This window comes from Triturus cristatus, chromosome 1_2, assembly GCF_964204655.1.
Source record: "Triturus cristatus chromosome 1_2, aTriCri1.1, whole genome shotgun sequence".
In the NCBI taxonomy this organism is placed as follows: domain Eukaryota; kingdom Metazoa; phylum Chordata; class Amphibia; order Caudata; family Salamandridae; genus Triturus; species Triturus cristatus.
In genome coordinates, this window is record NC_140580.1 from 353,298,283 (window position 1) to 353,370,371 (window position 72,089).

A 72,089-nucleotide genomic window follows, 5' to 3' on the forward strand; every position below is an offset into this window, starting at 1 on the left:
GTATGGGGGGATATCCCCTGAAGCCCTGGTTCAGATCCGATCCCACACATAGATACAGTAGAAGTTCCCACCCTACCCGCAGTGGGAGATGGCTATCGCGCAGCAGGGAATTCCGCTAATTCCCGGGGGTGTGTGCAACCGGCCGGGTCTCAGGGGGTAGGGGCTTTGATCTACTGTAATCCCTTTGATGCGGGGTGTTTCCATTACAGTAGGGGCAATAAACTGCATCCGCAGGGCTAGGTGATGGCCTGGGACCAGTTCGGACAATGGGGCGCAGAGGAAGGGGGTTATCAAAGGAGAGGCATGACCATGTATGGGATGTCGGTCGGATGTGGTTCCGTAGCAGGGTCGTGCAGAAGGAGAGGGTTTATGGCCTGTATGAGAGAGCGGGGGTGGCCGGCGCGCGGGGGGATGCTCGCAGCGCTAGGGGAAAGCGCTGGTGATCGAAAATGAGCGGGGAGAGAGTGGGGTGCCTAAAATGGCGGCCGTGCATTCGCGGTGCGTGGTGCTGGGGAGAGGCAAGATGGCGCAGATAATGTTCAGTTTGCAGGCTAAATTTCCACATAGGGATTATTACCGCCCCCAGCCAGGACTTTGGTACCGGAGCCCCTTGTGCTACTGCGTTGGCCAATTTCAAAATATACTTGCCCCAGCATGATTTCTCGTGGAGAAATACATCTGCAGGCACCCTGTCAGGGCCCGGAGCCTTGCCCCGTGTGACTAAATCCAAGGCCAATGCTACATCCGCGTTATTAAAAGGAGGAACTTGGAATATAACATAGGGCACAGACTCCCCGTTCCTGTCCTCCGGGCGGCACCTGTATTGGGGACCAAAGTAGTCCAACAAGTTGCTCTGCGAAACATGGTTGGAAGGTGGTTCTGGGAGACCTGTAACTGTCTACACACTCCACATGTGAGACGCAGGCACCTGCCTCATAGGACCAACTTGAGGGCCTACCGTTTCATGGACCAGCGGGCAGTGGGGCCCCAGTTGGACCCCAAATAAGCCATGTGAGAACTTGAGATTGCCTTCCACCCCACGGGTCCTCCAGAATATCTCTGTATTCTCCAAGACCTAGTGCTGCCCATAGCAGCACCCCAACCTACCTCACAGCTAACCGGGAAGTGGTCCGATAAATGGTGTGCTAAATGCATGATCCCGATGTCCTCCTTTTTAGGGAAACCAGCAACCATGATACTGTCTAGTCTGCTTTGGATGTTGTGAGTTAGGGAGTGACAAGTGTAAGCATTCTGAGTAGGGTGAGCAAGCCACCAAATATCCTGCAGCCCTATATTACTTATCAGCTCCTTGAGTGCAGCTGTCATTAATGGTTTTGCGCCTGCCCTCGAAGGTGTCCTATCCAGGTTGGGGTCCAATACACAATTGAAATCTCCCATCCAAATTAGAGGTGAGTCTGAATCTAGGGCAAGTAGGTACTACATATTATAAAAGAATGTTGGGATGTGGTTATTGGAGTGCAACTGTTCAGTATATTCAGGGCCCACCCGTCTAGGGTTACTTGTCACAAAACATACCTGCCCCCACATCCACTTCTGAGTAGGTGGGGGAGATCAATGCACCTGAGCATCCAGAAAATAGCAGCAAGGCTCCTCCTCATACTTCCCAGAAGAACCAGCATCACACCTCACCTCACAGCTCTTCATTGGCTCCCCGTCCAGAAAAGATGCCTCTTCAAACTCCTCAAACACGCCAACAAGTCCCTCTACAGAACTGGACTTGCCTACATCAACCACCACCTGACGTTCCACCGACCGGCCAGGGAGCTCTGCTCCTCCTCCCTCACCCTGGCCCACATTTGACGCATATGTTGGAGCCACTGTGGAGGTTGTTCCTTCTCCTACTTTGCCAACAAGTCCTGGAATGACCTCCACCTACACAACTCCTCATTGCTTGAGGATTTTAGGAAGAAGTGCAAGACATGGCTCTTCATCTGAGGCTCGAAGAACGCAGCGCCCGAAGAACCCCGGAGGTAACAAGTCATGTTCTACAAGACTTACCTGATTGATAGGTAGTGTAGAAGAAATGAAAGATCTGACCCCGTCATTTGTTAGCAAGTTGTGAGGCACCTTCATCATCCAGATGCATTTCCTGCAAGCAGGCAATTTCAACTTTGTAGCGTTTGAGAAAGGTGAGCACTCTGTACCTCTTGACATAAGTCCCCACACCCTGGACATTCCAGGTAAGAGCTCTAAAGTTGCCCCAGCATAATTATTCAACAACGTTGTTGTGTGCTGATCTCCCACCCATGCCACCTATGCCTCCCCTTGCTGCTGATGAGCAATAAAAAAGATAGTGAACTATACAATAGAACTCTACACCCCTTCCCAATGACAATAATAGCATAACCATGTAACTATCAATACCCATCCACTGTGCCAGGATGAGCACAGCAACCCAGCCTGTTCAACCGGGACCGGCCAAAAAACACACTCTCAAGTAGCATCCCCGCCATCCAGGAATGGTTATACTCAACAGCAGAATTGTTCCTTACCTGTGGTACGAATGTGAAACAAAGGATGGGTACCTCGTCCTGTGTGTGTCATCTTAGGTGCATCTGTCTCAATGGGCCTAGCAGCACACAACCCCATATTCACCTGCCTCTGACAGCTACGATGAGGAAAGACAGTCACCCCATCAGTATGTGAGTGTGATTCATCCCCTCCCGGCAGTCACTCAGCATGCGTTCCTACGGCAACATCGACTAACAACAAAAGCTGCACCCAGTAAGGCAATTCCACCCTCCACCTCCGAAGTGCCAGGCACAATGTCCATCGAGGAGCTCGGGGCACCAAACCTTCATCTTCCGTCAGCTCTCGTGCTGCAGTATCACCGTCTAAGTCCTGGCCACCCTCTTCCTGCAAATTCCTAGTGCCGTCCTCACCAATTGTCACTCTCTGAGAGCCCAGGGCCAGGGTAAGTATTTAGACCTGCACCCTCTGCTTGTCACCTCCAAGTGTTCCTGTGGGTTTGTGTCCCCCAGGATCGATTATGTTCTACACTGGGATGGGATAGGGCAGCGTCGTCCTGCAGCTCCTGCCAGTCCCTGACATCTTGAGGACTATCGTAAAACAGCGCTCTATTGTGGAAGGTGATTTTCAGCCGTGCTGGGTATAGGAGCATGTATTGCAGCTGGAGGGAGCGCAGTTTTTGCTATACACTAAGGAATGATGTATGTTGCTCCTGCACATGTCTGGTATAGTCCGTGAAGATGGCAATCATACTATTGCCAAATAGGGGGGCCGCCCCATACGTGCTAGTGGGAGGATGCAGTCCCTGTCTCGGTAATCAATCATTTTGGAGATTATGGCTCTCGGGGAGCCCTGGGGGTACCAGAGCCCTGTGAACCCTCTCTACCACAAATAGGTTGATCAGACCACAAGACTTCAGCTCTGATCACACCCAGTCCTTCAGAAATTGTTCTGTGGATGCCCCTTCCGACTTCTCATGGAATCCCAGGACATGTGTGTTACTCAGACGAGCCCGACCCTCTGCGTCTTCCGCTCTTTTCTCCGGATCTGCGGCCGCAGTGGTCTTGTATGCCATTTGGCACTTTAGGATAGTCCCCTCCCCCAGCATTTCCTTGATGTTAGATTCTGCTGTGGTCACTTTGTCGGAGACCTTTCTCGGTTCAGTGCATAGGAGTTTAACAACTATGGAAACAGTTTCAATTTTGTGTTCCTGAGCTATCGGAGACTCATGTATGGCTGCCAGTATTCCTGCTATGGAGGGCTCAATGTCTTTGTCTTTGTCAATGTCTTTGTCAGTGTGGTCCCCTGTGTCTGCGGCCCCCGTATGTCTCATAAAATCCTCTGGGAGGGCTGGCGCGGTGTGATGTACTGTGTGATGGATGGTGTTGGTGGCATGCACTTTGGCTGACTTGTCCTTGCCCATGTTAACCCAAGAAGGGGCCACTGGAGCACTGGGAGTACGTAACTAGAAGGTCGCTTCCTCCATTGGTGTCGCCATGCTGTGAGCTTCAGGTATCACCCCTCCACATGGGGTCAGTGACACCAAGGAGGGCCGGCCAGGGAATGTTCTGCCTGGAGAGGGGCACTAGACAACTACACATGTGGCTCATGCATGGCATATATCCAATTTTACCCCCTCCTTGGGCTACCCCAAGGAAGTTACTGCAGGCAGAGTTCCGGGCCCCATGTCTGCTATGCCCAGTCCTGAGTGTGGCACTGCGAACAGGCGATTATCATAGGGCCGCCCACCCGCCAGCCTCCAGGCAGTATCAGGGAACACAGAGCAACTCCATCCACAGATCCAGGCCATCAAACAGGAGCCACCAAGGATGCCAGAGTTGAGGTCATCTCATTTCAGACCGGGTCTCTGCACACAACAAGGAGACAGAATGTTCTCTGAGTGGGCTATGGCAATGTGTAGTAGGGCAGTGATAGCCCACATGTGTCCCCGAGTCGTGTTGCGCTGGCCAGCGAACAAGGGTGTTGCAGCAGGCCGTTCTTCACCACCCAATAATCATCAGGATCCTCCTATTGCCAGAATGCCTCAGATTCCCCCAGCACCACAGTGGTTCTCGTATGCAGCAGGGTACCAACGGAGTCCTCCAATGCAGATGTGCGGCTCTGTCTTCAGCTGCAGGCAATCAGGATTGTGGGGGTCAGCTTGAGCCAGCTGCTCCCAGCATCGGTTTCGGCCTCCTGCACCCCTCAGGCAGCACCGCAACCAGCATCCCAGTAGCCAGGCACAGTCACGCCATCTAGCATCCAGCTTGTGACCAGATGGCTGGAGGGAAGGCCCAAGGCGGGGGGGGAAGCCGCATACTCTCTCCGCCACGAAACAAGGAATATCACAGGAGCGAATCAGGCCCGTAGGGTGCTACGCTCCACCCGCAGCACATTTGCAGCAGGCCACCACTTAGGCTTTCCCCCAAAGTGGGACATGCTCCAGACGCCAGGGCCACAGGTTTCAGATCCAGTGAAGCAAGCCCGGGGGGGAAGGGGCGGGGTGGCTCAATCTTGAGAGCAGCATTCACTAGACCGAAGGGTCCACCCCAAAGCACCGCAGTGCAGCTGCACCAGTTTCTCCCAAGATCGGGGCACAATTGTCACTTAGGAGCTGCCCAGCACAGGACACGGGCCACACTCCAGTAGTCAGTGTGGCATGACAACGAGGGCAGTCAGCAGCTGGGCCCCCTCTACCGCCTCACCTAATGTGGTGAGTGGCCCACAACGAGTAGGCTGCAGCCCCATTTTTCAGCTCGTCCTTTAGTCATCTACAGGCAAAATGACCCACAGTTGGTTCCTAGTTGGCAGGATGCATGAGGAACAAACAGCACCCCTCCAGGGATCAGGATGTTGCAGGATAAACAGGATTAAATAACCTTGCTGGCTGCGACCTCGGGAACTTACGTCCTGTCGACCATGATTCCAGGCCACACCACCTCACCACCTTTGTAACCCCATTTGGGGCATATACATTTTCCAGGTTCCCCCTTAGGTTAGCATCTGTGGCCAGGGTACTTCAACGATTGATGGACACCATCTTAGAGGGTGCTGTTGGCATGTAGGCCTTCCAAGATGATGTTCTCCTTTTTTCAAAGATGCTGGTTGAACACAACCATATTTTGTCTACAGTATTTGTGAGGTCTAAGGACCATGGTATCACACTCTGCACTGACAAGTGCAGATTGCATGCACAACAGTTTGATTATTTGGGGCATTCCAGTGGTACAGCTGGAATTTCTCCAATGCTTTCCCTCCTAAATGCTAGTGAGGAAACCCAGCCACCAGGGGACAAAGACACTGTCTGTTCCTTCTTGGGGTTTAAGTGAGGACTACTCACATTCTGTTGACAGATATGCATATATTGTTCAGCCTTTGTGAAATCTACTTAAAAAGGGTGTCAAGTGTATTATGTCAAATGAGGTTCAACAAGCTTTCCAAATGGTGAAAAAACTTGTGATCTGTGTCCCTGCATTATATCCATTTGTGGCTGGCAGAAGTTGTGTTATTGCAGTTGATGCCAGCCAAGGTGGCCGATGGGCTGTGTTTTTTTCCAATTCGTCCAGGACAAGGAGTACACCATAGCTTTTGACTCACACTCCCTCAGCAATGCTGAGTCACATTACAGTACAATTGAGCGGAATACGTAGGCATGTTCCTGGGCAACTGAGAGATTTAAATCTTTCATTTGTTGTACACATTTTGATATTTATATAGATCACAAACCATTGTTATATTTACTCAATGGAAATGGGTCTGAGAACTGGTCTGCATGACATGTCCGTTTGCTGTCCAAATTGCAATCAATCAATCAGGTAATTGTAAGCGTGCTACTCGCCTGTGAGGGTCTCAAGGAGCTGGGGGGGGGGGGGGGGCAGATCTGTTTAGCCGAAGAGCAATGTCTTGAGAGTCTTCCTGAAGGTGTTCAGGGAGGGGGTGCATCTGATGTCTGCTAGTAGCTCATTCCAGGTCTTGGCTGCAATGTGAGAAAAGGATCTTCCGCTTGCTCTGGCTCTGTAGATGCGCGGGGTTTCGGCCAGTGCGAGGTTGGAAGATCGGAGGTTTCTTTTGGGTATGTGGAAGTTGATTCTGTCGTTGAGGTATATGGGTCCATTGTTGTGTAGGCATTTGTAGGCGTGAGTGAGGATTTTGAAAGTGACTCTTTTCTCCACATGGAGCCAGTGGAGACTTCATAGGTGTTGGCTGATCTGTTTGTGTCGGGGGATGCGGAGGACGAGTCTGGTGGTGGTGTTCTGTATTGCCTGGACTTCGTGTAGTAGGGTCTTGTTGATGCCGGTGTAGAGTTCATTTCCATAGTCCAGTCTGCTGGTGATGAGTGCGTGGGTGACTGTCTTCCTTGACTCAGGGGGATCCACTTGAAGGTCTTTCGGAGGATGCGGAGGGTGTTGAAGCAGCTGGACGTGACGGCATTCATGGTGAGTGATGAGTCGAGTACGATGCCGAGGTTCTTGGCGTGATCAGAGGGGGTAGGTGGGCTTCCGAGGGCGGTCAGCCTCCAGGTGCTGTCCCATGCAGAAGGGGTGGTACCGAGGATGAGGACTTCTGTCTTCTTGGCATTGAGCTTCAGGCAGGTGTTGGTCATCCAGACTGCGACGTCTTGCATTCCTTTTTGGAAGTTGAGTTTGACAGTGGTGGGGTCTTTGCTGAGGGAGAGGATGAGCTGGGTGTTGTCGGCGTAGGATAAGATGTTGAGGTCATGGTGTCAGACGATGGCTGTGAGGGGGGCCATGTAGATGTTGAAGAGGGTGGGGCTCAGGGATGAACCCCGTGGGACTTCGCAGGTGATTTTCTTGGGGTCGGAGAGGAAGGGTGGGAGTCTGAACCTTTGGCTTCTTCCGGTGACGAATGATCGGATCCCAGTCCAGGGCTGTTCCTTGTATGCCTGCGTCATGTAGTCTGGCGACTAGTGTGCGGTGGGAGACGGTGTCCAAGGCCGCTGATAGGTTGAGTAGGATGACGGCTGTGGAGTGGCCTTGGTCCAGGAGGGTGCGGATGTTGTCTGTGGCGGCAAGTAGGGCGGTCTCTGTGCTGTGGTTGCTTTGGAATCCGGATTGGGACGGGTCGAGGACGGCGTTATCTTCAATAAATCGTGTCAGTTTCCTATTGACTGTTTTCTCTGCAACTTTGGCTGCGAAGGGGAGGAGCGAGATGGGCCGATAGTTCTTGAGGTCGGTGGGGTCAGCTGTGGGCTTCTTGAGCAGGGGTCTGACTTCTGTGCGCTTCCAGCCATCTGGGAAGGTGCCTGTTTTGAAGGTGGTGTTGATGGTGCATTGCAGTTTGGGTGCGATGGCGGCCGCGGCTCTGTGGTAGATGTGAGGGGGCAGGGGTCGATGGGGCCCCGAGTGGATGCTTTTCATGATCGAGGCGGTGTCTTCGGCCGCAATCAGTGTCCAGTTGGAAATGGTGGGCTGGCTGGTGTTTCTGGGGGGGGGGGCAGGTGGCCATCTGTGGCACCTGGTGGATGGTCGATGAAGTTGTTGTAGAGGTTTTTGATCTTGACGTGGAAATAGGTTCCAAGCTTGTCGCAGAGGTCTTGGGATGGGGTGATGTCTGTGGCTTTGCTGCGTGGGTTGGCAAATTCTTGAATGACACTGAAAAGTTCCTTGGAGTTGGTGGAGTTGGCTAGGATTTTGTTGTGGATGAATTTCCTCTTGGTGGCTCTGATCTGGTTGTGATAGTCTGTCATGGCGTCATTGTAGGAGGTATGGTTTTCGGTTGTCTTGGTGTTTTTCCAGTTCTTCTCCAGGCATCTGCAGGTGCGTCTGGCTTCTTGGAGAGTGAGGCTGAACCAGGTGGCTTTCCTAGGGCGTTGTCTCTCGGGGTTGCTCAGCGGGGCGAGTTCGTCTGTGCAGTTGGAGATCCAGGTGTGGAGTTCTCTGGCTGAGTCGTTTGCGTTGGGTGCCCAGGTGTGGTTGTCTCGGGTGAAGGTGAAGTTAAGTTGCTCATCGGTAACCTTGCTCCAGTGCCTTAGTGATGGGTGTGGGGCTGGTTTGGGTGCCTTGGGTTTGTTGATGGCGAAGTGTACGCAGTGGTGGCCGGTCCATGGCGGCTGCGTTGTGTGGCTAAATTGGATGCTGTTTCCTGTCGCGAAGATGGGGTCAAGGGTGTGTCCTGCTCTGTGGGTCGGTGTGTTGACGAGTTGTTTAAGTCCTATGCTGGCAAGGTTGTCACAAAGGATAGTGGAGTTGGGGTCGCTGGTGATGTCGAGGTGGAAGTTCAGGTCTCCAATGAGTAGGTAGTTTGTTGAGGCAATTGCGTGGGATGCGATGAAGTTGGTGATGGTGGTGGTGAAGGGTGTTTGGGGGCCGGGGGGTCTGTAGATGAGGGTTCCTTGGAGTTGGTTGCTGGGGTATGAGGCATACAAGTGTCTTAGGCACATTATTACAGCTCTGGAGTGGGAAAATACCAATCACACCCGCCTGAAATAAATAAAAGCATTCCCTAACATGTGCCTTCCTCTCACCAGAGCTCTTCAGAGAGGTATAGCTTTGCTCAGACACAAGGAAGCACCCAGTATAAGTCTAAAAAATACACTTTCAGGCATAGAGTGACAAATAAATTATTCAAAAAAGAAGCAGAGAACTCTGGGTAGTTCTCAAGTTTAGGTGGAAAGCAGCTCCAGTATAGAGCACTCTCGACACCAGTGACACTCTATATTTGCTCACCTCAAATGTCTGCTTTTCTATCAAAGTCTTTACAGTGCCATCCAAGCCGAGATAGAAAAGGAATAAGGTCCTTAAGCATAGGATTTGCACAGCGCTATCCATGGTGTTCTGTAAAATGGCCAAAGCCTTTTACCACTCCAGGCACAGTATTACAGTTCTGGAATGATAAAATACCATCCAAGCCAACTTGAAATGAATAAACGTAATCCCTGACACATGCCTCGTTCTCATCAGAGCTCTTCAAAGAGGTATAGCTAGGCTTTCCTGTTTTCAGTTTCTATTTTTGGTGAATTCTGGTGTTTTTTTTCCCAGTGTTTTCAAGTGATTTCAATAACTTAAAACGCAGTGGTTATCAGTGGTTACACATTTTCACGCCATTGAAAACAACAGAAACAGTGTTTTTCCGGTGTTTATGGAACGTTTGCTTTAATTATTGACCGCTTTCTGCACTGATAGTGCATGGAATAAAGACCTTGATCGTACAGTGTATATGAGGTCAAAATAAATGTTTGCAAATCAAACATATTGTAGTACACCATACAATACTTCTTCAGGGAGTCTTTGGTCTTTATTCTTTTTTGTAGTTTTTATAAGGGCATCCGTAAATCAGTTTAAAATCCCCTCTTTTTATCTAATATGCTTTTTAATTACAAATATGCTTTTAAATTTAGCATGTAGTCTAGAAAATGTGAAAATAATACATTCTGTAATTCATTTCGTACAACTTGCAATTAGGAAAAGAAAAGATTATTCATATCTGGATGCATTGACATATGAACATCTAGATGACTACGCTTAGTACTGATTTTAATTATGTACTCTTGTTAAGATGTGACACTCTGCACTTTAGGTATCACTATGCACCTTTATGCACCAGCACTTTACCTCCCAAGACTGGATGTAATGTCCCCTGATTAGCCTATAATGCTTTATTGCCTCTAGCCCTCTAAGCATGTTTAATGATTGCTCCATGGATTTTAAAAATCTTATAAATCTATTAAAAACGGAACCTCCTGAGGCTTGAGCCGGGAGTAGAGCGAAATTGTGTTTTTAAACCTAAAGTGACGGAATTGTTTTGCCTTTTAAAACTTGCACTCACCCGCCCTGAGCACCTCGCGCTTTCACGAGTCCTCTGACAGCTGAGTTAAAAGCAACCTCTGGCGAGGGTTTGTTTTGGTTTCCCTGCCGCCATTGCCCAGGACATAGGCCACGCCCACCTGGCCAGGCCACGCCCATATCTCATCCTCCCTGCCAGCTATAAATCATGTGTCCATACAGGAAGCGCAGCGGACGAGCGCAGCGGGCGCGACGATTGCGCGCCGAAGGCGCGCATAAGGCAAGCTCGTCGGCGCTCGTCCGCGCCGAGTCCGGGCCAGGGGCCACCTCCCCTACATCCTATGCCAAACATCCCATAGCCTACAGTGCGGAGGTCCTCCATGGCATGAGGTCCTCAGGTCCGGTCTGTGAGCTGCACTGCTATGAGGTAACGTCCCTTCCAACCATTTGTCCACACTGTAACTCCTCTTTTATCCGGTGGCAGACCAAATCATCAAAGCAGGAATACCGTATGTTTTCACTAAACTGCAGATCTCTGCCAAAACATAAGGTGGAAATTTCGCTTCTACTAGAAGATCGTTCGCCGGACGCAGTATTTCTATCTGAAACATGGCTGACACCCGACTCTGACCCGGCTGTTGTAACCTCCCTCCCCTCGGGCTTTCAAATCATCCGACAAGATCGTTCGGAGGGTAGAGGTGGAGGGTTAGCAATTATATTCAAAGAACAATATCACTGCAGACTCATCCCTGAAACTATCCCAGACTGTGAGAGCCTTGCTTTCTCGCTGGAGTTTTCCCCCAACCATTGCTTCTCGGGCACATTGATATACCGCCCACCTGGTCCCCCTAAACAATTTCACAGTCTCTTAGCAGTAATTATGGCGCCACACGTTAGCACTTCCGCCAACTATACTGTGCTAGGTGACCTCAATTTTCATTTTGAGTCACCGCTGGATTCTCTGGCTATCACGTTAACCGATGATCTGGCTGCGTGGCAACTTAGTCAACGAGTAAAAGCGTCGACCCATGTGAAGGGTCACCTGTTAGACCCAGTGTTCAGTAACTGCGAGGACCTTGTGGTTGGGTTTCCGCTCCCCCTCCCGTGGACTGACCACTTTTTGGTGCCCTTTACTTGGTCTACTCAGAAATCCACTCCGGTAAAACCATCGATAAGACTTGCCAGATCCTGGGCACGGATACCTACAGAGAAATGGAAAAACTTACTTTTGAAATAATTTCCCCCTAACAATGAGGATCCATGTTTGGCTAACCAGGCCTATGAAAACTGGATCTTGCACTCTCTCCAATCCATCCTCCCCCTCAAGAAATCAACGGTAAAACGCCTTCATAAAACAGCACCGTGGTTCTCGGAGGCACTTAGGAACAAAAAGCGCCAATGCCGGCAAATTGAAAGAAAATGGCGCTTAGACTATTCCATGGAGGAAAAGACTCGATATCGAGAGGAGATAAAAGCATATAAAAGGGAACTAAAAGCCGCCCAAGCAGTGTACTTCTCTGACAAGATCTTAGCTGCAAAATCCAAACCTAGAGAAATTTTTCAAACCTTGCAAAAACTTACAAAACTCCCGTCCCCAATTGTTCTGAAGGAAAAGTCTGTTTCCCAGTGCAATGACTTGGCTGAATTTTTTTCTGCAAAAGTAAATAAAATATATGCCTCCTTTCCCTGCACTCTCACTCCCACCCCTCCGTTAATTCAGGATAAAATCAAGACCTTAGACTCTGCTCCAGCCCCTCCACCTCTGCTCAGTCACTTTCCTTGCATGGATCTCGAAGTATTGGAATCCATGGCTCGGAAAGTAAAATCCGGATCTCCTTCTGATCCGGCACCCTCTGAAGTCATGATGCTGGTCTTTCAGACTGTTGTACCGATCATTAGGAACCTGTTAAATGCCTCCATTGCCTCGGGCATTGTCCCTTCTGCTTGGAAACGGGCGATGGTCCGAGCGCTGATAAAAAAGCCCAATCTGGAACCATCGGACTTTGGGAACTATCGTCCGATTTCCCTGCTCCCCTGGGGGAGTAAGATCGTGGAGAGGTATGTCAATCTCCAGCTGGTCAGCTTCCTTGAGGATAACCAGCTGCTAGACACCACCCAGACAGGGTTCAGGCCTAAGCATGGAACAGAATCCGCCCTCCTAATGGTTATCGAGGAGTCCAGGAAAATCCTTGATCAGGGAGGATCAGTGGCAGTGATCCTCCTTGATCTCAGTGCGGCATTCGACACGGTCAGTCATGCCATCTTACGGAACCGCCTTTCGGATGTCGGCATTGTGGACAAGGCGTGGCTCTGGTTAAAATCTTTTTTGAGCAACAGGTCATTCCAAGTGTTTGATGGACAGACAGTGTCTTCTAGCATTCCCCTAAAGTGCGGAGTCCCGCAGGGCTCCTCATTAAGCCCCGCACTTTTTAACGTCTATATGAGGCCACTGGCTGAGGTAGTTCGTCCGTATGGAGTCAAGATCATATCCTATGCGGATGATACCCAGCTGGTGGTCTCATTAGCGCATGAGGCTCTTCAATCACGATCAGGGGGACTTACCGAATGTCTGGAGGAGGTGAAGACCTGGATGACTCAGTCATCATTAAAACTTAATGGTGACAAAACGGAGCTTATGCTCCTGGGCCCTGCCGACCCTACATTTTTCAACTCACTGTGGCCCCCCTGTCTAGGTCTCCCCCCGGCCCTGACGGATAACATCAAAAGCCTAGGGGTATGGCTGGACAGGAGTCTCTCACTCAACACCCAGGCCACAAAGCTTTCAGCCACCTGCTTTGGAATACTCAGGACACTGAAGAAAGTTCTTCCTTTGCTCCCAATGGAGGCAAAGCAGATAGCCATACAGGGCTTGATACAATCACGGCTGGACTCCAACAAAGTCCTCTATCTGGGTGCACCAGAGTACACCTTAAAGAGACTACAGCTGGTACAAAATTGTGCCGCGCGCACTCTGCTGCAGATTCCTCGTAGATTGTCAGTAAAGGCGGCTCTGATCAATCTTCACTGGCTCCCAGTGAGTAAGAGAGTCTCTTTTAAAGCAATGTGTATTGCCCACCAGGCTTTCTGGGATTCGGGTCCTCCAATCACCCGTGATCTAGTAAGCCAGTATCACCCAGGTAGAAATCTGCGTTCTAGTCAGGCCTTCATGGCAGTAGTCCCCAGAGTCACAAGGTCTAGATCTGGTGGAAGGACGTATGCCTTCAACGCCGCCAAGATCTGGAACTCCCTCCCGTTTCATTTGAGATCCAATCCTGATCTCGTTTCCTTCCGTAAACAATTAAAAACACACCTATTCAATTCCGTTTAATTTAACTCAGTTTCTCTTCTTCTTTTTTGGTTCTCAACCTCTTTATCCTTCGCTGGTTCCTTTTTTAGCGCTTGGACGCCTCAGGGCAGCAATCGCGCTGTTATAAATTCACTTTCATTTCATTTCATAAATGTATTTTTAAATTATTTTCTCTGTATTTGTAAGAACTAGAAATGACAATGTAAATGTAGGAATGTTTTTTATAATAGTATGCTTTTATGGTGAGATTTGTTGCACCGAATAAAGCTGATTTTGATTTGATTTGATTTGATTTGAGTCTTTGATTATGTGTGCTCGTTATTTCCTTCCATGTAATCTTTTTTTCTGTGTAAATGCCCTCTCAACATTGGCACTTGAGATGGGCAATGCCAAAACAGCCAGTACACAATTTGCTAACTCTGGCCACTGACATAGCTCTCCATGCCAATACTGGTGCACTTGAAGATTGCGATTCTCTGGGTAGGTTCTGCAACATTTGCATTGAACTGGGTGCTTATGCCCTCAGAGTTACTGAAGCGGTCAGAAATAAAGCAGCACTTTTGAAACTGCGGAGCGGACTCCCCTTCATGGAAGGAATCTAGAACTTGTACGTAGTACCACAGTGAGCTTTCATTGACTTCAAACGCCATGGTTGGTGAAGGGACATTTCTATGCATCATTGCAAGCCATTTCTCATACATTGTAAAATAAAAGTTCCTGAATTGCTCTTCAACATTGCTTTGCTTACCAAGTGGCAAGCACTCCAACATAGAATATTTTGCAGTGCCAGTCACTAAAGGTGTTGTCCAGCCTACTCTCGAGGTGATGTTTCACATATACACCAATTATGCTGAACACCTGGCAAACAAGGGTGTTTTCAAACTCTAGTTTTTTTATTATGCCCTCTACAGCAGTTATGTTTTCCTGTAAAGATCTAAGAATGCAGTAGAGTGTATTTTTTTTCTCATCACTATCAATATGCGACCAAAGAGCCTCACACTCCTTGCCTTTGGCATCATTACTCAGCAAAAATTCTGTAAACGGTTGGCACATGGATAATATAGCAATCACAGCCTCTAGGACTGAGAACCACCAGCTAATTACACATTTGGGATGACTCTTCTTTGATGCCACGAAAGCACAAAATAAAAAATATTTGCGTTTTAGTTCCGACACATAACAAAACAGTGCACCAGAATGGACTAAAAAGTCAATAGCATTCTTCATCACTCTAAAGATTGTAAAGATGCTTTCAGCATGCCATCTAGCAAGTGACAAGAATCTCTTACAGGGAAGCACTTAAGCTCAGGTATGGATTTTGACATGTCATCACACAACCTTTTCATATACGTAGCTGAATCATTGCAAATATAAACAATATCACTCCAATCTTTTTTGAACTTGGAAAGAACCTTTTTGCAGCAACAGTGACACTGCGTTCCATGTTTTCCAAAAGTCTGGTGTCATGTTTTCACCACTATCCCAGATGCTTGGCGATAGCACTCTTTTCACATATACTTGTCACTATACCTTGCATTGAATGTTTAAAGCCTGAGGTGTTGGCAATTCACCTACTAGTAATACTGACTCACTAGAAATCGGGGGCTGATGCATCAAGGGTTCTTACCCATTCTTTGCGGGTAAATGTGATGCCACATATTAGGAAAAATTCTTTTGAAACCAGCCATTTTAGGTATCAGTGAAAAAATCAAATGCAGCCAAAACAAGGGACTGGCAGCCTTCCACTTTCACACAGCTTTCATGATGTACCTCAGTCCCAGGGCTTCCAGCAGTCTACCTTCATACAGAGGTCAATCAAGGGACTAGCAGCGTTCTACTTTCACACACCTCTCATGATGTACCTCAGTCACAGTGCTACGGCAGTCTACCTTCACATGGCTCTCATAATGTACCTCAGTCACAGGGCTACCAGCAGTCTACCTTCCCATAGCTCTCATGATGTACCTCAGTCACAGGGCAACCAGCAGTCTACCTTCCCATAGCTCTCATGATGTACCTCAGTCACAGGGCTGCCAGCAGTATAACATTGTTATAGTAATCAACCATGCAGATGCATCTGAATCCTTAACCTCAAGTCAAGTCAAGAAAGCTTTATTCGACGATTGTCATAAAAGCATATTCATATCATACATATTAGAAGATAAAAACATTTTAAGATATTTTAAAATGGTTTAAAACAATAAATAAAATAGAGATATTTACAAACTGATTCAGCAATTCATTGGAAGGAAAATTAATCAAGACAGCATTTTGCTCCTAATCACCCATGCCCTACCAAGAAACTTTGCAACAGATATATAAACAAATGAAGTTTCAGCAGATCGCAAAATGCGAACAGCCACCTTGGTATTCGTGGTACCCAAGGTCCGGCACATTGGTTTAAGCCAGGTCTGTCGAGGGATTATGTAGGAAGGGCATTGGAACAAAAAGTGATTAACAGATTCAACAGGTGCAGTGCAACCAGGACAATTAAGTACATTTTCTGTAGACCATCTAGATGTAAACTCTCTTACTGGGAGACTACCAACTCTGAGCTGAAAGTAAAGCTTCCTGTCCAAAGGACTGGTTATATCATCCCAGAAAGGTGCCAAGGAAATGGTATCCTTAAGGTCCAAGAAGATGCCAGATAGTGAAAGCGGAGCTGTTGTTCTGAAAACTCTGGATGCTACCATTTCCCAGTACAGAGACTTCAGGACTTGTTTGGTGGGGAAACAAGCATTTTGAGGATCCTCCCACAGGTTTTTTAGACCCAGGTCCCGAAGTGACTCATAGATCCTACGGAGCCACTTGACCTTTCGGCAAGTGTCCAATTTGATAATGTCCATGAGGCCAAGAGCAAAAAGCCTAAGTTCGGGGGTAACCCATAGCCGCCTCCAGTATAGAATAGGGCGGAATGAGGCAATTAATGCTATCGGTCTCATACCAAGGTCATAGAATAGAGGGCAAAGGGGAGTGCTCTGTGGTAGACTTATTAAATTTCGAAGGAATTTATTCTCATAGGAAGATAGCTTATGTAAATTTTCAAATCCCCACAATTCAACTCCATAAAGTGCTGCTCCAACCACTTTTGCATCATAGACCCGAAGAGCAGGATCAATCGGTTTGGTCAAAGATTTGGCGTGTTCTTTACTTAAAGCACCAGAGAGTTGGGAGTGCTTAAGAGAAGCCAAGTTAACCTGCTTTTTCCAGCTCAAGTCATGCTGAATACAAATGCCCAAATAAGTAAAATCTTGGACCTGGTCCAGTAGCAAACTATTCATAAATATCTTACATTTAAAAGATTTTGGTTGGTTAAAAGACATGAATTTGGATTTTAAAACATTAATTTCAAGCCCACGGGCTAGACAGAACGCCTCAAACAAACTTAAGGACCTCTGTAGGCCACTCGGGGTTTTAGAAATTATGAGGCAATCGTCGGCAAACATTAAAATAGGAATTTTCGCACCTGCCAGAGAAGGGGCATCCACTTTCGCATCTATTAATAATTTTGCTATGTCATTAATGTATAGAGAAAATAAGGTTGGCGCGAGGACGCAGCCCTGCCTGACCCCCTTTTGGATGGGGAACTGCCTGGTCACTTGTCCAACACCACCCCATCTAATCTGCGCAAAGTTGTCTAAATGGAGTCTAGCAATTAGAGAAACTAGAGCAGCTGGCATCCCCAGATTGTCTAAGACAGCCCATAGGGTTTGCCGAGGGACTAAGTCAAAGGCTGCCCTAAGATCTATAAAAGCTGCATATAGGCTGCCTCCCCCCAAGTAGACCACCTTCCAGTAAAGCATAGCAAAATGCAGCACCTGATCAATGGTGCTTATTCTTGCTCTGAAGCCAGCTTGTAGATGGGAAAGGATTGCATTATCTAGGGCCCAATCCAACACTTTGTTCAAGATCAACCTGCCTAAGATCTTTTGTGTGGTATCTATCAGGCTGATAGGACGGTAGTTAGCGGGGAGAGACTTGTCCCCCTTCTTGAACACAGGAATAATTTCTGCTCCCTTCCAGGATCTCGGGATAGGAGCGCCTCTAGCAATCAAATTGGCTAAAATTAGAATGTAGTTACCCCATGACTCACTATTACAGGAGAAAATATCAGCAGGGACTCCATCCATCCCAGGAGCCCTCCCAGGAACCAATGACTTAAGGGCAGTAACAACATCACCCAAGCTAAAGGCATCTTCATTGTAAAAAGTATATTGATAATTTTGAGATGGGCATGTGTTTTCATCAATTGCATATAAAGATTCAAAATGCTTGACCCAATCATCTTGTGTAACCCAGTTTTGTGGTTTATCAGGGTTACCGCCAGCCCCCCATTTAAAAACTGACCAGAATTGTCTCATGTCTTTATGGGCACCTGCTTCCCTAAGTTCCTGCCATCTTTGGAAGTCCCATGCTCTCTTAGCTTTAAAGATGGCTTGCTTATATGCATACCTAGCGGGACGAACTAAGGAGATGTCGCCAGATTTCAATGCGGTGCCCAGATTAGCACGAGCTTCTCTACAATCGGTAGAATACCAACGTAGTGAGAAGTCGATATTAGGTTTAGTTTTTTTTTTGGTGGGTCTAATAAAGATATCTTTGAGTTCTGAGAAGAAGGTTTCATGGATCGAAGTTCCCAGATTACAATGAGTTGCCGATGGGCACTGGTTAAGTACGGCCCCCATATCCTGAGTGGCAAGCACTAATCTATTAAAAATATGAGTTAAGCTTTCTTGGCTTTGAGCAACCTTTGCCCACTTTACGTGACGCATATCATTTGAAATAACCACGTCTTGAAGGACCTGGGGAGAAAGATTATTGTGGGCAGTTGGAGACACCCAAAGCGAGATAGTCAGAGAGAGAGGGTTATGATCACTCTCCAATCTGGCTATAACTTCCATGCCCTTCAGGGATTCCCATGAATCTAGAGATAGAAGGATGTAATCTATCCTGCTTGTGCGGGAACCACTCTTGAAGGTGATAGATCCAGATTTATCCTGTTCAGTCCTTCCATTTGTTGCACGAAGCCCCTTGCTTAAGCAAAGAGCGTTGATCTGGATTGCCAGTTCAGACCAACAAGTGACAGGTTCAAGATCTAAGCATGGGACGCCCCATAGGGCATCCTCAGCCGCCGAGATATTCCAATCAATACCAGAAAGGGGTTCAAAGGTTATATTAAAATCACCACCTACAATGACATGTGAGTGGTGAGAATAAAGAAGCAAGAGTTCCTCCAAACGTGCTATAATATCGGATTTCTTGCCCCCAGTGCTTCTAGCATAAACATTGTAGATATCCAGCGATTTGCCGTTTCTAAACTTGAGCTTAAGTAGTTGGATATCTGGGTGAGAAGTTGAAAGCTCCTTAACAATGATACCTAGGTCCTGTCTAATCCAGGTGGTGAGACCACCTGAAGGACGCCCCTTTTTGCCCTTTACGGCCAAGACGTTAAAATTCAGAAAACCCGCTACAAACTGAGCCTCCAGTAGCCAGGTCTCTTGGAATAAGCAAATGTCATAAGAGTTGATGAATCGTACCCAGTTAGGATCATTCAACTTAGATTTAAGTCCTGCGATATTCCAGGACAGAAGTGTGCCATACTCAGAGATGGTTGCACTATCTTCTTGAATAGATTCTAGGGTACCATTCAGTGGAGTGTTCTCTATTGGGTTTGCAAGAGAACAATGCATATCCAGACTACCCAATTTACCAATGACAGGGACATTGTTAATCTCTGGGATGCTGCTCAGTGAAGACATCCTTACATAGACTTTGGAAGCATGTTGGTTATCCCTACTAGCCTGAGTACCGGTGTTAAGGGTTTTGTTAGGCAAAAGAGGAGAGGCAAGGGAAACCACTAGCCTAGCTTCATTACAAAGTCAATCATTTAATTCTAGGCCGGACTCTCCCAGGGGCTGTGGCCAAACACCTCCTGAGCAAGAAGTTTGTATAGGGGAGGACTTGATTTGGATTGTAGAATGGTCAGGAGGGCAACTTCTGTATTCTAGATTGATGAGGTTATCTGCTAAGATGGGATCGAAAAAAGTGACCTCTATAAGGTCCATCCTGTTATCATTCTGAGAAATCCTTCTAGCTCCCTCTATATCAGCTCTGATTACAGAGCAACATCCCCTTACATGCCTGAGCCAGTGTATGACCTTGTTAACCAGAGATTCACTGCTTTCAAATTGGGACCCAGAGGACAGTTTTGGAACATTTACCATAAGGACCTTTCGTGGGTGAAAAGTGCGACTGTGTGGCCCATGTCTTTGAGTTTGATGGTAGGGATTACCTTTAAAAGTAGTTCCTGTTCTCTCATTAGTAAGAGAGGATCTTTCAGCGCGTGGTAATGCCTGAGGCATACCAGGAGAGACTCTGATGGGATGTCTAACAGAAGGTGGGGTGCAAGCAGCGGCAGAGTTAGCCTTTGATATAGCTAAAAGACGAGACTGGATATTCGCAGGGTGAGAAACATGGGGCAGTTTCTTAGCAATAACATTAGATGTTACTGACGGCCCATCGGTCACCTCTGTGGAGGCCTTAGCCAAACCCCTCTCCGAATTAACAGAGTTTAGCTTAGAATAAGTATCAGTAGCCAGCTTAGATTCCCCCAACTTCGTGACAGTGGTTGATAGTGTATCAATCTTGAGTTGCATAGTCTCAATCAGGGAGTGCAGGTTTTTCACTAGAACCAACAGAGATTTTATATCATGTTTGCAGGATTCAGTCCCCATGAATTCCTCGGGCAGGTTAATGATAGGACTATCTTGAGGTAAAAGAGGACCTGTATTTGCATCCAAGCTTGCTGGAGGGAGCAGGGCTGGACATCTAGCATCAATATCAACTTCACTCAGAATGGAAAACCTATTGCTACAAGCTATACCCGGGGGACAGTTGAAGTCAGAAGGGGATTTGTCAGAGTGAACTTGGCTCACTTCCGTTGATACTGTGGGGGTGATAGAGACCACAGCTTTGCCCCTTACTCCACTTGATTGATCTTCCCCACCCTTTTTCGAAAGGAACATGTCCGGGACTATAACAATGCTTTTAGTAGCCACATTTCTACCACCAGTAGCCTGCAAGGGGGTGGCGTTAAGTATTTCCCCACATTCATCAACAATAACCTCAATGCGATCCATGACACAGTTACTGGCTGCATGTTGGCGAGCTTTCTTTGCTCTAGTTTTCCTTGTCTTAGAGTTCACAGGCAGGGAACGTGAGGAGTCCGAATCTCCCTCGGGGGTTTTCCTTTTGCCCATGGCTGTTAAAAATGATGACCAATATACAGACCTTGATGAACCGGGAACACCTTGTTAAGGACCAGGCCAACCCGACCCAGTTCGACCCCGGACGGCCACAGACGGCCCGCCCTCTGCCCGGGCTCAGCCCGGCGCCGCCCGCGCGCGTCCCGCGACGCGGGGTGTGCTGACAATTTTTAAGCGCCTCCGGGCGCTAATCCGATGACGCTGGTTCCGACGTGGGCCCGGGGATCCTGGGTAATGTAGTCCTTACACGCCCTCCCTCCACGCTGCGGCCACGAAGGTTTCACACGCGGCGGCGGGAGGGGGGGGGAAGGACAGGGCAGTAGCAGGACACTCGAGGACAGTGGCGTCCAGACCCCAGGTACGAGCAGGGGCAACAGAGAGTCGTTTTTTGAAGGCACCTTAACCTCATAAGTGTTGGCGTCAGCCAATGGCCAACACCTGAAACTACCTCTCCAGTGCATCCGTCTGCCATTGGCTGATGCTGGAGATGCAATACAAGTTTCCTCTGGTGCTTGCACAAGAGGATTCCTTTTTTGTAAGGTGTGGGGCGAAGCAGAATCATTTCCGCTGCTGCTCCTCCTTCTGCCCATCTATGGTATGCTGACGTCACAGTTTTTTCATCGGACGCAGAGAAACAAGCAGGCAAGATCTCTCTCCCTCTCTGGCCTTGTTTCAGAGAGGCATAGTTGAAAAGGGAGTGTCTCCCTTAAATTATTTTTTCAGTGGCGGCTCGCCGAGGGAGTGCTGCGGGCCGGTGAGGCGGGGCTGGGCGGGGGATGGCCAGGATGGGGGTAGCAAACTCTGGCATACGGCAGAACGGAGTTAAGTAAATAAATAAAACAATTTACATTGCGCGCGCTGCATCGCCGTGTTGGCGTTTCACCGAAGCTCAACTTGCTGCCTGATATTTACAAACACATGTAAAGCCACCCAGCGTGGCTGTCCCTCTGCTTGTAAATATCGCCCCTTTTCATGAAACACTTTGCGTGTTAGGGGCGTGACATGGGCGTTGCTGTGGGTGTTCCCACACAACACACATGTCCAATGATGCATTTCCAGATTTACGAGCAATCGTAAATCTGGAAATGTGTAAGAATGCTATGCCACCCTAGGGGCGGCGTAGCGAGGTGCAAAGAGGAGAAATATTTTCATTTCTCCCCGTTTTTTTCCTCTTTAAATGCATGCTGCATTCTACAGCATGCATTGGATGAGGAAATCAACAGTGTGTGTGCCAGCACAGGAGGAAGCACAGAGAGGAGACATATTGTTGTAAATATGTCGCATCCCTGTGCTTTTAAACTAACTCAGAGCAGCAAAATGACTTGCGCCACCGCGCTGCGTTAGTTTCTTGTAAATTTTGCCCCTAAGTATTTTTCAAATTTATTTACTGTTGCACACATCGTACAGATGCACACACCCAAAAACTGATTTGCAACCATACTTCTGCCTTCTACATAGGATAGTATTTTAAAAGGAAGGTGCGGCATCTGTGCATCTTTGCTTGTGCATCTTTGCTTCTTCTGATGTCATGGTGTCATGGCTACTAGGGATTCCATGGTGGGTCCTGGTATCCCAGGTGATAGAATTGTGTTGATTCAAATGACTGGCTGCTGTTACCTGAACTGGCTGGGACCTGGATGGGTTTCTTCTTACTCTGAAATAAACCTGAATTTCTTCACATCAACCTGCCTCCTGCGTGATCCTTTCAGCTGTTTCAAGGATCTTTCACTAGGTTTTAGCCAGTCAGCAGGGATAATATCTTGGACTTAGACTGCAGCCCAGATCCTAACTCGAGGGATAGGAAAATGGATCAAAATCTGGAAGCGATTTTCAGTCTATAGAGTTCCATCCGATGACTCCTCTTCTAGTGATTTTGAGGAACATGGTGATGAAGGAAGTCATGATGTCACTTTGCAAGCACAGTCTGTGCAGCAGAGTGACTGTAGTAGGGTAGACCAACCCAGAGAGCAGGCATGTGCAGCAGAAAGCTGTGATGGAGTGCTCTCTTGGCAGCCCCCTATTTCTTTGCAGCCCCAAAGTTCCCCTTTCACTGGAAATGACTATGTAAATCTCTAGTGGATGTTGGCTTCCTTGAGGAACTTGTGTAGGAAAAGACGCATACAGAAAAACTTCTGAGGTACTATGGAGGCACTCTTGGCTCATTCTAAGGCACACCGGTGCACTCTCACTTCACTTGAGGAGTTGAATACATTTTTTGAACTTGGGCTCAAAATGGGGTTAGTGCACAAGCCAGGCTAGCAGTCCTACTGCAACATCCATCTTCACACTGTACATGAGCAAATCTTGTTTTTTGCTATTGCGGCATATGCTGCATTTCAGTTAAAATCTATTGCATTGCCCCGGACATCTGGACCATGACAGGTTGCTTAAAATTTAGCCTCTTGTGGAACATTTATCGCCAGGTTTCTAGAGATTTATATTACTGAAAAGAATAAACAGGAGTAAAGCTGCTCGGCAAGCTGTACAAAGCTGCCACTTTGGCATGTGGTACAGTTTGATATCGCCACAAAGGATTCCCACAGGAGCTTGTTTGCAAGAAACTCCAAAAATCTCAGAGCACTGTGTTGCATTCCAGCAAACTGCTCGCAGTCAAATCCTTTGAGAGGAGTGATGTGTGAGTGCTCACTAGAATCAGTGATCAGAATTCTTTCTCTGTCAAGGTTTGGGGGCAGTTGGCCATAGTTCAAAAGTCCACCTGTATACTTGATTACAGCAAACACATGGTAGCATGGATAAGAATTGACAGGTACTCCAGCGATACAACCTGCGTCGTAAAACTCTCACTTGGTATAAAAAGCTGTTTACCAACCTGATCCAGATGACAACATATGTGTATGTTGTTTATCATTAGAACACCACGGGAAGACCAATGTCTTTCCTTGACATTCAGTTTACCATAATTGGAAGCATTATTACTACAGAAGCAGCAGCCTCTACTTCATTTGCCGTGGTGGATGTGGCATAGCTGCAGGATTGACATTTTGCCGACCGTGTTTCTGCAACAGCTAGAAAGACCAAACTGCATCGGCATTGCAGAATCAGCTCTAAGCAAGGAAAGAGACATGAAAGTCATTGTTACTGTCACCAGTGCCCATCTCAGCCAGCCCTGTTTTCCTACTTGCTTTATGTTGTCCCATACAAAAGTAAAATATTGGGAAATTGACTGAGGTGGAGCTGCCGTACCATATACTTTTCAATGGCTGTGCATGGACACATACCTTCCATGGGCCACTGCTTCAGGAGGCAAGCAGCCATACAAATTGTTTTCCGCTACTTGAGGAAATCATTGACTTACTTATGGTCTGCTGGACACCTTTATCTGCTGTCAGAACGTGGTCGGTGTATTGTTCACCATATGACAAGTGCATTACAGTCACTAAACTGCACATTCCGGTAGACGGAACATAATCCATGTTGTCATAGATTACCCTGTGTTGCAAAAATATAATGTCTTGTGTAGTTTTAAACTGCTCTTTAGGGATCTAAGTAGTCTTCCGCAACGTTTGCCTTAGTTTCAAAGGTAGATATGCTCACTCAGTTCGAGGAATATGGGCCTAGAATGGCAGTCTGTGACACCCCAAACTTGCATCCACAAACTGGAAGGAGGTACATTTAGCACAGCAAGTGCTCTAAAGGACATGAAAGCCAGGTTTTCTTCAACTTTAAGTAGCTAGCAATGTAAGACTTTATAATCCCTGCCTCCTGACATACCGCTATAAAAAATGTTGTTGTCCATAGATTTTCATTTTTGAGTTGTGTTTTTGGATCAGTAGAGAAGTAATTTAGCTTGGGTAGACATTGCTGATTAGGGCCAAATATTTCTGGGCAACATTTTCAAATTTGGTGGATGTGCTGCAGTGATGATGTAATATTTGTAATATTTCAGGAACCATGACACCTATATACTTCATTTTGGTGTCAAAACATAGGTTTTGTGGGTCAAGTAGAGACAGAAAATAAATCCTCGGAGGAACTCTTCCACCATTTTCCAATATAGTGGCTATAATTGAGGAAGAAGAGACGTATAGAAATGAAACAAATAACGGTTTTTAATCCTTTTATGTATACACCAAACAATGTTCATGATCTGAATATGAAGACAAAATAATGTGTTTTAGGCACATTTTGTATAGCTCACTTTATTTATTTGTTTCAGCATTCGCTTGTGGTACGCTTGCAGAATGTTGAACATTTAAGAAGAGCATATTGACAGGGACATCTTGTAGCACAGGTTTTACAATTACATGCTTGTGTAAGTTCTGTGGGTAGAGGCTTTAGAAAGTTCGTAGGTTTTAGCACCCCATCAATATCTTCTCAATCAAATTCACATAGATCTTTCTCTACATATGCATGACCCAAAACATTTACACATCCTCTGATCAACTAGAATGCTCTTTTAATGTGTCCATGCACAGAATATGATGTCAGTGGAAGATCACTTAGCGGGACTGATTTCTTGACCTCACTGTAACAAAGATCGTCAAATGTGTGACAGTGAGAACTTGTTTTCCACACAAGCACAAGGTATTTTTCTACGTCTTTAAAGTCACATTCTTCTTCTGTATCAGCAAATCATTTTAAAAACTTCACCGGTTCAGCAGTTAAAGCTCCAAGCTTTGTTTCAATTTTGCTCATAGTGTCATGACCTGTAAGAATATGTGCCTTGATAAGAACTTAAAAACACCTTGAGCCTCATTTATGAGAAGTGTTGCATCGCTGTGTGAAAGCAGCGATGCAACATTTCTCAGTGCGCCCTCCTTGCGACATGCTGGATGCGTCATATTTACTGTATGTTGCATAATGTCGCAAAGAATGACAGATACGTCAGTATTACTAACGTATCTGTCGGCGCAAAAGTGGTGCATTGCTGGAGTTGTGTCTGAAGCGTGACGCAACTCCAGCAATGTTTCTTTCACATGAGGTAAGCCCCATGCGAAAGGGCCTGCATCACCATTATGCCTGCCATGAGGCAGGTGTAAGATATTGACGCATTTGTGTCCTAGAAGTGGAGCACTGAAATCTCAAAGGTTTCACTTCACCACTCCTACGATCCTTTCTTGCGGGGGAATGCCCACCCTGCATACATTATATCTGATGCAGGTATAATGTAGCACAGGGGTTTATGAAGTGACACATTTGCCTAGATGCGTCAATTCATAAATTTTGCATGACATGGTGGAATATATTCCCCGCCGCTGCGTCACAAAAAGTGACGCAACGGCGCCGCAAAAGTGAAGCAGGGGCTCATAAATAAGCCCCCTTGTTTCCGGTTCCGGAAGGACCTGACTTGGCAATTCGGGCTGGAGTATTCCCATGAGGCGCAGGGTCAAGACTGATTTGCATAAAGATGGGTCCAAACTGAGGTGGCATGGTGAGCAAAAGAACAATGGATTTAACCCAGATCTCTTGACTGGGGGTGAATGTTTGATTTGCTCTGCATTCCGTCCATCATATGTGAGTCTTTAGCTTTCTCGTCCTAAGTGTGCTGGGTATGCCCAGATGTGGGTCCCGGGCTCACTGTGCCACTGGATTTAAGTTAGCCTGGCTGAAGAGTGGTGATGCCCCAAAACCAGTCCTGGGATGCTTGTTTCCTGTGCTGGGAGGACCTGGCTTGGCAGTTTGGGCTGGACTGGTCCCATGAGGCACAGGATCAAGACTGATTTGCATATGGCTGGGTCCAAACTAGGGTTGCATGGTGAGCAAAAGAACGATAGATTTAACTGGAATCTCTTGACTGTACCGCAGGAGCAAAGAGTCCATGAGTCATTGTGTTGTGGCACAAGTATGAATGAATAATATTGGACAAAGGGATACATACACTAGTATAATTAAGTCTCAATTACAGATAGTATGAGTTGAAAAAATTAAAAAGGGTCACAATATTGAACATGCATATCAGCCTTGAAGTTGACTCAGGTGGGTAATAAGTGGCCCAAAAAAAAGTCTAGCTGCAAGGGTTATGTCGTACAAACCAAAGACCAATAAAGACACTATAAACAGCATCACAAAATCGCACACATAAATATTGTGAGAACCGACACTTAAATGGGTAATCAAAAATTCCTTAGTGTATGTGCCATATCAGATTGGCGAAAATAATGAAGGGAAGACACGATTACTTGTGCGCTGAATGGTAGTGGTGTGAGAGAGAGTGAGAGAAAGAGAGTGACAGCAATAAAGACAGAAGAAGAACCCGAGAGAGGGGGGAGAGGCAGAGGATAAGAAAAAGGTTGGGGGCCACACAGCGTGAGAGCAAAGGAAAGTGAGAGTAAAAAAAGTGGATCCAGAAAAAGAGACAGGGAGAGTGACAGAGGGAGACAGACAAAGAGATAAGAAAGTGGAAGACAGGTTGAAGGAGGGAGAAAGTGACTGTATGCATCTGATATTTTATGCTGACTTGGCTCGTATTTTGGGTATTATAGAGCCCAGTCGGACCCTGGCTCGACTCTAATAATGACCTAAACTCCTAATCTGACCCGTGCCCAGATTAAACCTACCAATCCAACCCCGCAGCTCTATGGACCAGGCCATCCACCCTCATGAAATGCGCCGTCAGACATGAACTGAATGAAGCCCCTCGGAATGTTGTGTACAGCCAAAAGAGGCAATGTATTCATTCATTAACTGAAGAGGAAAAACAAAAGTGATATAATAAAGTTTCAGGCAGCAGGACACCAGGCAAAATCTTAAGGCACTGAACAGAAAGAAGCAGCAGAAGCCTTTCCTGAGAACTGTTTATAAGAGGAAAGAACAGGGCCCAGTGGGCAAAAAGAAAATGCAAATAAAAAATAAACAACACATGGTCAGACAACCAAAGAAGGGCATATACAACCATAAATGAGAAACCTTAAAGAGCTGTATTCCTCACATAGTCTGGTGTAGTAATAAAGGGTGTGGATGAGTGGGTTGGTAGTTGTGCCATTTGTGACACCGACTTATAAGACAAGATATACAGGGGATGTCCCTCTAAATGCATCACAGCCCACCCCCTACACTACTTACGGTTAGACACAGGTGTGATATTTATAAAATATCCCTCCTTTCTGACAAAGCCTCACACTGTGCTGTTGTTAGGTAGGTTGTTATGGGGAGATAACTGTATTGCTCTGATGTGACGATGCATGTATTTTGTACAAGAATCCGAAGACAGGTTGATGTGAACTTCCTGCATGAAGGATGCCCTTTTCTTCTCTCCCCCTATTTTGTGGAATAAGCTAAATTTGCAGTACATACAAATTTGTGGAGTTTCACTACAAATTTGGCGAAGAGGATGGAGACTTACCGACACATTCCTGGACACAGTTACAACTTCTCTACAGTCTACTGCATCAGTGACCTTTTTCAGCTATCATCCATGAGGAGGAGGGAGAGCAGGCCGATTGTGGACGACTGACGTGGAGTCGGCATCCATGTTGTGTGGTGTGCCTGTTCCAGCCTTGTCCCTGTTTGTGAGGTCACTGGACTCGATTGGGACATGAAGAGGGAGGGTGAAAGCATTGGCACGTGACCTCGCTGCACGTGAAGGCTTTGGCATGAGAGCGCGCTGCTAACTTTAACGGATATAGCATGAACAACAGTGTCTCAACCGGTAATCATTAGCAAAGACAATTACAAGAAGTGTATTAATAACTTGAGGAAGGGAAAAAAAGGGAGAGGAGACCAAAAGCAGATTTGTAGAATACTTGTTGTTATTTGTAAGTAGTTATATCAGCACTACAGTACAGTTCAACTTAAAGTAACCATAACAACTAGGTGTGCACTGAACGTGCTAGTGTGAGTGAACGGCGCAGTGACACAAAAAGGTGAAAAAACAGCGTGAATGGCAGTAAAAACAAGTAGTACTAGGGTAATGATACTAGACAGATCAACATAAGTCAAGTATTATGATTTAGGCAGAGTTGATTGACCCCTTAGAAACCGAGATTTAGACTGAGTAGTCGACGGCGTTTCAACCTGTTCGATATCAAGTCATCTTCAGGACGATGGTTACTAAATCATAGATAGTGCTGTATAAAAAGGAGAGGGATAATGTGAGAATGAGAGTTGGGAGGCCCTGGATACAAGAGTTAGTGGGAAAAGAATATAGAGAAGTCAGGTATGGGAAATAAAGCTACCTGAGAGGAAAATCCAGATTGCATGGTTGAAGGATGTGGGCCTCTGGCCAGAGGGTAACTGAAGAGAAAGAAAGGAGTAAATCATATTGGGTCCTGCGTAGTAGTGCTAGGCTGGAAATGTGAGGCGACAGGGGTAAGGGCAATAAGTACCTTAATACACATGGGTGGGGGACAAGTTACCATTGCTGAAGTTCTCAGAACTACTGGCAATTACTAAGGGTGTCACATTGTTTTCCATGACAGACTTAGCCTCAGCCTATCATCAGGTTACTTTACATGAAGAAAGTAGAGACTTGACAGCATTTATTACACACATGGGTTGTTTTCGTTTTGTTAGGATGCTGTTTGGACTAGCTTCAGCTGCGGCGGTCTTCCAACAATTGATGCATAAACTGTTAAAAGATTTTGCTTTTGTAATATACTTCCAAGATGACATTCTGGTCATGGAGAATAGTAAAGAGGAGAACGATCAGAATTTGTATAAGGTGTTGGAGAAACTCAGGAAGTATGGGCTAACAGCTAAACTAGACAAAGTAAATTTTTCAGACAGTTACGTACCTGGGTCATAAGATCAGTGACAAAGGTATTTTTCCCAAGAGGAAGATTGTAGAAGCTATCAGAGATGTACCTGACCGAACATGTAAGGATGAGCTGAGATCTTTCATAGGTCTTGCTGAACTCTATGCAAAATTTGTAAATGAAATTGCAGAAAAAACATACAATATACATCAGTTATTGAAGGCCAGGCAGTGTTTTGTGTGGAATGATGCGTTGAAAACAGAATTTGACAGGATAAAGAATGACATTTGGGAAGCCATACCTTAGCAGGGTTTAACCACAAGGATTGCACCATCTTGATAATGGTCGCTAGTGGAAGATGTTTAGGTGTAGTTTTGACACACATTTCTAGTGCTGGAGAGTAAGGCACTGTTTGTTTTGCATCTCGTGCACTTACTTCACCAGAGAAGAGGCATTCTGTGATAGAAAAGGAAATGCGGGCATGAGTGTGGGCAATGACTAAGTTTAGGCAATTTTTGTGGGGCATGGAATTCACCCTGCAAACAGATCACAAGCTGTTACTTAAGGTTCTAACCATAGAGGGATTAGCTAATGCTATGTCCTGCACAGCCAGGATGTCCTTGTAGTTGTTGGGCTATGCATATAAGGTATAATATTTGCCAAGAAGGAGGAACAAAGTGGCAGCCTATTTTAGCAGGTCACCTGTTCACCGTGTGATGGGGAAAAAGTAAGTGATTGGGAGGATTAGAATGTTGCCAGTGTGGATTGCAAACTGGTAGCATTCTTGAGGACGAATGGAAAACGGAGTATGAGGATGACAAGGCTTAAATACAATTTTTGAATACGTTTTACATGGTTGACTGGAGAAAAGTAAAATTTCTGAGGAATCTAGGACATTTGAGGAATTTAAGCATGTATTGTGCAATTCAGAGTCTGGGTTCCTGTTCGGGGGTAGTAAAGTGGCTCCTCCACAGAATCTCAATCAAAGAGTCCTGGAATTGATGCATATGAAGGGCATTTGGGAATTGTGAAATCTAAAAAGAAAGTTAATACTTCCTACTGGTGGCCAGGAATTTATCCAAATATAGAGAAATGTATCAGGAATTGCGAACATTGTGCAAATGCAGACAAGACCCAGAATGTTTTGAGGCCGCCATTGGGCCTTAATGAGATTGTAGCACATCTGTGGGAAGTGCTGACTATTGATATTTTGGGGCCTGTTCTGGATAAGCTTTGTACTCCCTAATACGTTATTGCGCTTCCGGATACTTATTCTAAGTAGCCTGAGTTGAAAGTATGTGCCATGTGGATGCAGCATGTGCAGTTGGATTTTTGGAGGGAATTTTCCTTAGGGAGGGGATTCCCAGCTCACTCTTGGGTGATAATGGCCCACAATTTGTGGCTGAAAGATGTACCAGTTTCCTGGCTAGGTATGGAATCAAAGAGAAAAAAACTCCAGTGTACCACCAAGCCAGCAATGGTACTGTTGAAAGGTTCAACAGAGTTATTATGGGCTGTATTCAAGTGCCAATCAACAAGGGAAAACATTGGGAATTGGAACTGGACAAATTGGTGTGGGCATACAGTATAGTTCCCACAGTTACTGGGTATAGTCCATTTAGGATTTTGAGGGGACGGGTTCCATTTACCAAAGACAATGTGGTGTGGATGTCTAATGTTGGCCAGAGTAAGTGGTCACCTAAAGTGGTTAAAAAATTTTTTAGAAAACGATCGCCAGACGTACAAAAAATGTTAGGACAAAAAAAAAAACAACGTGATGGATGCCACTCTTAGAGAGGGTGACTGGGTGTAGACCGAATTGAATAAGATTGTGAAAAAGGGTAGACGTTAGTCTTATAAACTATTACAATTGTGGGAGGAGTTTGTGGTGTTCAGCCAGGCTCAGCAATTGCAAAGTTTGGCATTTTGGCAAGCTCCCTAAGTGTAATAAGATTTTATCTTGTAATGTTGGGTAGGAGTAAGTTCTTCTGGATTGTATTTATGGGATGAGGAAGAAAATGAGGTGCCCAGCAATGATGAAGCTAGTGTTCAGCATAGGGAGAACACAGTTGCTTTTCCAGCACAGTCTCAAACACCTAGACATTTGCCTTCCACAGAAGATGTAAGTATGCAATCTAACAATGGGAACGACCAAGAGCGTTCCCCTGGTGCTCCCACCGTGAAGGTAAAGGTCACAAGTTGCAGAAGAACCATCTCAAGGCCTACTAAATTGAAAGGCTCTGTGGTTGGTTGAAATCTTTACCTCAAGTTCCAGTACAGCTAACCTTTATTCGTGCCCTGCGCAATGTTGGCTAATTGAATATAAGGACTTTATTCTATACTATTTGTATCATCTGTACCACGCGGTGGAAGTTAGTGTTATTTGCTATGTAAGATTTTATTTAGTCTGATCAATATAATACATATTTGTTTATGTTATTGCTGAAAGGGGAAGAGATGTGGTCTTGGTAGGTAGGTTGTTATGGGGAGAGAATTGTATTGTTCTAATGTGATGACGTGATTCTGTACAAGGTTTGGAAGACAGGGACTGGCAGTGGATGCGAACTTCCTGTGTGAAGGACACGCTTTACTGCTTTCCCCCTATTTTGAAGAATAAACTACATTTGGAATCCATTCTAATTTGTGGAGTTTCTACACACCCACCCTCCCACATGCACCGGTGTTGTGGAAATAGACAGACTGAATGATTGATTAACAACATTTATACAGCGCACACTTCCCTCAGGGGAGTCTTGGCGCAGCTCCCACCCACCCCTCATGTGTGCTTCAGGCAACCTCCCACCCCCACCTCTCTATCCCGCCATCCTCTCGAGCACCGGCAGCAGTCACCTGCAGCAAGAGGCAGGTGAGGTGTGGGGCAGAGGTTAATCCTCTTTCGACTCCATTAACCCGCGCCCCCACCACCCGCCCCTCACATGTATCCTAGACCCGTGTGGTCTGCTATTAGGACTGTGATTCTGGGGCGGGGCCCGGAGACTCTCGGAGGTTCCCACACTGTCGCCCATTCATCCCATTCAGAGGGTACAATAGAAGCGTGTCATACCAGAGGCCTCCGGCTCCAGGGAATCCAACCCGCCCCAGCCGCCATCTGGGGAGCGGCCTGGGGCAGCGGTGAGGCCTCAATGCGCCGGTCCGGTCAGGACCTGAGAACTGGGCCAGGTTATTACTACCGGAGGGGCTGGCACTGGGACTATATCATGTCAGACTAGGGTATAAACAACCACGGATACACCAAGAGGTCTCAATATATTAAAAACGGAAATTGAAAAAAACGCAATTCCATGGTTCATTCTTCAGATACTTTTACAAAGCGGGTGCGATTGTGAATGTCCTATTAAGACCAAATTAGAAATAGAGACTTTACACAACAAGATGTTTACACATTCGGATCACACCTGGGGTGCAGTGAGTCTTTATAGCAAAAGAAACAGGGCACGTGGAGATGGGAACCCAGGCTGAAGAGCAGCAACTTATTCAATACAGTATTTTACAAACATTGTAAGAGGTGTCTGCCATGAACTGGACAAGGAGCTGCTGCATTACTTCGAAAAAAAAACACCACATCAATGCAGAGCTTTACCTATGTGCCTGAATCTAGTGCTGCGGCCAGTGTGGGCGCTTTCAGCACTGGACAGCTCCACGCAGGTGCTGGTGCAGAGCGGGTGTTACACGCGTCACTGAAAGGCGCATTGCTTATTTTACCTCACGCTCATGTTCGCTGCACGTTGAACTTTCCCGCCAGGCTGGGGACGAAATTCAAGTTATGAAAGCAGCATTTCCTATGACTTTTACTAATAATTGATGGTAAATATTTTACAAAACAAAAAAGCATTCCCTATGCGTGCTCTTCATAGTGGCCATCGACAGGTTTGAATAGAACCGTACTTTCACAAAATATACAAAAAATGATGGGCTTTAATGAGTTCTCTCAGGGGCCCGCTCATTCGTGCTTTTTCAGTGCTGAGGCCACACCCGCCCGTATTTAATGTTATTGACACTGCTTAGCTCCTGGCAGATGTCGGGGCTCATATCACTTTAGTGGGCAGCTCTTTCCCACACTCTGATCCTTTGTATCCGGCCCCAGATGTCCCCCACCCCTCCCACCCTGTAATGAGCCACACTTCCATTGTCCCTGCTGCTCTCTGATTGGCTGCTGAGTGTGGGAACCTCTCTCCAGCCCCAGACCCACACATTACCCTGCAGGCGAAGGGGGATAAATAGGGCAGGAGGGAGCGAGCTCTTCAGATACCGATCACTGAGGGTTCACTGCAGAGACCCCGCTCTTCACCCCACACCGGGCAAGATGGCGCCTTTCAGCACAGAGAGGAAATATGAAGAGGAGCGCGAGGAGAGACACATTAGAAAGGTAAGAGTCTGGACATTAATATTTAAGCTATATGTATTCACATATGTTTTTATAGACATAATACGAGATTTAAAGCGACTAAATGCACTTCATATAGTGCACCAAAAAGCGATGTGGCTATTCATCTTTTAACATCACCTTAGTTTTACATTAACATTAGTTAGTTGAAGTTTTTTTATGATAAACTTAAAAATATATTATGAGCTGCATTTGCCTTTAGCACGTTTCCAAGTTTGTTCCAATACAATAACGAATCCATATTTTGTCTCTGCAGCTGAGGAAGCCAGCGGTGGAGAAGCTGAGGAGAGATCGCATCAACAGCAGCATCGAACAGCTGAGGATGTTACTGCAGAGAGAGTTTGAGGAACATGAACTTCCGCCCAAAGCAGAGAAAGCGGATATCCTGGAAATGGCCGTGACGTACCTGGCCCAGCGCGTGCAGACACCGGCACCAGGTGAGAGCTCGTGACATGAGTTTGCTTTTTATGTGGTAAAGTGTGAAGTCTGGTTACGGGTACATGTGGTAAAAGTGGTGTAGGGCAAGAGTGGAGTGGGTTATGTTTTCTCTAGTTATTGATTGGTTGAACCAGCAGGCTGCAGTCATGTGTGTGTGTGGGGGGGGGGGGGGGGGGGCTGAGGTTAGCTCTTCAGAGTGTAGAGGCGTAACTGGAGTTAGTCGCACACTGCTTGTTATACAAGGAGTGCCTCAATGAGGACACACACACAGCACTTCAGTCAACCGATCATGTCACGCGCACTGCTAAGATTATTCTGCGTTGTCACTTCCTGGTGTGAGACTGTACAAACATTAACCCCTCGTCTCTCTCTGCAGCCGCGGCCTCCAGTGAAGGTTACTCCAGGTGCCTCCAGGACTCTCTGCACTTCCTCTCCCTCCACGGAGCCCCCACAGAGACCCGGATGAAGCTGCTGCGGGCCCTCCATAGACCTGCGGCTGCAGCAGAGGCGGTGTGTCCTTCTCGGCCTCCGTCCTGTCCCAGCAGCACTAAAGAGCCCGCCCAGGACAGCCCCAGAGCCCCGTGGAGACCCTGGTAACGCGGGGACTGCGGCCTGGACTCTTCTTCGGACTTCTTTCGAGGCCTCGGTCCCCTCTGAGGGAGAATATTCATTCTCGTGTTTGGAGCGGGCCCTGCTGTGTGGGGGGAGTTTACTGCACTTCAAGGAGCCGAGTGACGAGACGAGTGACTGTATATCCTCATAGGATGGACAGTTTTAAGATTACCTCATTATAGGATGGGCAGCACGAGTATATTCGATCAAAGAGACGGGGAAGTCTGCGAATCCTCCTTATTGGATGGGCGGTCTGGATGTTGTATCTCCACAATGTATGGATATTTACATCCTCATGTGATGGACAGTGTATATCCTCATAGGCTGGGCAGTGTGTGAATATTATATCTACATAAGAAGGGGAGTGTGAATGGTATAACCATGTAGCATGGCCTTTGTGCGGATATTATATTCCAGAACCATGGGCAGCGTTAGATTATTGTACCCTGATATGTATATATAATGGACAGTGTGTGACTATCATATCCTCATATCATGGACAGTGTGAGCATATGGACAGTGTGCAAATCTTATATCCTTGTAGGATGGTCAGTGTGTCATATTATATATACGTGATGAGCAGTGTGAGACTGTTATATCCCCGCACAGCCAGCCGTGTATGATTATTATATCATGAAAGGTCGTACAGATGTGAATATTGTACCTCTGTAGCATAGACGCTGCCTGCAGAGTGAATCTATACATCTGCAACAGTCACACACACGGCTGGGCTCAGAGTCCTGGTGAGCCTTCAGTATGTGTTTAACATACACTTTGTTAACATTTACATATTTCATGATTATGAATTACTGAGTCCGTTGATTGATGTTGGGCTTATAATGTCAATTTTGATATACATGTATTGTCAATTGACAATGTATCGAGAGAATAGTTTCCCTTCTATGAAGGCCGAGTCGGTTTCTGTACTTTTAGAAACATGCATTGCACCTGTAAAATGTATGTTACAGTGTGTTCATTCAACAAGTATTCTAAAATTCTAACACTGGGTACATTTTAAATATTAGTGCTGATATATCTGTATTTTCGATTGAAAATGTATGAGTAAAATCGCTGCCTTCTATGAAGGCAAAGTGTAGTTCTGTACTTTTGGAGATGTGCGACCACTCTCTGAATGGTGTATGTGACAATGTGCACATGTATTCTGTATTCTCCTCAGTACAGCATTTATTGTTAATGAATGAACATGAGGAGCGATTATCACTAGTGCTGAGTCTTCATTTTGGAAGTCTTGGCACTATACGTGTAAGTTACACAAAGCTGTGTTCTCTTTTATAAAGATGTTCAGTGTAGTGAACTCCCTGCCATGGATTTGTAACTCAGTGACTGAGTATGTACTACTTTCGAGTCTTCTACAATATTTGTAGGGCTGTGATTATCAGTGGAAATTCATTCGTTTACAGGATGAAACTCAGTACTTCGTCCTCTGATGAAGACATTCACTGTGTCAGATTTAAGAATGTCTTGTGTTTATCCTCTTGTCTCAACTGTGACATGTCTGTGACATTGTGTATGTCATGTGATTTTTTCCTGTTCCTGCTTTATGGAGGGACTTGTTGCAATCTGTGGAAATGTGACCTGTTCAATGACAGAGCTCAATAAAGAGACTTTCAGTATTAACAGCTTTGGCAATGTTTTGATTTCGATGGCTGAGTTTTATGTTCAATTGGCCCACTGAGTGTCATACATTGGTAAGAGTAATAACGAGTGGTGTGAAGCACCGTATCAAACAAGTTATTATTCTGATGTGTGAGAGAGCTCCGAGCACAATCAGGGACATCTTAAGGAATTTGGGGGCCCAGGGCCGAAGGTATTTTGTGGGCCCCTGTTTGGAACAGCTTTGAATTTATTATCAAATTTCAGCTCTTTCATCCAAATCCTAAGTGTGTTTACAACTAATATTCAGAAATAGTCGTGTGTGTTTTCAATGCTGTAGCACAGCATTTCTCATATGTCAGGTCCTGTTTTGACTTAAAAGAAACTTTTTTTATGCACGCTCGATGAAACATAAACACAAAGGGGCAGATTTACAAGCCCATTGCGCCGCTATTGCATCACTTTTTTTGACGCAATGGTGGTGCATACAATGCTCCCTATTTACAACGTGACACATCTAGGGAGATGTGTCACATTGTAAAGCCCTGCGTCACATTATACCTGCGTCAGGTATAATGTATGCAGTGGGGCGTTCCCACGCAGGAAAGCCTCATAAAAGTGACGCAGTGAAATCTACAAGATTTCACTGCATCACTTTTAGGACTGCACTGCGGCAAAACCTTACGCCTGCTTGAAGCAAGCGTAAGGAGTGACGCAGTGTTGTGGGAATAGGCCACAAAATGCATTGCTGGAGTTGCGTCGTGCTTGCGACACGACTCCAGCAATGCATGACTTTTGCCCCAACAGATGTGTCAGAAGTTCTGACGCATCTGTCAATCCTTCCGCCATGGTGCGCTGTATTGTAAATACGGCGCATCCATGGTGGCGCAAGCATTTTTTAGGGTGGCGCAAGGAAAGTGATGCATCTCTATAGATGCATCACTTTCTGGTAAATCTGCCCCAAAATGTCTCTGCAAAATGTCTATAATAGATTCTCACACATCACCCACATTAGAAATAAATTGAAGGTAAACAGCGTTTAGTTCGCATGCTAAACAACGCATGACATAACAATGCAGTCATTACAACGACCGCGTTGTTATTTCGCATACCATTACAACGCAAGTCGGAACAACGACTTGCGTTAGGGGGCAGAAGGTGTTGGATTTAAAATCCAACACCTTCCCTAGTGTCCGCAAAGACTGGAGTTGGAATAGTAAATTATACTATTCCAACATCCAGCACCCCTAAAAGCAAGTCGTTGTCCCGACTTGCTTTGTAAGGGTATGCAAAATAACAACGCGGTCGTTGTAACAACCGCGTTGTTATGGTATGCATTGTAAACGCATGCAAAAAAAATAATATATTCTAAATTGAAGGAAAATGTTATTTGAAATAATCTGTTTAATGATTATTCAAGGCCATCAGGTCAAAACTCTGCAGAACAGAGCTGTCTCTATCAGGGCCCCCCTGAAAGGCCGGGGCCCTGGGCCAGAGTCCACTTTGCCCATGCCTTAAAACATCTCTGAGCACAATGTGTGAGATTTTGCTTCACCACTCAGGGACCCTTTTGTCAGAGTTAAGGTGATTGTTGTCTCGTGTAAGATTGTGAGTGTGCTCCACACACAGCTGGGAGATCTGACACATTCCTGCAGGACACACTTATGCACAAGGGAATTCTGACGTCACAGAGAGGAGGGCAGGGCACTGATCACACTGAGGGCTGGTGGAAGTGTGGGTGGCACAGTGTGCATGGGCATGCTTCAGGCTCGAGGTGTTGCATGCAGCACTTTTTATTTCCATGGTCTAAGCTTGTACAAAGGGACTTTCACCCATGGACTCTCTTATTATTCTAACGGGACTGCACTTAAGAGCTAACGGGGGCGGGGCACAGACTGACTCCCCTCCACAAGTCAACCTGTGGTATAATTTGTGCTGCATTGGCTTCTAGTATCAAAACAAAGTCAACACTCTTCCAGCCACATGCCTTACAAAGTTGCCTGTAGGCAAGCTTTTTTAGTAAGTGCTATTTAAACATTGCAATACAATACAATGCAATACAATATATCAGACTTGGGGCTCCAGTCATATGTGAAAGAGTTTGCTTTACACTCTGGGACATGGCATCGAAGTGCACCTACTGATCTCAGATGTCAAGGGTTGAGAGTGTGTCCCTCCACCCCCACAAAGCACACACACACCAACACACACACTACACCCAGCCGTCCCCTGGGAGATCTGACATCTCTTGAAGTGTCCAAGAAGCTTGGATGTCACAAACCAGTAAGTTCTGACACCAGAGAAGAAGGAGGCGCTTTGATGATGCCAGAGCTTCTAGCTGTGTGGCTGCCAACTTTTGAGTTTGGCTAACTTCAGCCGGGACTTCTCCTTGTCTCTCGGGCCACAGCAGGGGCAAGCCCACGAGGCTTGGCACCAGGCCTGGTTCTAGTGGGTCGGCCGGATAGGCCAGGCCCACCCAAACATGAGCCTTGAGCGGGCATTCGGCCCGTACCTGAGGCCCAGTGCCCGAGACTTGATGTGAGCCGTTTTTTCCCCCCCATCGTTGGTCGGGCTGGCTCTTCTGATCCGAATTCAAGAGGCCGGTGCAGCCTCTGTGCAGCCCAGCACAGATTATCGTGGCCCATTGTCACATATAGAATGACAATGGGCCAAACCCAGCAGTCACAGTATGTGGTGGGAGCTTCCGCCCTGGCCTTGGGGTATGACAGTGAGGCCTCACCACGAGAGATGCTGCTACTGCGGGCCAGAGTTTTCACTCCCCTTGGAACATGAAGTGATGTGGGCAATAAACAAGGTTCTGCTCCCTCCCTCCTCGCAGTGGACGGCTGGCCCAACTCCAATTCATGCTGGCCAGGCAAGGCATCTTCACTGCTCTACCAATACCAACTGTGTGACCGTTGTTCTGCCACTGGCCTTCTTGCCTTCTCTGAACAGTTAGCTTGCTGCCCCATCCACCTCCTCCCTATCCTCTGTTGTCTGAATCCATGGACTAGCCTCCTCCCTCCTGCCATGCATGGTCTGATATGCTGCCACTGCCCTCCATTTAGCATGATGTACCAGTCCACTCCTCCTGCCCTCCATTGCCCAATTCTATGCCCCATCATTGACCTCCTGCTGAGCCTCTGTGCTTAGCTTGCTGCCCCTATTCTCCTTCCCCCTGCCCTCCGATGTCTTTGTTCATGCCCCTGCTCCATCCTTTTTGCCCACCATGTTCCATGGACATGCCACTCCTATCTACTCTGAGTGTTCTGTTGAGCTGCCACTCCCCTCCCACCTGCCTAGCATTGTCAGATGACTGTAACCTGTCCCTGCCACCTCCACCCTGCCTGTCCACATTCCATGCCCCTATCCCCTTCCTCCTGTCCTCCATGGTCCATTTAACTGCCACACCCTTCTGCCCTCCCTGGTCTGTTGTGCTGCAACTGCTCATCCTGCCTGCCCCATGTGGTCTGTTGTGAGGCCCCTTCCCCTGAACTCTCTTGTCTGTGCCCAGGCCCTGACCTTCCCTTCTATCCTCCATGGTCCTTTGTGCATGCCCCTGAACCCTCCTTCTTTCCCATCATAGCCATTGTGCTTCCACTAACCCTCCTGCTTGCCATGCATGGTCTTCTGTGCTGCCACGGCACCTCCCACCTTCCCTGTGTGGTCAGCTAGCTGCCCCTGACCCCCTCCCACCTTCCCCCCATTGTCTGTGTGTATGCCACCATAGTCTCACTGTTGCTCTCCATGGTGTGTCTTGCTTCTAGTGCCCATCCTGCCTGACCTCCATGGTCATCTTGCTGCTCCTGCCCTGCCCCCTTGCCCCCAGCCCTCTGTTTCCATGTGCAGACCCCTATTCCCTCCCTCCTGGCTTGTCTGTTACATTGTAATGTCCCTGATCGGTCCCTCCTGCCCATTATGGTCTGTTATGCTGCAGCTTTCTCTCCTGTCTGTCCATTATGGTCAGCTAGCTACCATTGCCTCTTTCCCCTCTGTTCTCTGTTGTCCATGTGCATGGGCCTGTCCCCTCCCTATTGCTTTCTATGGATTGTTGTCCTGCACTCCCGTCCCGCATGCCCTGTGTTGTGTATTGTGCTGCTGCAAACCCTGATGCCTGCCCTGTAGGGTCAGTTTGGTGCACCTCTCCATGTCCCTCCTTTCCTCTGTTATCCGAGTCCATGTCCCTACCCCAATTCCTCCTGCCTTCCATGATCCAATGTACCATACTTGTGAACATTTTGAACTTGGTAAGAGGGAGATTTTGAAAAAAAACTGGGGTATTGATTTTCCCCTTTGAGTTACATTGAAAAAGAGGAGATTGTAGACAGGAGACAGATCAAATAAAGCCCATTTGAGTTTAAAAACATTGGGTGTTTCCTGGCTGAATCGGGTCTGTTGGCATGTATGGTTGTGCTACCACAATGGTCTATTATATTGCCACAGCCTCTCTTGCCAGTCCTGTACTGTTGGTTTGTTGCCCCTGCCCCCCTTTCCACTGCCCTCCATAGTCTGTTGTGCTGCCACTGCCCTTCCTGCCTGCCCAGTGTGGTCAAATTGTTGCCTCTGCACCCTCCTACCTGCCTTCAATTTTCAGAGTCCGTGACCCTGGCCTCTGCCTCTCAACCGTATCCTAATGAACAACTAGATTGCTAACATTCTATATTTATTACAAAAGTGTGGAACGCCTGACGTCATCTTGATGTAACCAAAACTGTAATACCTAGAGCATTTCCTTTAGAAATTACATATATGAGAGGATCTTATTTGCATCAAAATTATGGTTAGTGCTCTAAAAAACTAAAATGAGGACATATTTTCTGAGTTTTCAAATAGCGACGAAGCGCTTTTAAATTATTTGTTAACTTTATTTTTTTTATCCACTTGGCCACTTGATTAAATGTTGCACTTAGGGGAGAGGATGTGGTGTTACTTCCAGAGCTGCAGACTTTGCAACTGGGTAACCAGGTTGGAGTTTCTGCTTCAGCTCAACATTCTGTGATTCTGGTCAAATCACTTAATCTCCCCATGTCTACAACCAAAATGAATTTGTTCTTGTGTGATGTAACCAATGCTCACGTAAAGCACTCCAATACCTGACAAGTCTGCACTATATAAAACTGCAAAAACACAAAAACTAAAAAGTGTTTTGCACACTTCTGTCATTGGGCTATATGTGGGCCACATCTTGGTGATATTTGTGCTGCATTTGGGCTCTTTTGTGTCTGGTGGCCATCTGGGGAGATTTATTTGTTGTGAAGTTTCCTAATTTCCTCATTTACTGCAGTCTCCTCAGTAGGAAATACTTTCAGTTTTTTACTTTGGTTCCATCAAGAAGGTATTCAGATATGTCACACATTTGCCATAAATTCTGAATGTTAGCACTCTAGTTGCTCATTAGATCACTGTAGTAAAGCTACTGCTCGCCAGGGAAGTCTGCTGCTGGTATTCAAAGTGCATGTTTCAGTCTGCATGTCAGAATATTTTAATGAAATAGAAGAGGATTTGAGAAGTCAAAATGTGCCCTAATTTTTCTTTCTGCAGCACTAATCATAATTTCTATGGCAAAATGAACCCCCTCATTTTGTTCCTTAGCAAATTAAATGTTTTAAGTGTTACCACTTTATTCCAATCAACATGGCTTCAGGTGTGCCATACTTTTGTCATAAGTAAGACTCTTAGCGCTCTAGTTGTTCTTTAGAACACTCTGGGACATTATGTCATTGGGCTACACTTGGGCTACATCTGGGTGATATTTGTGCTACATTTGGGCTCTTTTGTCTTTGGTGGCCATCTTGGGAAACTAATTTGTTATGAAGTTTCCTAATTTCCTCATTTACTACAGTCTCCTCAGTAGGAAATACTTTCAGTTTTTTACTTTGATTCCATCAAGAAGGCATTCAGATGTGTCACACATTTGTCATAAATTCTGAATGTTTGCACTCTAGTTGCCAATTAGATCACTGTAGTAAAGCTACTGCTCACCAGGGCAGTCTGCTGCGGGTATTGAAAGTGCATGTTTCAGTCTGCATGTCAGAATTGTTTAATGAAATAGAAGAGGATTTGATAAGTCACTCAAAATGTGCCCTAATTTTTCTTTCTGCAGCACTAATCACACATTCTATGGCAAAATGAACCCCCTCATTTTGTTCCTTTTTAAATTAAATGTTTTAAGAGTTACCACTTTATTCCAATCAAGATGGCTTCAGGTGTGCAATATGTTTGTCATAAGTAGGACTGTTAGCGCTCTAGTTTTTCTTTAGAACACTCTGGGAAGCTGCAGTAGAACACAAAGGAATCAACTGACAGTCTCCGCCCTTGTTGGATGTACATGTTTTACCGAGAATGTCAGACTTCATTCTCACATGACTGCGAAAGATAATGTGAATTTACAGAAAATATGCTCTCAGTTTAGCTTATAGATCACCTTTCAAACCTCTGTGGGAAAAGCATGAGAACATAGTTTTCTCTCAAACATGATTCATGATATCCCAGCAGAAGGGGTTTTCACATGGTAAAATCACCTTAGAACACACCACAATTCCTAAAATGAGTATGGTACCATCAACAAATGATTTATAATGTAACTAAAGTCTTAAAACCTTCTGTTAACTGCAATGCTTTTTAATGAGGTGTTATCATGTATATTGGTCCCAAGATGGCTGCCAACACTTCTTGGATGAAGTGCTGACAGCCAATCAGATCTCACGATGAGATGTGTTTTTAGGCTCCGCCCAGATATATATGTGATTTTACTTTTGATTTTCTCAGGAACTACTGAACGGATTTACACCATTTAACCAAAAGGCACGACTCTGAACCAAGGGCTACCTTTTTGCCAAATTTGGTGTAATTCCGTTCAGCAGTTCGGGCTCTAGCTGCGACTAAAGTTTCCTATGGAAAATTGCATGGGCAAAATACGTTTTGGGACCCCCTTTTTCTCGGCCCCCGCCTGATGAATCACCCAAAGACTTTCAGGATAGGAGCGGACCGGAGCTGGTCAAAAGTTTTGAAAAATTTCGCGAAGATTCGTCAACCAGCGCCAAAGTTATTGGGAATAGAATGTTGCGGATTTCCTATGGAAAATGGGTCCTAACTATAACTACCTACTGGCGACCGCCAGTAGGTAATATATATATCTATATATATACATATATAGATAGATATATATATATGTATATACATATATATATATTTTTATATATATATATATATATATATATATTCACTGAAAAAACCATAGGTTTCACACATGTTATAGTTAGCTGGACATTTCATTTGTGAAAAACCAATGAAATTCCCCCGTTATAGTTAGTGCAGGCAACTATAACTCACGCGACCACAATCCTCTGCTGATGACGTCAGATATTACATCACTGTATTTAGACACCTATTTACCCATGTCTTCTTCCATTAATCTTTAGCTATACATATATTACAAATATTTATTTTTCAGAAAGACACATATGTAATCAGTGATGTAATATCTGACGTCATCAGCAGAGGATTGCGGTCGCGTGAGTTATAGTTGCCTGCACTAACTATAACGGGGGAATTTAATTGGTTTTTCACGAATGAAATGTCCAGCTAACTATAACATGTGTGAAACCTAGGGTTTTTTCAGTGAATTTGCAAGGTTTTTTAAATGCTAATTCCTAACTATAACGTGTGTGTAACCTATGGTTTTTTCAGTGAATTTGTACGGTTTTTTAAATGTAAGTTTTTTTTTTATGCATTTTTTGCCGTGCGCATACGGTAAGCTGACGCTACGCGCTCCGTACGTCATAAGTACGGTGCGCTTACGTGATACGTACGTGATGTACGTACGCATGCGTACTTTTTCGGCAACGCGTACGCGCATTCGCGTTGCGCGGAACCAACGTCGCGGTTACGCGGGTGCGTGTAATGCGCATGCGTGAGTGCGTCATACGTACGCGCCCCGTAAGCGCTCCATAAGCGTTACGTTTGCGCATGCGTACTTGTTTACGAGCGCGTACCGTAAGCTTACGGAGCGCGCACGGTAGGTCATGTGACCCACAAAGAACACTTTTCATTGGTTTAAACTACTTTCAGTTCCAGAAACTTCCAACACCACACCCATTCCCCTCATTACTGCTTGAGATCCCCTAGGAGAAGGAGCTGGATTGACATTGAGATACAATGGCAGAACAGCAGACCTCTTCTGAGAGTGAGGCTAGCAGCACCACCATCATCCAGAGAAGGAGGAAACAAAAGAATTCTTTTGTATGGGAGTATTTTACTTTTCCAGAGGGGGAGAAAAAGGTCAATGCTCCATTGGTCACTTGCACACTTTGTGACCGTGTTTTATCTAGAGGAAATCCAAGGAAGAAGTATTCCTTTGGAAATCACTCTATGATGAGACACCTTAGGGATAAACATCCCAGGACCTTTGCTCGACATACTGGAGAAAACTCTTCAGTAAGTCACCAGAGCCCAACCTCAGAAGCTCAGCCGAGTACATCATCGGCAGCTCAGCTGAGCCCTTCCTCTGAGGTGGGAGCATCACCTTCTTCTGCTCCTGTGGACATTAACCCTCGATTTCGGAGGGTTTCAATGAGGTGTACAACATGTTGTGGTCTTATTGTTTTTGGGGAGACCAGTGTTTCCCTTATTAACAATAAGATAGACCAGCATGTTTGTAGATGCTCATAATATTCCCATTCTTTCTTTCCTCTATCCCTGTATTAACCCAACGGCTCTTTTAAGAGCCAACCTTACCTCACAATTTTTTTTATTTTTTTTTAAGCTTTCTTTTGAATTTTTTTTTTTTGCCTTGCGCGCACGGTACGCGTAATCGTTAAGCGAAGTTCGCGGAATTTTCCGTTTGCGCCGTGCGCGTACGCTACGCTCACCCCGCGATTTTTCGAAAAAAAATTACAATACATTTTTGCCCTTGGGGTCCTTCTGGGACCCCCTGACCAAGGCTAGGGGGTCAGGAACTGTCCAGCCTGCCCCCTTTTCACGTTATCCACCTTTGTTTTTCACCCCCCTCACAGTGCGAGAGACAAAATGGCGGCCGACACTTCCTGGTTTCGACCGATTCGAATGTTTACTAAGATCTAACAACCAATCAGAATCGCGCTCGTGCACGGCGGCGTGCGCGTACGGTAAGCTTACGGTACGCGCTCGGAGCGCGCCTATAGATATATATATTGATTTACATGCTATTTTCTCAGGAAATACTAAACAGATTTACACAAGACCTTCAAAAGGCACATCCCTGACCTGAGGGCTACCTCTCTGCCAAATTTCAAGTAATTCTGTTCAGCCGTTCGGGCTGTAGCTCGGACTAAAGGTCCTATGGAAAAATGCATGGGGAAAACGCGTTTTGGGACCCCCCCTTTTTCTCAGCCCCCGCTTGACGAATCCCCCCGAGACTTTCGGGGAAGGTGCGGAGCAGAGCGCCCCACCTATTTTGAGAATTTCGCGAGGATTCGTCAATCGGCGCCAAAGTTATTCCAAATAGAATGTTGCGGATTTCCTATGGAAACACGGTCCTAACTATAACTATCCACTGGCGACCGCCAGTAGATAATATATATATTACCTACTGGCGGTCGCCAGTAGGTAGTTATAGTTAGGACCCCTTTTCCATAGGAAATCCGCAACATTCTATTTTGAATAACTTTGGCGCCGGTCGATGAATCCTCGCGAATTTCTCAAAATAGGTGGGGCGCTATGCTCCGCTCCTACCCTGAAAGTCTCGGGGGGATCCGTCAAGCGGGGGCTGAGATAAAAGGGGGGTCCCAAAACGCGTTTTTCCCATGCATTTTTCCATAGGACCTTTAGAACGAGCTACAGCCCGAACGGCTGAACAGAATTACTCGAAATTTGGCAGAGAGGTAGTCCCTAGGTCAAGGAAGTGCCTTTTGTAGGTTTGGTGTAAATCTGTTCAGTAGATTCTGAGAAAATAGCCTTTAAATCAATATATATATCTGAGCCCGCTTACGGTACGCTTACCGTACGCTTACCGTAAGCGTACGGTGGCGTGCGCGAGCGCGATTCTGATTGGCTCTTAGATCTTAGTAAACATTCGAATCGGCCGAAACCAGGAAGCGGCGGCCGCCATTTTGTGTATTTCACTCTGAAAAAAAAGAGTGAAAACAAGAAAAGGGGGCAATGAGGAGAGTTACAGACCCCCTAACATTTGTAAGGGGGTCAAAGAAGGACAGAAAAGTACAAAAAAAACATTTATTGATTTTTAAAAAAAATCACGGGGTACGCGTACGGTAAGCTTACGGTAAGCGTACGGTAAAAAAAAAATACAAAAATGAAATGAAATGCAGATTTAAGTGTTTAGATATTAGGGGGCTCTAAAAAGAGCCGTTGTGTTTATGAAGTGATTTTTAAGTGGTACCTACAAGTAAGTACCGATGCAGAGTCTAAGGTTCAAGAGGAAGACTCTGTTCCCTTCATCAGTGAAGTGCACACCATCTCCTCTATAAATGTCTTGCATGTCGTAACGCAAGTTGTTGTGGTAAATGGCACCCATACCATAGTCACGGAGGAAAGCAGAAACAGATTTGTTGACGTGCTTTCTTGCTTTGTCAATCTGTGGACAGAAATGATTGGACCAGTTCCATTTTTGCCTTTGGCATATGTTGGAAAACACAAAGGCAGTTTTAGGGAAAAGTGAAAACAGTTGTGCAAAGGTGTCCTTCATAAGCATTTCCAGACCTACCCCAGTCAAAGTGCCTAGGTCATTGCCACCACAGTGCACTATTATGAGGTCAGGGTGTTGGATTTGTATGAAGGATTTCACCAATGGCATCAATTGGTGCCACTTTAACCCTCTCTGACCAATCCATTTAATGTCTACATTTGGCAAAGCAAGGTCTCTCACCATATCTGTTTTCTCTGCAAACTTATCACTCCAGAAGACATAGCTGTGCCCTACAATCCACACTGTGAACATCTTCAAAGGAGAACTGGATGCACTCAGGAGGTGTCTTTCAGTAGAATGGCAATATGAAAAGAAAGACAGTTTGGAAATGGAGGCATACATATTTTTTTTTTAAAAAAAAGAACTGATTGGCTGTTTCATACCATTCTAGAATAAAAACTAGGCTGTATGTGTAAATTAATAGAAGCATGTTTTGTATTGGTACAGAAAAATGTGTTACCAAAGAACAGTACTATGGATTTGCTGTTAGGTTTGAAAAGTCAAGCACTCTTGCTCTGTGGAATTGAAACATTGTTTGGCGAACTTCTGACCTAACTCTGCACAGCAGTGTTCCATGAGCTGTTGCTATGGTAGCAGGCAGAAGTCAAGTTGGGGGAAGGGTACTAGGCAGAAGTCAAGTTGGGGGAAGGGTACTTTTGGAAAAGGGTTGGTTTTCAACCAATAGAAATGTGTGATTACATTTGAAAAAAAGGGGGAAGCACTGAGATTTGAAACTTACATGTATATGTGTGGAAAAATAGAGGGAAAGTTTGCCATTATCTGGTTCTGCTGAGAGGAGAGAGGTGAACACAACAGAGATCCTGGCTCTGATAATCTGCTGTTTGAGTGTCACATTTCTTTCCCAACTAACTAATTTTAAAGGTGAGTTTACAGTTTGAGAGGGGATGTATGTGGTAACTTAAGAAATGAATAATAGAAATGGAAATTGTTTTTGTTGTAGTTGCGTTTATCATTTTCTGTTTTGGGAGAAATTTAAATGTGAGGAACATGTAAAATAATATGGAGTATGTTTTCACAATAAATTAAGGTGTACTGGAAAAAAAAAGAATAGTTTAAGGGTTTGAGGTTGGACTCAATAATGCAAATACATTCAGCATCACTAAGGCTGGTTGCCCTTGCTGGAGTGTAGGCAGTAACCGAGAATACACATGGTGGTGGTCTGAAAAAGCAGTTTGGACATGTGCATTTAAATAAATCAAAAAAAGTGGTTTCATAATGTGTCAGTCTGTAAAAGTGATTTTCTCTTGCCCCGAAAAAAAAAGAGCAGTAAGTGTGCTTTCAAATTGGCAAATAAATTTCGTTTTGGGACTAATGTGAAAACATAACTCTGTGTGCAGAGAGGAATTATAGGCAGAGATTTATTGCGTATTGCTCTGGTGATTTCACAGTTGCATTAGATGGAAAGGGGGAGCGAATTTTTGGGGGAAGAAGCAGACTCTTAGCACACACCCATGTGCTTGCCATGTATAATCATGCACAGTATTTACAAGCGAGTGGGGTTTTCAGGTTTCAGTCTGTAATGCAAATACATTCAGCATCACTAAGGCTGGTTGCCCTTGCTGGAATGTAGGCAGCCACCCAGGTTACACATGGAGGTGGTCTGAAAAAGCAGTTTGGACATGTGCATTTAAAAAAATCAAAAAAGTGGATTCATAATGTGTCAGTCTGTAAAAGTGATTTTCACTTGCCCCGAAAAAAAAAGAGCAGTAAGTGTGCTTTCAAATTGGCAAAGAAATTTCGTTTTGGGACTAATGTGAAAACATGACTCTGTGTGCAGAGAGGAATTATAGGCAGAGATTTATTGCGTATTGCTCTGGTGATTTCACAGTTGCATTAGATGGAAAGGGGGAGCGAATTTTTGGGGGAAGAAGCAGACTCTTAGCACACACCCATGTGCTTGCCATGTATAATCATGCACAGTATTTACAAGCGAGTGGGGTTTTCAGGTTTCAGTCTGTAATGCAAATACATTCAGCATCACTAAGGCTGGTTGCCCTTGCTGGAGTGTAGGCAGTCACCGAGAATACACATGGTGGTGGTCTGAAAAAGCAGTTTGGACATGTGCATTTAAATAAATCAAAAAAAAGTGGTTTCATAATGTGTCAGTCTGTAAAAGTGATTTTCACTTGCCCCGAAAAAAAAAGAGCAGTAAGTATGCTTTCAAATTGGCAAAGAAATTTCGTTTTGGGACTAATGTGAAAACATGACTCTGTGTGCAGAGAGGAATTATAGGCAGAGATGTATTGCGTATTGCTCTGGTGATTTCACAGTTGCATTAGATGGAAAGGGGGAGCGAATTTTTAGGGGAAGAAGCAGACTCTTAGCACACACCCATGTGCTTGCCATGTATAATCATGCACAGTATTTACAAGCAAGTGGGGTTTTCAGGTTTCAGTCTGTAATGCAAATACATTCAGCATCACTAAGCCTGGTTGCCCTTGCTAGAGTGTAGGCAGCCACCCAGGTTACACATGGAGGTGGTCTGAAAAAGAAGTTTGGACATGTGCATTTAAGAAAATCAAAAAAAGTGGTTTCATAATGTGTCAGTCTGTAAAAGTGATTTTCACTTGCCCCGAAAAAAAAAGAGCAGTAAGTGTGCTTTCAAATTGGCAAAGAAATTTCGTTTTGGGACTAATGTGAAAACATGACTCTGTGTGCAGAGAGGAATTATAGGCAGAGATTTATTGCGTATTGCTCTGGTGATTTCACAGTTGCATTAGATGGAAAGGGGGAGCGAATTTTTGGGGGAAGAAGCAGACTCTTAGCACACACCCATGTGCTTGCCATGTATAATCATGCACAGTATTTACAAGCGAGTGGGGTTTTCAGGTTTCAGTCTGTAATGCAAATACATTCAGCATCACTAAGGCTGGTTGCCCTTGCTGGAATGTAGGCAGCAACCAGGTTACACATGGAGGTGGTCTGAAAAAGCAGTTTGGACATGTGCATTTAAAAAAATCAAAAAAGTGGATTCATAATGTGTCAGTCTGTAAAAGTGATTTTCACTTGCCCCGAAAAAAAAAGAGCAGTAAGTGTGCTTTCAAATTGGCAAAGAAATTTCGTTTTGGGACTAATGTGAAAACATGACTCTGTGTGCAGAGAGGAATTATAGGCAGAGATTTATTGCGTATTGCTCTGGTGATTTCACAGTTGCATTAGATGGAAAGGGGGAGCGAATTTTTGGGGGAAGAAGCAGACTCTTAGCACACACCCATGTGCTTGCCATGTATAATCATGCACAGTATTTACAAGCGAGTGGGGTTTTCAGGTTTCAGTCTGTAATGCAAATACATTCAGCATCACTAAGGCTGGTTGCCCTTGCTGGAGTGTAGGCAGTCACCGAGAATACACATGGTGGTGGTCTGAAAAAGCAGTTTGGACATGTGCATTTAAATAAATAAAAAAAAAGTGGTTTCATAATGTGTCAGTCTGTAAAAGTGATTTTCACTTGCCCCGAAAAAAAAAGAGCAGTAAGTGTGCTTTCAAATTGGCAAAGAAATTTCGTTTTGGGACTAATGTTAAAACATGACTCTGTGTGCAGAGAGGAATTATAGGCAGAGATTTATTGCGTATTGCTCTGGTGATTTCACAGTTGCATTAGATGGAAAGGGGGAGCGAATTTTTGGGGGAAGAAGCAGACTCTTAGCACACACCCATGTGCTTGCCATGTATAATCATGCACAGTATTTACAAGCAAGTGGGGTTTTCAGGTTTCAGTCTGTAATGCAAATACATTCAGCATCACTAAGGCTGGTTGCCCTTGCTAGAGTGTAGGCAGCCACCCAGGTTACACATGGAGGTGGTCTGAAAAAGAAGTTTGGACATGTGCATTTAAGAAAATCAAAAAAAGTGGTTTCATAATGTGTCAGTCTGTAAAAGTGATTTTCACTTGCCCCGAAAAAAAAAGAGCAGTAAGTGTGCTTTCAAATTGGCAAAGAAATTTCGTTTTGGGACTAATGTGAAAACATGACTCTGTGTGCAGAGAGGAATTATAGGCAGAGATTTATTGCGTATTGCTCTGGTGATTTCACAGTTGCATTAGATGGAAAGGGGGAGCGAATTTTTGGGAGAAGAAGCAGACTCTTAGCACACACCCATGTGCTTGCCATGTATAATCATGCACAGTATTTACAAGCGAGTGGGGTTTTCAGGTTTCAGTCTGTAAAATATTTTTTGGAAAAAAATGTAAATATGTGTACTGTATTATAAATTGTTTTTAAAATATTAATACTTTTTTCTTTTTTTTCAGATTGATATAGAAAATTTTCGAAAACTAGAACCATTTTTAAAACTATTTTTTTTAAAAACAAATGAATAAATATTTTTTTGAGTGAGTATGGTAAGTCAATAATAATAATTGTAGTCTCTCAAGGACCTTGTAATGTGATAATTGATTTTTAGTGTTTTTTTTAAAAAATAAAAAAAAGGTACGCGCACCGTACGCGTACGGTAAAAAAAAAAAAAAAGTTTTAAAAAACATATGTAAAAAAAAGATGAAAGATAAGGTTGGCTCTTAAAAGAACCGTTGTGTTCATGCAGGGACAGTGGAAAGGAAGCATGGGAAAATTATTCAAAGCGACAAATGTGCTGATCTATTTTGTTGTTCACTAGGGAAACACTGGTCTCCCTATAGCAAATTAGATCTTGACAAAATGTGCATCGAATATCAACCTTCCGAAATCGAGGGTTGATTTCCAGAGGACCAGCAAAAGGAGATTCTCCCCCCACAGATGAAGGGCTCACCTGACCTGCAGAAGAAGGAGTCAGCCCTGCAGATGATGGTCCAGGCTGAGCTGTTGTGGATGTACTGGCTTGTCTTTCTGAAGAGTTACCTCCAAAAAGATGACCATGTGTCCTTCTGTGTACATCCTGGAGGTGTCTCTTCATGGTGTGATTCCCAAAGGAATACTTCCTGTTAGGATTACCTCTAGAAAGTACACGCTTACACAGCTTACAAGTCACTAAGGGTGCATTTACCTTTTGCTGGCCTTCAGGAAAAGTAAAATAATCCCATACATAAGAGGGCTTTTGTTTCCTCGATCTCTGCCTCAAGACAGTGCTGCTAGTGCTAGCCTCACTCTCAGAAGAGCTCTGCTGTTCTGCCATCGTATCCCAAAGACAAACCAGCTCCTTCTCCCAAGGGATCACAAGCAGAAATGAGGGGAATGGGTGTGGTGTAGGAGAGTTCTAGAACTGAAAGTAGTTTCAACCAATCAAAAGTTGTGTTTCATGATCACATGACCTACCGTACGCTTACGGTACGCTTACGGTACGCTTACGGCAAAAGTGCGCATGCGCGTAAAAAAGACACGCGCTTGCGCGCATGCGCATAACAGTCACTCCCGGCACTTCCGCGTAACGTGCGTGTGTAGCGTACATGCGTACGCGTCCCACGCGGAGTACGCGCGGCTACGCAAATTGCGTAACTATACGCAAGCAGCGTAGGAAAATTACGGATGTTGCGTAAACCGTACGCTTACCGTGAGCTTACGGTACGCGTACTAAAAAAATAAAAAAAAAAATAGAAAAAAAGTACTGCAAATAAATTTTACATGTTTATTTTAAAAAATATATAAAAAAAACATATTAAAGAATTTTAAAAATGTAATCATAGTCTTTATAAAAGGTAAGAAAATTAAAATAAAAATATGTTAGAAAAAATAGAAGAAAAAAAAAAAATTAGCATTTAAAAAACCTTGCAAATTCACTGAAAAAACCATGGGTTTCACACACGTTATAGTTAGGAATTAGCATTTAAAAAACCTTGCAAATTCACTGAAAAAACCATGGGTTTCACACACGTTATAGTTAGGAATTAGCATTTAAAAAACCTTAGAAATTCACTGAAAAAACCATAGGTTTCACACATGTTATAGTTAGCTGGACATTTTACTCGTAAAAAACCATTGAAATTGCCCCGTTATAGTTAGTTCAGCTAACTATAACTCGCGCGCCCGCAATGCACTGCTGATGACGTCACATATTACATCACTCATGACATGGTCAGTGACATCACTCATGACATCACTGATGACATCTCAAATGACATCACTGATGACCTCACTGATGACATCATCCTTGTGATAGAGTGGCAGACCTCCTCTCACCCTAATATAACTTTTGATACACACATACAAAAATAGAGACTAAAATTTACAAACGAATTGACATACCAATACCAGTAACAACAACCTCTTCAGTAATTCTAAGATCCACATACACATCCATTCATTCACCAACTGTTCAATACAGTCACTCATACATGTACTCACTCATCATATGTACTCATACACCTATACATCCTGTCACACAATGCCACTCATCCATAGAGTTACTTACACACATAGTCACTCATGCTAATAAAGAATCAAACATCCATTTACTTGCATATACAGTTATACACACACCACCACACTTACTTCTACAGAAACTTACACATACTTAGTCTTTTAAACAATCACTTATAGAAACACATACTTATTCATACAGGAACTCTTTCAATCTCTCACTCTCACATATACTCACTTATATACACCAATAGTCACATATACTAGTTTAAAACATATGTAGTTACTCATAAAGACACTATTGAGACAGTCATTCACTCACTAACACACCCATACACACACTCATCCACCCATACAGTCCTGCACACATGCTGTGTTAAACACATACAAACAGTGAGTCAGTCATTCATGCACCTATGCACTACGTAATACCCTCCACCAAACCATGCAGACACTCATACTGATACTCAAAAAACCAACTAATATCCTATATAGACACCTATGTAGCTACTCACCAACCCATGCAGCCACTCATACACAAAGTGAGAGACTGATACAGATATTTACATATTTAAACATTACTCACTAAGCCATGTATTCACTATGATACACTTAATCAGTCAGTTACACAATCAATTTTTCAAAAAGAAATCATCCATTTAGACAGTAATATACCCATTTATTCTTCCATCGACCTTGAGATATACATATATAAAACATATTTAATTTTCAGAAAAACACACATTCACTGGATGATGTCATCAGTGAGGTCATCAGTGATGTCATTTGAGATGTCATCAGTGATGTCATGAGTGATGTCACTGACCATGTCATGAGTGATGTAATATGTGACGTCATCAGCAGTGCATTGCGGGCGCGCGAGTTATAGTTAGCTGAACTAACTATAACGGGGCAATTTCAATGGTTTTTTACGAGTAAAATGTCCAGCTAACTATAACATGTGTGAAACCTATGGTTTTTTCAGTGAATATATATATATATATATATTACCTACTGGCGGTCGCCAGTAGGTAGTTATAGTTAGGACCCCTTTTCCATAGGAAAACCGCAACATTCTATTTTGAATAACTTTGGCGCCGGTCGATGAATCCTCGCGAATTTCTCAAAATAGGTGGGGCGCTACGCTCCGCTCCTACCCTGAAAGTCTCGGGGGGATTCGTCAAGCGGGGGCTGAGATAAAAGGGGGGTCCCAAAACGCGTTTTTCCCATGCATTTTTCCATAGGACCTTTAGACAGGGCTACAGCCCGAACGGCTGAACAGAATTACTAGAAATTTGGTAGAGAGGTAGTCCCTAGGTCAAGGAAGTGCCTTTTGTAGGTTTGGTGTAAATCTGTTCAGTAGATTCTGAGAAAATAGCCTTTAAATCAATATATATATCTGAGCCAGCTTACGGTACGCGTACCGTAAGCTTACCGTACGCGTACGGTGGCGTGCGCGAGCGCGATTCTGATTGGCTGTTAGATCTTAGTAAACATTCGAATCGGCCGAAACCAGGAAGCGGCGGCCGCCATTTTGTGTGTTTCACTCAGAAAAAAAAAGAGTGAAAACAAGAAAAGGGGGCAAGGAGGAGAGTTACAGACCCCCTTACATTTGTGAGGGGGTCAAAGAAGGACTGTAAAGTACAAAGAAAACATTTATTGATTTTTTAAAAAATCACGGGGTACGCGTACGGTAAGCTCACGGTAAGCGTACGGAAGAAAAAATAAATTAAAAAAGAAATGAAATGCAGATTTAAGAGTTTAGATATTAGGGAGCTCTAAAAAGAGCCGTTGTGTTTATTAAGTCATTTTTTTAGTGGTACCTACAAGTAAGTACAGATGCAGAAGACATCAAAAATGGAAAATATAAAGTCATTGGTGAGGAAGGATGTTTGGTGAAGCAAACAAAAGGAAGTTTGATAAATCACCGGAAGCTGAGTTGCGACACTACTGACAAAAAGGAATTTTACTACTTGGCTCTTTTACAGTTGTTTAAACCATGGCGTACAGAGGATGAACTACTGGGAGAATTTCAAAGCTATGAAGATTCTTTTAATGCTTGCAAAGACAGCATACAATGCAGTACATTCTCAACTTATCTGCAAATGTTAAATGAAGAAATTGAACAGGAAACTACAATTGCAGCAGAAATAGCTAGAGACAGTTCTCAGGACAGCCAAAGTTCAGGAACACTCAGTCAAGATCCCCTAGGACAACCAATCGTTGAAAATGAAGCATCAATAGCCATGAATGAAGTGGAAACGGCTATGAATCAAGCTCAAGAAGAATTTATAGACTTAGAAAATTTGGAAAGACAACTGAATCAAGAGCAGCAACAAATTTATGAAGAGATCAAAAACAAAATTGATCACGGATTTCTACATGAAAAAAAAGAGTGCTCATGCACATCATTTCATCCAATCAGGATGTATGTAAGCGGACAAGCTGGAACTGGAAAAAGTTTCCTTATAAAAGTCATCAGAAGCTACCTACAGCAAAAAACAGATTCTACTTTGTCTTGTGTGGTTACTGCTCCAACTGGGTTAGCAGCATATAACATAAAAGGAATCACTTTACATCGTTTGCTAATGTTACCAGTGGAGCATGAGAACAAAATACAATACAACAAGCTAACTGGAGAAGCATCCTTGGAAGTTTCAAGAATATTGAAGAAGATGCAAGTTCTCATTATTGATGAGGTGAGCATGGTATCAAACTTAATGCTTGCCTTTGTGCATTTAAGAATGCAGCAAATTTTGAAGACAGACTATGACATGTTATTTGGTGGAAAACACGTCATAGTTTTTGGAGATCTTTTGCAACTTACTCCAGTTAAAGGACAACCAGTGTTTAATACTGTCACACATGAAGACACGAAGAAGTCATTAGGAAGCATCGGAAATACAAATATTTGGTCCTTCTTTGAGTACAAGGAACTTACTACTAATATGAGGCAAGCAAGCGATGAAGAATATGGAAGTATTCTGAAAGATATCAGAATTGGACTACTCACAGAAGTTGGCAAAAAAGCATTACAGAGTCGGCTGCTACATAATTTATTTCCAAAGGAAGAAATTGTTGCAAAGAAAGTATACAAGAATATTGCAGAAAACAAAAGTGTCATCTGCTTAATGCCAACTCTACGTGAATGCTCAATATTTAATGAGGAGCTTTTGAAATTGGAAAAGGAAGAGATCAGGAAATTGGAAGCAGTGGACAAAATTGAGGATGGAAGAATTACTGTCACAGTAACAGGCAAACTGAAAAATAAATTGGACTCACTAGAGAAGAACATCTCCAAAACAGCTGGATTAGAAAAAAATCTATATGTTTGCATGAACTGTAGAGTATTTTTAAGAAGAAATTTGGATGTTGAAAAAGGTTTAGTTAATGGAGCTATGGGAAGAGTTGTGGGTTTTATTAATTATCAGAAAAAAGATGGAATTGAATGTTTAAAAATAAAATTTGATCAGATAGAAGAAGTTAAAGATATTTGTCGTTGTACAGTTCGTTTCATGCTTGTGAAAGACTTATATGTACGTAGGAAGCAGTTTCCGTTTTCTCTAGCATATGCTGTAACTATTCACAAGTCTCAAGGATTGACTGTAGATTGTGCATTTGGGAACATTGGTTAAACTGTGTTCAAAGAAGGTATGGCATATGTTGCTTTGTCACGAGTGAAAACATTATCAGGTTTATTCATGATAGACTTTGATGATTCAAAAGTTAGTGCTGATACAAACTGTGTAAAGGAGTATAATAGATTAAGAAGAAGCTATGCTCCTCATTTAGGTCAGTATCCTGTGTTGGAGAAACGTGTAGTTTCTCGTAAAAGAAAAAATGAGAATATCTGTAATGAAGATGTAGAGAAGAGGAAAAAAAAGAGGAGTGATGTAATTGCAAGCAAAAAGAAAAAGGAAAATGAAGAACAGGTTGTAGGATGTCATTTTGAAAATAGCTCTGGTGTCAACTGCTACGCAAATGTAGTGCTGAATGTTGCATTTTATCTGGAAAGTTTGCAAGAGCAGATAATAGTAAATCAGGGAAAAAGATTCTGTTCTGAGCTGAGTCTCTTTTTTCAAAAGCTGAGTAAAGATAAAACTCAAATAGAAAGTGCTACTGAAATTAGAAAACTTTTAGATATATGTTCAGGACGAACACAGTTTTCTCAAAATGAACAGCAAGATGCACACGAATTTTTGATGTATTTTCTTCAGGTACTGGAAGAAGAAGGGGTTCCCATTGAAAATTTATTTGGTCTCTCTTATAAATGGGAACATAGTTGTGAAAACTGTTATAATATATGTGGCTCTAATGTTGATAATGAAAGGTTTATTTATTTGACATTGCCAGAGAGTAAAACAGTCACTTTTGCAAAATTAGTTAAAGATGCTAATCATAGCATGAAATGCGGTGAGTGTAAATCTGACATGTTTTCAACATTAATTTTAAAGGAATACGGACAGTATGTCATTTTAATGATGCAACGATGTAGAGCTGATGGTTCAAAATTGGATACTTTAATAAAGAAGTTTACAGGACAGCAATTATCAATTTCAGGAAAAACTTTTGTAACTTTTGCAATAATTTTCCATGATGGACCTACTGTTACTTCTGGACATTACACAGTTTATCTTAAATGTGAAAAAGGCTGGACACTGTGTAATGATTCCAATTGATTTTCAAACAACGTTTGCCTTTTGATTTAGCAAATTCCTATCTAATCTTCCTGAAACCTAAATTTTAGAGAGATTTGGCAAGATCTGGACAAAATAATTTTACCATTTTACTGGATTACCATTGGAATTTTGTAAAAAAAAGATTTTTTAAATTATCATTTGGCCTAATGGAAAGATAACCAATTGTAATGTGGACTTTTTTAATTTTTAATGAAACTTTCAAAAACCAATAATTTAGAGATAATCGGTAACATCTGCACAATTTAAATTTTGGAATGTTATTGGAGTGCCATTGGAAATTTTTTCAAAAATGATTTTAAAAATTACTATTTGGCCATGCGGAAAAGTAACCAATTCTATTGTGGACTTAATAAATTATTCAAAAAATTTTCGTGAACCAAAATGTTACAGAGAATCGGTGAGATCTGGACAAATTAAACTTTAGAATTTTATTGGATTACCGTTGGAAATTTATTCCCCAAAAAATTTTAAAATTACTATTTGGCCTAAAGGAAATGGAATCAGATGTATTGTGGAGTTATTTGAGATATAATATTGTGATTATACTTCTGAAACAAACATATCAGACGGTATTTTAAAGAAATAAGTATTGGTATTAGATGATATTTTTTTAGAATATTATGCATTTCTATAATGTTAAGTTTAAGTAAAAAGAGATTCTGGGCTTTTTTAATACAATCTTTGAGATTGTTATTTTTTTTTGCCCGCTGTAAAATGATGAATGCAATTGCTTTCACAATTTATAGTGAAATGCAATATATTCTGAAAACAGCAAAAATAAGGGAAAAATATTTTTTGAAAAATATATAAATATGTGTACTGTATTATAAAATGTTTTAAAAATATTAATACTTTTTTCTTTTTTTTCAGATTGATATAGAAAAATTTCGAAAACTAGAACCATTTTTAAAGCAATTTTTTTTTAAAACAAATGAATAAATATTTTTTTGAGTGGGTATGGTAAGTCAATAATAATAATTGTAGTCTCTCAAGGACCTTGTAATGTGATAATTGATTTTTAGTGTTTTAAAAAAAAAAAAAAAAATTTACGGTAAAAAACAAAAAAAAAAAAGTTTTTAAAAAACATATGTAAAAAAAAGATGAAAGATAAGGTTGGCTCTTAAAAGAGCCGTTGTGTTCATGCAGGGACAGAGGAAAGAAAGAATGGGAAAATTAGTCAAAGCGACAAGTGTGCTGATCTATTTTGTTGTTCACTAGGGAAACACTGGTCTCCCTATGACAAATTAGATCATGACAAGAGGCGCATCGAATATCAACCCTCAGAAATCGAGGGTTAATTTCCAGAGGGCCAGCAAAAGGAGATGCTCCCCCCACAGATGAAGGGCTCACCTGACCTGCAGAAGAAGGAGTCAGCCCTGCAGATGATGGTCCAGGCTGAGCTGCTGTGGATGTGCTTGGTTGACTTTCTGAAGAGTTACCTCCAAAAAGTCGAGCATGTGTCCTTCTGTGTACATCCTTGAGGTGTCTCTTCATGGTATGATTCCCAAAGGAATACTTCTTGTCAGGATTACCTCTTGAAAGTACACGCTTACACAGCTTACAAGTTACTAAGGGTGCATTTACCTTTTGCTGGCCTTCAGGAAAAGTAAAATAATCCCATACATAAGAGGGCTTTTGTTTCCTCGCTCTCTGCCTCAAGGTAGTGCTGCTAGTGCTAGCCTCACTCTCAGAAGAGCTCTGCTGTTCTGCCATCGTATCACAAAGACAACCCAGCTCCTTCTCCTAAGGGATCACAAGCAGAAATGAGAGGAATGGGTGTGGTGTAGGAGAGTTCTAGAACTGAAAGTAGTTTCAACCAATCAAAAGTTGTGTTTCATGATCACATGACCTACCGTACGCTTACGGTACGCTTACGGTACGCTTACGGCAAAAGTGCGCATGCGCGTAAAAAAGACACGCGCTTGCGCGCATGCGCATAACAGTCACTACCCGACACTTCCGCGTAACGTGCGCGTGTAGCGTACGCGCGCACGCGTCCCACGTGGAGTACGCGCGGCTACGCAAATTGCGTAACTATACGCAAGCAGCGTAGAAAAATTACGGGCGTTGCGTAAACCGTACGCTTACCGTAAGCTTACGGTACGCGTACTAAAAAAAATAATAAAAAAAATTGAAAAAATGTACTGCAAATAAATTTTACATGTTTATTTTAAAAAATATATTAAAAAAAAACATATTAAAGAATTTTAAAAATTTAACCATAGTCTTTATAAAAGGTAAGAAAATTAAAAAAAAAATATGTTAAAAAAAATAGAAGAAAAAAAAAAAATTAGCATTTAAAAAACCTTGCAAATTCACTGAAAAACCATGGGTTTCACACACGTTATAGTTAGGAATTAGCATTTAAAAAACCTTAGAAATTCAGTGAAAAAACCATAGGTTTCACACACGTTATAGTTAGGAATTAGCATTTAAAAAACCTTAGAAATTCAGTGAAAAAACCATAGGTTTCACACATGTTATAGTTAGCTGGACATTTTACTCGTAAAAAACCAATGAAATTCCCCCGTTATAGTTAGTTCAGCTAACTATAACTCGTGCGCCCGCAATGCACTGCTGATGACGTCACATATTACATCACTCATGACATGGTCAGTGACATCCCTCATGACATCACTGATGACATCTCAAATGACATCACTGATGACATCACTGATGACATCATCCTTGTGATAGAGTGGCAGACCTCCTCTTCCCTTAATATAACCTTTGATACACACATTCAAAAATAGAGACTAAAATTTTCAAAACAATGGACATACCAATAACAGTTACAACAACCTCTTCAGTAATTCTAAGATCCACATACACATCCACTCATTCACCAACAGTCCTATACAGTCACTCATACATGTACTCACTTATCATATGTACTCATACACCTATACATCCTGTTACACAATGCCACTCATCCATAGAGCTACTCACACACATAGTCACTCATGCTAATAAAGAATCAAACATACATTTACTTGCATATACAGTTATACACACACCACCACACTTACTTCTACGGAAACTTACACATACTTAGTCTTTTAAACAATCACTTATAGAAATACATACTTATTCATACAGGAACTCTTTCAATCTCTCACTCTCACATATACTCACATATATAAACCAATAGTCACATATACTAGTTTTAAACATATGTAGTTACTCATAAAGACACTATTGAGAAAGTCATTCACTCACTAACACACCCATACACACACTCATCCACCCATGCAGTCCTGCACACATGCTCTGTTCAACACATACAAACAGTGAGTCACTCATTCATGCACCTATGCACTACGTCATACCCCCCACCGAACCATGCAGACACTCAGACTAATACTCAAAAAACCAACTAATAACCTATATAGACACCCATGTAGCTACTCACCAACCCATGCAGCCACTTATACACAAAGTGAAAAAATGATACAGATATTTACATATTTAAACATTACTCGCTAAGCCATGTATTCACTATGATACACTTAATCAGTCAGTTACACAATCAATTTTTCAAAAAGAAATCATCCATTTAGACAGTAATATACCCATTTATTCTTCCATCAACCTTGAGATATACATATATAAAACATATTTAATTTTCAGAAAAACACACATTCACTGGATGATGACATCAGTGATGTCATCAGTGATGTCATTTGAGATGTCATCAGTGATGTCATGAGTGATGTCACTGACCATGTCATGAGTGATGTAATATGTGACGTCATCAGCAGTGCATTGCGGGCGCGCGAGTTATAGTTAGCTGAACTAACTATAACGGGGGAATTTCATTGGTTTTTTACGAGTAAAATGTCCAGCTAACTATAACATGTGTGAAACCTATGGTTTTTTCACTGAATATATATATATATAGAGAGAGAGAGAGAGAGATAAATATATATATATATATATATATATTGCGATACTCCTTCTGTTGTTTTACAAACAAGAACGGAACGGACTCCACTTATTTCGTGCATATAATTATTTATTTCTTGCTTCTGCCGCCATTACGCGTTTCGGGCCACCCAGAGCCCTTGATCACATGACATGCTTCGTTTTTTCTCCCCGTTTTTAAAGTGACATAGTGCTAGTTAGCGTTCATAACCATAAACAACAGACTGCTCGTCTTTTTTTCTTTTTTTCTTTTTTTCTTTCTCATTGTTTGTAGTACTATTGCGTTTATCACATATCTGAACCAGAAGTTTGTATCATACTTTGCAATATTTTGACAATTTGGTTTGTATGAATAAATAGATAAATAAATAAATAATTAAATAAATATCTTTACAAACTCCATAAAACTATGTTAATAAATATTGGTAATTGTTCTTAAAAACCACATTCTTTAAAATGATCTGATATTTTTACGTGACCCCTCGTTCCAATATGTCTGCATAAATGCGCCAATATTTCAATTATGTTCATTTCCTTGATCTATTTTGGAATCATTATATTTGTACAATACATATTTTATCCACGCAAAAATATATACATGTGATATGCAAAAAATATTTTGAACAGGTTCCCACTGGGTTATCTATTGACTATTTGATATTGCTACCTGATTATATCCCTTTTTATAACCCATTTTGTTCTTTATGCTGCATGTATGTTAGAATTGGGGTACACATTCAAGGTTTTGATACAGTACGTGATATGTGCAAAGTACGCTGAAAACAGTGCTAAGGTGCTAATTTTCCGTGACCCCCACTATTTGTGTAAATCTTTGTTGTGTGCCATGCGCCCATGGTACTATTAGTAAAAACAACGGGTATTCTGGCCGGGAGGTGGGACAGAGTAAAATATTATTTTATATTGCCAGCTTTGTTTTTTAATGTTATATTCTTATTCATCGGAGTCTTAGATCTACAGCCAGGTGTACAAGTCTTCAGTGGTGTTCAGACCGTGCGGATTTTTACTGTCAAGTTCTAATATGTATTTTGTTTCTAAACGTCTCAGAATTGCATCTCTATTGCCTCCCCTTCTTAATGGGGGGACATTATCGATTACATAATATTTCAACTGGTTCAAATCTTTATTATGTGCCTCGTTGAAATGCCGGGCTACCGGATAGGAACTATCATTGTTGGTGATGGCCCGTAAGTGTTGAAGTATTCTCTTGTGTACCTGGAGGCGTGTGCTTCCAATATATCTTAGACCACAAGAGCACTCCAATATATAGATTGCAAACTCTGACTTGCACGTTAGAAATTTACTGATGGGGATAGGCTTATCATTGAAGGGTGAATGGTACGTGGTTTTATTTTCCCCATACTTACATGCTTTGCATGTTGTACATCTCACAAAGCCTTTGCGTTTGGTCAACCAGTTGGAATTGGTTGGAACTTCAGGGCTACTGCTCACTAAATGGTCACTGGTACTGCATGCCTTCCTGAAGGTGATAGTAGGAAAGGCAGGCATTTTATCCCCAATTACAGGATCACTTAAAACCAAGTGCCAGTTGCTTTTAATTATTTTCCTGATGTTGTTTCTTTGATTGTTATATGTTAGAATGAGTCTGGGGTTACTTGTGACGTTCTCACTGCCACACTGTTGTTGTTGCTGTTTTATTTTGTTACGTGAGGTTTTAAAAAGTAAGTCTTCTCTGGAGGTTTCCTTAGTGCGAGTAATTGCACGATCTAATACCTTTTGTCCATAGCCTCTAGCTAGGAATCTGGATTTACATTCCTGCTGTGCCGTGTCAAGATCATTAGCAGTGCTACATATTCTGCGTATGCGCAGCATCTCCCCATATGGAATACTTTCAATTGTATGTCTAGGGTGAAAGCTGCTATTATGCAGAATAGTGTTTCCTGACGTGGGTTTCCGATGTAGTCGTGTTTGTATGTTGTTGTTATGTATGTATACTTCAACGTCTAGAAAACATATGCTGCTTGCACTAATTTCTGAAGTGAAATGTAAGTTCATATCATTTACATTCAAATCCATAATAAACTGTTCTGCACTCAATCTGTTGCCCCGCCAAATAATAAACAGATCATCTATGAATCGAATCCACTTTATCACATTTTTAGTCCAACAGTCACTATGTTTGATTTTTAAAATTTTCTCCTCCCACCAACCCATGTGGAGACAGGCGTAGCTTGGTGAAAAACTTGCACCCATTGCTACGCCTCTCTCCTGGTGGTATATCTGTTGTTGAAATATAAAATAGTTATTGTTTAGACAAAACGTGATAAGATCCATTAGCAGTTTGTTATGTGCGTGAAATTCTATGGGCCTTGTGCTCAGAAAGTACTCGATTGCTCTTAGTCCATCCCTGTGATGGATTGATGTATATAGATTGGATACATCCATTGATATGAGCACATAATCTTCTTCCCATTTGCATTCATGCAACTGTCTTAGAAAATCTGTGGTGTCTTGAATATATGACGGTAGTGCCCTCACGAGTTCTTGTAGGAATGCATCTATATAGATGGACACGTTTTCCAATAAGCTCTCTTTTGCGGAAATGATAGGTCTTCCAGGAGGTCTCAGTTTATCCTTATGAATTTTTGGAATAAAATAGATAGCTGGCGTTCTTGCATGTTCTTTTTTTAAAAATTTATATTCATCTTGATTGATTAAGCCTTTATTTTTCCATGCTAATAATTTTCCAAATAATTCATCTTGTTTGGCATTCATAATAAACTTGGAGCTTAATTTGTAGCAATCGCGATCATCCAGTTGTTTAAGTGCTTCTTCCATATATTGTTCTTTGGGCCAGATGACTATATTGCCCCCTTTGTCTGAATTGCGTATAGATATTTACATATTTAAACATTACTCGCTAAGCCATGTATTCACTATGATACACTTAATCAGTCAGTTACACAATCAATTTTTCAAAAAGAAATCATCCATTTAGACAGTAATATACCCATTTATTCTTCCATCAACCTTGAGATATACATATATACATATATAAAACATATTTAATTTTCAGAAAAACACACATTCACTGGATGATGACATCAGTGATGTCATCAGTGATGTCATTTGAGATGTCATCAGTGATGTCATGAGTGATGTCACTGACCATGTCATGAGTGATGTAATATGTGACGTCATCAGCAGTGCATTGCGGGCGCGCGAGTTATAGTTAGCTGAACTAACTATAACGGGGGAATTTCATTGGTTTTTTACGAGTAAAATGTCCAGCTAACTATAACATGTGTGAAACCTATGGTTTTTTCACTGAATATATATATATATAGAGAGAGAGAGAGAGAGATAAATATATATATATATATATATATATATATATATATATATATATATATATATATATATATATATATTCTGTTCCAAAGGTTGTCCACCAGGTGAGCAGCACTCGATCAGCAGCTTTGTTTATGATAGGCATGGACGAGGATCCGCTTGTAGAAGCCGCTCCGTAGTGGAATTGCCTGACGCGTTTCGAAGCTCCATATGCTTCTCTTCAGAGGCTTTAACGGAGACGGTGTGTGCAAGCGCTGAACCTACTTCGCCATTTTCATATTGCACTCCCACCAATGGGAAGCTCGAATGAGACTGTGCATTGTGGGAAATATGGTCCGGATAGCACACAAATCTTGTCCTGTATGGACCCTGCAAGTGGACTCGTCCTCAATCCTGTTTGCCGCTGCTGACCCACATTACTGACATGATGGTTACCATGTCAGGTGGCCCCCGTAATATTACGGGGTGGTGCAAGCTCCGCGGCAGGACGGCCGCGTGTTACATTCTGCTCCAAAGGTTGTCCACCAGGTGAGCAGCACTCGATCAGCAGCTTTGTTTATGATAGGCATGGACGAGGATCCGCTTGTAGAAGCCGCTCCGTAGTGGAATTGCCTGACGCGTTTCGAAGCTCCATATGCTTCTCTTCAGAGGCTTTAACGGAGACGGTGTGTGCAAGCGCTGAACCTACTTCGCCATTTTCATATTGCACTCCCACCAATGGGAAGCTCGAATGAGACTGTGCATTGTGGGAAATATGGTCCGGATAGCACACAAATCTTGTCCTGTATGGACCCTGCAAGTGGACTCGTCCTCAATCCTGTTTGCCGCTGCTGACCCACATTACTGACATGATGGTTACCATGTCAGGTGGCCCCCGTAACATTACGGGGTGGTGCAAGCTCCGCGGCAGGACGGCCGCGTGTTACATTCTGCTCCAAAGGTTGTCCACCAGGTGAGCAGCACTCGATCAGCAGCTTTGTTTATGATAGGCATGGACGAGGATCCGCTTGTATGGTTTTTTCACTGAATATATATATATATAGAGAGAGAGAGAGAGAGAGATAAATATATATATATATATATATATATATATATATATATATATATATATATATATATATATATATATATATATCGAGAGTCCTTGTAAACTTTCCAGTCTCCTCCAAGGGGATAAATATGAGCGTAGACCCAATATTGTGCAAAATACATTTATTTAATCCCACATGTAGTCCGCAATGACGCCTTTCGGCCAATGACCGGCCTTGATCACATGACATTGCTAAGATTGTGTCAACCCAATTTAAAGCCAGAGCTTGCAACCATATTCATTGACATAAACAAATTACTATCCATGGTTCCACATTATTGCATAAATGCATTACAAATGGATTCCAATCCAGAAAATACATAAAATGGAATTGTAATAAATATTTTATATATATATATATATATATATATATTCCATGGTACGCTCCTTATTTTGTAAAATGCCAGACAAAATATATAAGAAGATTATATATATACAAGCAACGATAACGCACTTGTCAAATGCAACAGTTAAATCCATGAATAATAATAATAATTATAATAAACAACCAGCAAATAATACTGGACATCCTGCAAGAAATCAGAAAGATATAAACACTAAATATATCAGATGATTACCTTGAATTTGCACATACTCCCTCAAACATCACAAAGTCAATATGATTATAGCCACTGGAAACTGAAGGTGCGCACTGACAGTTTTGCACCACAGTGACTGTTATAGCCTCTGGAAACTGAATATGCACACACAAACAGCTATGCATTACATTCTTGGCACTAATCAAAAACAAGATACATCACCAGCTTCAAACTTCATCTTGGCCTACTTCACACTGGGGGATCCACAGCCGGGGACAAGAGACTCAGCAAAACTGGGAACAGCTGCACTGGAGATGTGTTCATCGTTCAGGCTCAAACAAAACTGGTCTCTAAATCAACAAGCCCCTGCTTTGTACTCTCAAAACAAACTAGAAGGTTCAAGATCTTCCCTCTGCCCCAAGGAAACTTACTGGAATTGACCACCTTCCATTCAAGCATTCCAAAGGCAAAAAGACTTCCCACATTCCCTCTGCATTCTCACATGTTCCAGCCTTTATCTTAATGAAGATTTGCCGAAGGTACATTCAACAATCTCCTCTCCAAAAATAAAGCAACCTTGAACGTGAATAATCCAAACAACTTGAGCACTCTGGGGGCCTGCCTGTAAATGCAAAACACTCAAGTAAGACAGAGTTAGAATTCAGGATGACATAAGGACATGTCAAAGCCAATAGTAAGAACTTCATAATACTTCCCAATGTACAACACAATGCACATTTGAGCACCACTGCCTATAGCATCACACATTTCCTCTCTCAATGTACAGCATAATGCACATTTGAGCACCACTGCTCAGAACACTGCACTTCGAGACCAAAAAGTACATTCCACACTTCTCTCTCTCTCTCATGCTTTCAAATGCACATCCCACATGTTCTGTTCCTGGCAAGGCTGTTCTACTCTGTGACAGCTCCCACTTTGCTAAATCTATGAGATTACACGAGAGATATCTTCCAGGGAAAAAGCACATGCATGGCATACATTCAGGCTAGGGTAAAGTGAAATATCAAAAGTAAATTAAAATCATGGTAGCATGGTCATCACATGGTTTCAAACCATAAGAGTGCCTCTAGCACTACACCCAGCCATAGTGAAATCAGTATTGACTCTATTCCAATAGGAGCATTCTAGCCCAAACTGCCAGGCCAGATCCTCCCTGACCAAAAAACAAGCAACCCAGGAATGATTTTGCCCTCTTTTTGATAAGATTATTTTCTGAATTGTCTCCCTGGGTTTAGCTTGGTGTGGTCTTCCTCTGGGAGCGGTTGTGGAAGAGTCATTGCCACAGGGAGGGAAACGGGTCCCAGAATGCACTAGTTAAACTCAGAACAGACGTTATAGGGGAGCAGACATCAAAGTTTAAGTCAATCGTTTTGTGCAGGAGCTTGTCATGAGGTAGAAAAAAAGGCACGGAGACAGTGAGGAGGTTGATGGATGTGGCGAAAAAAGGCAGCAGAAATGAAGAAAAACAAAAGAGAAAATGTAATAGAGGTGAATACAATGAAGCTGGGAGGAGGAGGGTAGCTAATAAGGCTAGATATTAAAGAGGGAAAGAATGGAGTTGTGAGACTAGGATATGAAGTAGGGAGAATAAAGTAGAGGAGAGACAAGGTAAGAAAATGAACAAGGAAATATTAAAGACAGACTGGAAAGAACTATTGGAGAGTAGAGAAAAAGAGAAAAGGTTAGAAAGGGGAAAGGGGAAAGGAAAGTAAAAAAAGGTACTGGATAGGAAAGGAGAAAAGTAGGAAGGACAGAAATAATAGAGAGATGGAGAGGACAGATGATTTAGGAGTGTCAAGGAGAGGTAAATTTGAGTGTAGAGAGAAAAGGAAACATATGGAGAGAATGAGCTATAGAAGTGAGATAGATAGCAAGAAAGATAGAGGAAAAGAAAGAAAGGGTAGTGAAACATAGAAAGGAGAGGAAAGGGGAGGGAAAGAAAGAAAGAAGTAAGGAAAGTATGATAAAACAACCTAAAGGGGGATAGGTAGACCAAGGGGTGGCATACAAGGAGGTAAGAGCCAAGGAGAGGTTGTATACAAACAAAGGGGACGTGGGGGGGCCTTTCTCCACTCTTGCAAGAGTGGGAGGTCCAGCATAAAAGGGGGCCCCAATGGAAGTATTAAAAAAAGTGGAATTATGCTGTTCCTCTAGAGTCAGGGTATGCAGAGTCCGGAAAGACTGGACCCAACCGTGCCCCAACAGGGGTCAATGTTGGGAATCCATATGTTGGATTTTAATGCCCTCACACACCCTTTCAGGTGTCATGCTTCATCATTTGGGCTGCTCCTCGTTGGGTCAGCGGTGCAATACCCAACGGGCTCCCTATAGTAGGGGCACTTTATCTGAGATCTTCTATCCAACAGCTGTGTGGTGAAGTGCGGGTGTGGGGCCAGAACTGTGTAGATGTAGTGAGATGATTTAAAATAGGGTTGGGAGTACCTAGAGGAACAAACTTTATTCTAGGGGTCTCCTACCCTATGTAAAAACAAAAACAAAAAACAAGGCACTCGCCTGAGTGTAATGTCTCGCGTAGTGGTGTCCTTGTTAGAAAGTGTGGGTCAACATGTTTCTCGCTTCTAGTTAATTATACTAGGAACAAAATGAGAGAGAGAGAGAGAGAGAGAGAGAGAGAGAGAGAGAGAGAGAGAGAGAGGGGGGGAGAGATTGAGAGAGAGCTAGAGAGAGAGAGAAGCAGAGTCAAGATATAGGTTTGGCAGAGTAAGGGTAGAATGAGAGAGAACAGGTAGATTGGAGAGACTTTGTGGGAGAGAGAAGAGTAGGACATAGATTGAAGAGAGAAGATAGAATGAGGGAAAAGTGGAGCAGGGCGGAAATAGAGAAAGGAAAGTGTAAGTGTAAGGAAGAGCAAGGAGAAAGAAAACAAAAAAATGGAAGAAGGTGATAAGGACAAGCTAGGAGATTGAGTGGAAGTGGACAGAGATAAGAAAAAGTGTGAGGAGGAGATAGGAGTGGCATGGAGATAGCAAATGTAGAAGAATATAGTTGGAAAGATTAGGATACAAGATGCAATGGCACACATGCCCGGGGGTGGAAGGAGACGTCTGCGCACCAGTAATGTGTGTGTGTGTGTGTGTGTGCGTGCGTGTGTGCATGCGTGATTGTGTGTGTGTGTGTGTGTTTGTGTGTTCTTTTTTACTGGTTTGCATTAGAGCCCACTGATTTTGGTAGGTAGCACACCACACATGCTTGCATATTAAGTTGTTACTTATCTTCAGTGCACACAGCCTTAGCTGCAGTGCACAAAGCACCTTTATTGCTGCACATAGAGAAAAAGAATTAGCGGAAACATTGTGTAATTATTGCAGCTCCTACGGGTTAGATCAAGTCAGAGCCAGGATATAAACACATATATGTTTACACACAGGTGAAATGGTATTGTATCATGTTTTTTGTTGCATGTGATGTATTGAGAAATGTGCTTTTTTTATTTTTCTAAAAAATATGTATTGTTGTTTTTGAATGTGTCCGACATCTGTGTATGATTTTGATATACAAAATTGATCTGTTGATTTTTTTATGCATATAATAGGAATTAAATGGTGGCCACAGTAATTAAATTGTGTGGCCACAAAATAAAAAATGACTGGTAGTGTTAAATGATCATCAGCAGTGGCATTTTCTTCTTTAATGCATATTCTATAAGTGCCATTTCTGAGAGAGTTATGCCAAAACCACCTTAACCACTGGAAAGGGCTTGGCATACATTTATAGGAAACATCATGAGGCTGCTCCACTGCAATCCACTATTGCAGCCCGAGTAGGGTCAATCCCTTCCCCATGTTAACCTATTAGAAGAGCAAGCCTCAGAGATAGTGAAAACACACACAGGTATTCCTCATACCTAGGCGCATGTGCGCTAGTGCGCACAATGACCCACAATGGTAGGTTGGACACAGTCCCCAGCACCAGGGGTGCAAGTGTGCCTGCACAAATCTGCAACAGCAGACTGAACACAAGTTTAACTATTTTGGGAGTCAAAGTACATGCACAGTCCTGCGGTGGCAGGCCGCACACACAATCGAAGACGCCATAGGTGTGGGTGCGTACACACAACAGTCTGTGATGAAAAGGCTGCTCATGAGTTTAATCATTATAGATGCAAGAACGCACACACCGGTCTGCCATGGCAGACCTACCCATGTTTCTGAACATCGAGTCAGCGCCACTTCCCACCACGGGTAGGAAGGGAGCAGGCACTTTCGCACTGCAATGACACTGGGAAAGTGCCCACAGCCCGGAGCCACGTAAGAGAATCTGCAAAACACAGGTGGAAAAAGCAGAAATTTTGCAGAAACGCTACCTGGCAAGTATCAGGCCCAACACAGATTCTATGATAGTCTGTTTATTTAATTTATACTTGGACACTTTCCCCATGCCTTTATACCAAGCAGTCTCTATGTAGGACTGACCTCTGATTTATGTTTAGACTTTCCCTTGAGTAGATTTATGTAAGTTCTCTGCTGAATTATATTTTGGTTCTGGCTAATTCCCTTATGTTACTAAATCTAGCAATTGGATGTAGTTGTATGTATTATCGGTGCTGATTTGAATCTGATTAATTACTTTGTGCCTTCTGTCGTGATTCTTAATTGTGAATAAACCTTTATGGTTTTGAATTGGAATTTTGACCTGCGAAAGCTTTATTTGCTCAAGGCCCCCTGTCCTTTGGGACTCACAGGGCCCCGATCCTGTGCACCAGCCCTTTATGTTTATTAGTGAAAGTGCCATCAGCATGAAACACTCTGACGTTTTACAGTCCAAAACCACAATTAACCATATAGGTACTTGCAGGTGTGGTCGTCATGGGTTGCAGCCACTCTCCCACACCTTGCCTCGTGTCGTGTGCCCAACTACCTTCTCCACCGCTACGGTAACCTCTAGTTACAACAAGCAGGTGAGGGAAGGGAGGATTAATGTCCACCCCGTCACCCCCACTCTGAAC

General features: G+C 43.4%; 1 protein-coding gene across 1 annotated transcript; it reads left to right on the forward strand.

Annotated features, from left to right (window-relative positions):
- The first annotated feature begins 33,738 nt into the window (after nt 1–33,738).
- Nucleotides 33,739–36,533, forward strand: LOC146867330 (transcription factor HES-5-like). The gene is made up of 3 exons (XM_085614932.1): nt 33,739–33,845; nt 34,120–34,300; nt 34,678–36,533. Exons 1-3 carry the CDS (start codon nt 33,783–33,785, stop codon nt 34,896–34,898), a joined length of 465 nt encoding a protein of 154 aa, XP_085471058.1. The 5' UTR covers nt 33,739–33,782; the 3' UTR covers nt 34,899–36,533.
- The last annotated feature ends 35,556 nt before the right edge of the window (nt 36,534–72,089 follow it).

Coding starts and splice junctions, on each gene's coding strand:
- LOC146867330 (XM_085614932.1), top strand. CDS start 33,783: ATGGCGCCTTTCAGCACAGAGAGGAAATATGAAGAGGAGCGCGAGGAG. Junction 33,846..34,119: donor AGGAGAGACACATTAGAAAG/GTAAGAGTCTGG, acceptor TTGTCTCTGCAG/CTGAGGAAGCCAGCGGTGGA. Junction 34,301..34,677: donor CGTGCAGACACCGGCACCAG/GTGAGAGCTCGT, acceptor CTCTCTCTGCAG/CCGCGGCCTCCAGTGAAGGT.